At 37.9% G+C, this 72089-nt stretch overlaps 4 protein-coding genes across 4 annotated transcripts in view; all 4 read left to right on the top strand.

Annotated features, from left to right (window-relative positions):
- Window positions 1-542, top strand: part of LOC118836598 (olfactory receptor 52J3-like) — a 957-nt gene extending 415 nt beyond the window's left edge. Inside the window, exon 1 of the mRNA XM_036743841.1 lies at window positions 1-542. This exon is cut by the window's left edge and continues 415 nt beyond it. Within this exon, the coding sequence (XP_036599736.1) occupies window positions 1-542 (542 nt within the window).
- A 17947-nt stretch (window positions 543-18489) lies between these two features.
- On the top strand, window positions 18490-19446 carry LOC118836597 (olfactory receptor 52E2-like). Its single transcript, XM_036743840.1, has one exon. It carries the CDS (start codon window positions 18490-18492, stop codon window positions 19444-19446), a length of 957 nt encoding a protein of 318 aa, XP_036599735.1.
- A 13981-nt stretch (window positions 19447-33427) lies between these two features.
- Window positions 33428-34363, top strand: LOC118838031 (olfactory receptor 52E2-like). Its single transcript, XM_036745235.1, has one exon. It carries the CDS (start codon window positions 33428-33430, stop codon window positions 34361-34363), a length of 936 nt encoding a protein of 311 aa, XP_036601130.1.
- Window positions 34364-47057: 12694 nt separating this feature from the next.
- On the top strand, window positions 47058-52153 carry LOC118838211 (olfactory receptor 52E2-like). The gene is made up of 2 exons (XM_036745442.1): window positions 47058-47977; window positions 52120-52153. The coding sequence occupies exons 1-2, from the start codon at window positions 47058-47060 to the stop codon at window positions 52151-52153; spliced, it is 954 nt and encodes a 317-aa protein (XP_036601337.1).
- The last annotated feature ends 19936 nt before the right edge of the window (window positions 52154-72089 follow it).

Genomic DNA, 72089 nt, shown 5'->3' with positions numbered 1-72089 from the left:
TGACAGACCAAGTGTTGACTGGCTTTGGGGTGGTTATTGTGTTGCTCCCTATCTTGCTCATGATACCTATCATGACCCTGGCCTACCACCTGCCCTTCTGCCAATCTCATGTCATTGCACATTCTTATTGTGAACATATGGGTATTATTAAGCTGGCTTGTGCCAACATTCATGTTAATGCCATCTATGGCCTCTTTGATGCTTCCTTTCTTGTCTTGGCTCTCATCCTTATTGGTGTTTCCTATGCCTATATTATCCATGCAGTCTTTCGCCTTCCTTCCCATGATGCCCGACTCAAGGCACTGAACACCTGTGGTTCACACGTAGGAGTTATGTGTGTCTTCTACATACCTGCTTTATTCTCCTTCCTCACTCACCGATTTGGTCACCGCATACCCCCGTATGTTCATATTCTTATTGCCAACCTCTATATGATTATTCCACCAGCACTCAACCCTGTCATCTATGGTGTGAGAACTAAGCAGATCCGGAAGCGAGTATTCCAGGCCTTCACTGGCAAACAGATGCTAGAAACTTCTTAAAGCCCAGGAAGAGTGTCCTGCAGGGTACATGTGCACTAGTCTCTGACATAGGCTAGGCCCCCTGGTAGAGCACTTGGTTCTTGTTTCCAGCTTGAGTGGCTAAGTGATAGACAAGCACAGTTAAACACCCATGGCTCTGCAGGCCTCAATGGCCTTTCTTAGCCTTCTAATGGTCTACTACAAGTACTACTTATTGCCAATATTTATAAAGTGCTTACTATGTTTGAGGAACTGTGCTAAGCATTTTACAAATATTATCTCATGTAATCTTCACAACAATCCTAGGTTGTAGTGGTTGTTCAGTTGTTCAGTCATGTATGACTCTTCATGACCCCATGGACAATATTGTCCATGGGGTTTTCTTGGCAATGATGCTGGAGTGGTTCACCACTTCATTTTATAGTGGATTAAGGCAAACAGAAGTTAAGTGACTTGCCCAGGGTCACACAGCTAGTAAGTCAAATTTGAACTCGGCTCTTCCTCACTTCAGGCCCAATGCTGTATGTGCTGAGCCACCTAGCTGCCTCCAAACAAGCTTAGGAGGTAAGGTGCTATTATCACCCCATTTTACAGATGAGGAAACAGAGGCAAACAGAGGTTAAGTGATTCACGCAGTGTCACACAGCTAATAAGCGTCTGAGGTCAAATTTGAACTCGTCTCCCTAACTCCAGGCCTGGTGCCACCTAGCTGCCTACTAGTATCTTAGCTACTGGATCTCAAGTACTTGTGGGAACTTCATGATTTTCATATTGCTGAGGGGCCTAGATCAACATCGTTTGTGAATATTTAAAAAGTGACTATTCATTTCTTAGAGCAGGACTGTCCAACCTTAGGTTATCTTGGGGCTGCATTAAAATAAAATAATTATTTGAGGGCTGCACCCAGAATAAAGAATACAGTACACTAATAGAAAGTGGGGGAATGCGTGTCACCAATACAACAGGTGAAGGCATGAAAGTGTGAAAGCAAACACAAAAGAACAAATAGACAACAAAACAGTATAAAAGTAGGGGCACACTGATTAGTCTGCATTGTACAGACGGAACACATCCCACAGATCAATTGAAAATTCCATGGGATATGTTCTGTCCTTAATACTGCTTAAAAACACCAAAGAAAATTAACATCAATGAAATTATTTATTAGTAATGGAATTAAAAAATCTAATACACATTCCATGCAAATTACTATTTTATTTTTTTGCTCATGAAAATTAAAACCCACAGGCAGGCCACATAAAATCCTACTGCAGGCTTCATGCGGCCCATGGGCCGCATTTTGGACAGCCCTGTCTTAGAGGATTACCTCTTACTTCCTGTTAGGGGCAGAAGACAATACACTAATTGAGAGTAGAGGTCCAGTGGACCACACTGGGAGAATTGATGTTTTCCTGACTAGTGTTGAAGGGAAAAGTTGCTGAGTAGAGATGATCCTGATGCCAGAGAGTGGAAGTCTGAGTGAATCCAGGAGGACAATCAGTGCAATTTTAGTTGAGACTACATGACCTGAGATGCCAGCTTTGAAATTTTAGGACTCTAGGATTTGATGTGATTATGAAGGGTGATTCTAGGGTCTAAATGTTTTGATAACCACTTAACTGAAACTTTTCTCCTGTGCTTTAGGGACAAATTATGAGAGAAGTAAAACTCATCTCCAATCTCTGTTATTGTCCCATTTTATGTGAGTTAAAATACATAAAACACTTTGCAAAATCTTTTTAAAAGTTCTACAAGGATATGAGCTGTACCTTTTTGCTTCCTTCTACAATGTCTACTAGACAGTCAATATACAGTCAGTAAACATTTACCACATGCATACAATGTGTCAGACACTATTAGAAGTACTGCAGATATAAGGAAAGGTTAAAAAAAAGGACAAAAAACAAACAAATGAAAACAGTCCCTTCTCTTAAGGAACTACCAGTTTAAAGTGAGAGATAATATAAAAACAACTGTGTGTCTACGAGCAATATACAAGATAAATTGTAAGTGATTAATGAAGTGGAGGCACTAGAATTAAAATGGGTCAGAAAAGACTTCTTACAGAGATAAGATTTTAGTTGAGATTTAAAGGGAACCAGGGAAGCCAGTAGACAAAGACAGAGAGAGTCTTCTAGGCATGAGGGCCAACCAGGGAAAACACTGAGAAAGGGAGTATGTTGTGAAAGCAACAGCAAGGAGGCCATTGTCATTGGATGGCAGATTAGGTGGGGAGTGAAGGAGGTAGTGCAAGTTCTAAGAAGACTAGATAGCTTAGAAAGGTCTTTGAAAGTCAAATGAAGGGTTTTGTATTTGTTTCTGAAGGGGATAAAAAAGAAACACTGGAGTTTATTGAGCAAGGAGAATGGGGTGAGTTTTGTCTGGCGTATAGTAGGTGCTAACTAAATATTTATTGCCTCCCTCCTTTAAAGGATGAACCTCTGATGGAGGGGCTGGATTGATCTGAATTTGCAAAACATAGAGGAAGGATCTACATCCAGGAGGAGGCTCTAGATATTTGATGACTTCCTGACTCTTCAATCCCCATAGAACCTAGGAAATAAGATACACATATGTTTACCCATACCATTTTTGGTGGGGAAACTGGTGCTGAGAAGACAGTTGCTGACTAGAAGAGGAGCTGTTTATGAAGCTCTAATAACAAATGGTGAAATTCCACAGGTTGTTCTTCAACTCAGTTCGACTGGAACATGGAACAGATCCCAAACCTCTACAAGCCTCTTCAGAGATGAACAGACTCACTGGCTCAGCAGTAGTGAGTGGAGGAGGTAGAGGTTAATAACAGTGAAGTATTAAGACATGTGGACAGAAGAACAATGGACAGATGAATGGGGCCTCCTTCCTGGGATCCTTTTAAGTATAAGTTGTACCTCCAGACTTGAATCAGGCAGATGATTATATGAACATTCATGACATTACCCACCCAAAGAATCCAGCACGGTGACAACTCATATATTACCCCCATGTGCCAATAAAATTGCTCAGTACATGCTTACATATTGATTAAAAGTAGAATTAATTTGAGAAAAACTTTGATATTCAAAAATTCAATCTTATAAAACAAATACTCTAAGGAATAATTCTTCACAATGCAGAAGAAGCCACTTCCTTTTATATTTAATATAAATATATTTACTTATTTTAATATTTTAAATAGAAATATATGTATTTCCTATATTATATGTAACATTTAATATAAATATGTTTGTTTATTTTAATATATTTAATTATTCCTACAAAACAATTATAGAGATTTGTTTGTAATATAATTTTTTCAAGAACACATCTATTATGTCAAGGGAAATATAAACATGATAAAGAAATTTACCCTATATATTTCCTTATGGTGGCAACCTATGATCTCTCATGACCCATAGCTCAACTATCCCAGGTTGTATACAGTCTCTTCTCTCCCAAATAACTTCATAAGAAATACCAATAACCACATTTCACCCTTCAGGGGAAGGTAATGCAGTGACCAAACATTAAGTACCAACTATATTTGAAAAAAATTGACTCTAATTCTATAAATTATAACTCACATTTTTTTTACTGCACTTCAAGTTTATAAAATACTTTTCTCACTACAATATTGTAAAGTTGAGTGTTCCAGAAGTTCACTTCTATGGATCAGTAAACTGAGTCTCAGAGAGAAGAGATTTGTGAAGGGACCTAGAGCTAATAAAAGTTTGAACAGAGACTGGTACTCAGATCTTTTGACTAAATGTGCAGAATGCTTTCTTTCTCATGTATTTGTCACTATGCCAGGTGACAAAGGAGGGAAGCTTCAAAATTTTTACTGCTATTTTACACACTTAAGCTTTACAACCTTCACTGAGAAACACCCCCTCCTTACAGAGAAATGAAACTATTCAGAAGCTGGTGGCTGTTAACTTGGCATTTCTAGGGACAATTTCATTGATTTATCATGGAGTTAAGGACCTGGGGCCCAGTCTTTCACTAACTCCAGCCCCTGATCCTATTAGGGGGCACTTCAGCACATACATTCGTGCATTCTTGGATACCTTTGCTTCTAAATCTCTGAGTCTTCTTGTCGCCTTCATTCTGTACCTTCTCTCAATCTCAGTTACACATACAAGATGGCTGCACTGTAGTGTTTTCCTTAAATTCTATAGTCTGACTATATCACTCCCCTACTCCAGGGGCCTTCTATTGCCTCTAGGGTAAAATATACTTTTTTTAGCTTTTCAAATCTTTCATAAAGTGTGCACAGCCAACAACAACAAAATAAATTAAAACAATATAGGAAAACAATATTTATAAACTGAACAACGACAACAGAATAAGTTAAACACAATGTACAAAAACAATATTTATTGGGGCAGCTAGGTGGCACAGTGAGTAGAGCAGCAGCCCTGGAGTCAGGAGGACCTGAGTTCAAATCTGGCCTCAGACACTTGACACACTTACTAGTTGTGTGACCTTGGGCAAGTCACTTAATCCTAATTGCCCTGCTTTCCCCACTCCAAAAAAAAAAGTAATGAAAGTGTGCACAGCCTATCTTTGCAGCCTCATTTTACATACCTCCATTTTCCACACTCTGTTACCAAATTCGCCTCTCTTCTCCCTCTGCTCTGCCACAACACTCTGTCTCCCCTTTCTATTCCTTTGACCTGGATATCTCTTATTACTAGAATGTACTCCCTCCACATCTTTCTCATAGAATTCCTCTTTTCCTTAAATAATCAATAAATACTTGTTAATTGATTCATTGATTGGTGTTCTTTAACTTATTATTCTCTATCAGGTCCCCCACTTCTTTTAGACTATCATACATACAAAAGGGAGGCTAACTGCCACTCCACTCAAGTTTCTATCATTTAGCAACTTTGAAGAGTTGAGGTCTTTTAATACCATTGTTCATGAGCACTCATCCACTGTGTTCCTCTCAATTTTGATCAATCAGTTAACACCAATTGACTTCTGCAAAGGGATATTTACTGATAGCAAAACTGATGTACAAATCAATCTTTCAAAACAGAGAGGTACACTCTCCCCTAGAAGTGGGTCCAAGGTTAAAGGGATTAGTAAAAATCATGCCCTCTAAACTGGGGGTACATTCTCTTTGTACACACAGGGTCTCTGGGGAAAATGGGCTCTGGATTGAGGCACAAAGACACTGAGGCACTCATGTAGAAAACCAGTTGGGCATGAGAGGCAATTCTGTACCGCCAACTCTGGGAATCCATTTTCTTTCTTCTAGAAATCTTCAACAAGTTGGAGCTGGAGTGAGATGCTGTCTGGATCTTCTTCCTTATATGGTATGGTATCTCACATGATGGATTAATCCACTGCTGGACTGAATGAAGCAAATCTCTTAGTTGCTGTACTGGCTTACTGGACTCATTATCTATTATAACAGATTCAGGGACTTAAGTAACCAGGGCTACCCAGAATGTCTTAGATGAATTTCCCAGTCCAGAAGATTCATTCAAAATGATCAGAAGGGAATAAACACAAAAGAAACATGTGCTCTGAGAAACATGACCATCAAGCTGGGAGATGAGTCACTAGCTACTTCCCCTTCCCCCCCACCCCCAGAAGCACACAGCAATTGTGGTTAAAATCATTGAGAAAAATCAATCAAGTAGTTATTAAGTAGCTTTTGTATGCCAGATATTATTCTAGGTACAAGAGTGAGAGAGATTATCTGCTTGAAGTTTTTATGCATACACTCAGTTCAGGCTAAGCTTTTCCTAAGTCATCAACTGTTTGGATTCCCCAGCCCATCAGAAGACTTATCCCTCTGTAGTATCAGGCTTTCAGTCTCTAATGGTCATAAAAAGGTGAACCAAGTCTCAGTGTGTGAACCAGGAAGGGAACATTGTACTTGTTTTGAAGAAGGTAGTATTTTAGATAGAAATAGGGGGCCTTTCTATCATGTATACCCAGAAGCAGTTGTCCTACTAAGACAGCTTGAGAGGACCTCAGGAAAGACTCTAGAAACTGAGATGTGGTTTGAGTGAAGTGTAAACACTTCCAGGCCAACTCCAGTGTATCAAACATCTCATTAGGGAAAAAATGATCTGAAGAACATATGGAGGAGAGAAAGAATTGTTGGACTACCTGAAGGTTATGATCAAAAAAGGAATCTTGATATTCAAGAAATCATTATGGAAAAATTGCCCTGAAGTTCTAAAACAAGAGGGTAAAATAGAACTTGAAAAAAAAAAATATACCACCTGAAAGAGATCCCAGGAGGAAAACTAATAGTAACGTCATAGCCAAGTTTCAAAATTCCTAGCTTAAGGAGAAAATATTGCAAGCAAAAGAAAAAGCAAAAACAAAAATACCCTAAATATTGTGCAGATATAGTCAGGATTTCACAGGACCCAGCACCTTCTACACTAAAAGGTAGTATGTCTTGAAACATTATATTTCAAAGAGCAAAAGAGTTGGTATTGTGACCAAGAATAACTTATCCAGCAAAGTTGAGTATAATTCTGAATGAAAAAAAAATGGACATTCAATGAGCTGAAAGACTTTCTTGTATTTGTGATAAAAAAAAAAACAACTAAAAATCAATGGAAAATTTGATATAAAAGATCCAGAAGAAATATAAGGAAAGCATGAAGGACTAATTATAAGGGACTCACTAAAGTCGAACTGTTTACTTATTACATATGAAAATGTCAGTATTCTCAAAACCAACCTCGTTATTAAGGTAGTTTGAAAGAAAGTTTGGAACTGAGTTGTATATGCTGAGGTGATTCTAAAAAGCAAAAGTGGTTAGGAAAAGGTAAAAAAGGAAGTACTGATACAGAGGAATCAGGTTAGGGAAGAGGGCTGGTATGTTGGAAACTTACTCTCATCTGGGTTGAAGAGGAAACAATGTGTACATTTGGAATTGTGTAGAAGTTTTCTAATCTTATAGAGAGGGACAGGACAAGGTCGGGGAGGGACCTGTAGAAGGGTGTGTATATTAATATTTGGGAGGGTAGAGGGAGAAGATAAGGGAGAAACTCTTAAAGGGGTGCATGAATAAAGAATGGCAGGGAAGGGGAGAAGATAAGGTAACAGGGATAGGGTAAAAAAGAGAGACTGAAAAGAATAATAGTGAGGAAAAATAAGATGTAAGCAAATTCAAAAACAGTAATTATAACTTTTAATGTGAATGGAATGAACACACTCATAAAATGAAAACAGCAGAATAGATTAAAAATCAGAATGCAACAATCTGTTGTTTACAAGAAATACATTTAAGGATGAGAAATACACACAGTTCAAATGAAAGGTTGGAGTACAATTTATTATGCTTCAGCTGTTGCAAAAAAGGCAGGAGAAGCAATTATGATCTCAGACAAAGTTATGGCTAAAATAGATTTAATTAAAAAAGATAACAAGATAACTATATTTTGATAAAAATGTACCACAGACAATGAAGCAATATCAATACTATATGCACCAAAGGGATAGGCAGGGCAAACATAATAAAGATGAGAATTTTACTTAAACTAATTCGTATATTCAATGTCATTCCAATTAAACTACCAAAAATTATTTTACTGAATTAGAAAAAAAGATAATAACAAAATTCATTTGGAAGAACAAAAAATCAAGATTATCAAAGGAACTAATGAAAAAAAGTAAAGAAAATATGTTGAGGAGTACTAGATCTTAAGCTACATTATAAGACAGTAATTATTAAAACTATCTGGTACTGGTTGAGAAATAGAAAGGTAGATCAATGGAACAGAGTAGACAAACAATTTATAGCAGACAACACCTACAGTAACCTCATATTTGACAAGTGTAAAGACTTGAGATTTGGGATAAGAATTAAGTATTTTGTAAAAAAAAAAAAAAAAAGTTGGGAAAGCCATAAAGCTTTATGGCAGAAACTGGGCATAGACCAATATTTTTCCCCATTTACCAAGATAAGATCACAATGGATACATGACAGATATAAAAAAAAGAGATTACAAGAAAATTGAAGAACATGAAAGAGATAACTTGTCAGACTTGTGGATAGGTGAACAATTTATGAATAAACAACAGACAGAGAGCAGTGTGAGGTATAAAATGAATAACTTCAATTACATTTTTTTTTTTTGTAAAATAAAGCAAACATAGCCAAGATAGGTGAACAATTTATGAATAAACAACAGACAGAGAGCAGTGTGAGGTATAAAATGAATAACTTCAATTACATTTTTTTTTTGTAAAATAAAGCAAACATAGCCAAGATCAAAAGAAAAGCAGAAAATTGGGGGGAAATTAATAGACATTTTCTTAGATAAAGGGCTTATAGTTCAAATATATAAAGAACTTTGTCAAATCTATAAGAATGAGTCATTCCCCAATTGATAAATGATCAAAGGATATGAACAGGCAGCTAGTTTTCCAGTGAAGAAATCAAAACAATTTATAGTTGTATGAAAAAACTTTTTAAATCATTATTGATTAGAGAAATGCAAATTAAAATAATCACTTTGTAGAGCAAACTAGAATTATCTGAAAAGGGCTATTAATCTGCCTATACTTTTTTTTTTTAACCAAGCAATAGTATTACTAGATCTATTTCCAAAGATGATTAGGGAAAAAAAAGAACCTACACATTGTGAAATATTTATAGCAGCAATACACACACACACACACACACATACATATAGGTCATATTCCTTTTAAAAATATCTGAGATACAGATATATAAGTAATACTACAGGGTCAAAGGGTGTCAATAATTTTATAGCCCTTTGGGGATAGTTCCAAATTGTTCTACAGCATGGTTTAATCAGTTTACAATGCCAACAACACATTAGTGTCTCAATTTTCCCACATCCCCTCCAATATCTATCATTCTCCTTTTCTGTCATATTAGCCAATCTGATAGGTATGAGGTGGTACCTCAGAGTTGTTTTAATTTGCATTTCTCTAATCAATAGTAATTTAGAGCATTTTTTCCTTATAATTATAGATGGCTTTGATTTCTTCATCTGGAAACCGCCTGTTCATATCCTTTGACTATTTAGCAATTGGGGAATGATTTGTGTCCTTATAAATTCTAAAGCCAAAAGGGCATATAAAACCATAGCTTTGACTAAACATACCTTTCTTGGCAAGGTGATACCACTGCTATCCAGATTTGCCATTGATTTCCTTACAAGGAGCATGTCTTTTCATTTCAGTCAGGATCTGCAATGATCTTTGAGCCCAAGAATATAATATCTGACACGGCTTCCTTTTTTTTAATCCCTCTATTTGCTGGGAAATGATGGGATCAGTTGCCAAGATGTTAGGGTTTGGTTTTTTTATGTTAAGTTTCAAGCTAGCTTTTACACTCTCCTTTTTCACCCTCAGCAAGAAGCTTCTTAATTCCCCTTCACTTTCTGTCAGCAGAGTATATCTGAGATCTTTGACATTTCTCCCAGCAATCTTAATTCTGGCTTTTGGTTTCATCCAACCTGGCATTTCTCATGATGTCCTATGGATAAAAGTTAAATAAGGTGACCATGTCAAACTTGTTATACTCCTTTCCAATCAAACCAATAAGTTGTTCTATGTTTGGGTCCACCTGTTGCTTCTTGACCCACATACAGGTTCCTCAGGAGACAGGTAAGATGATCTATTGCTCCCATTTTTTTTTTAGCCAAGGAAAAAGACAAAGTTTATTAAGGATTCACCATAACAGGCTGTCTTAAGAAATCCCACCATTTGTGATGCCTGTTTTCACAAGCAGGCCAGATTAAATCTACTGAGCTAGATTGAATCCAAGCGCCTTCACGGAGGCATGATGAGACATATACAGAAAAATTGTGGGAGGGATTGATGGGTGGTCTTGAGTAGTCTGGGATGATTAGAGGAAGGATTTAGAGTGGACTGGGGTGACTGGGGTGACTGGGATGACTGGGGTGAGGTCAGACTCCAGAGTAAGAAATAGCTGAAGGCTACCTGGGGATAACAGAAAATAAGAGAGCTAGGGTATAGATATTTTTATCAGGATCAAGGGTGGGAAACAGCTGACATCAGAGGGCTAGGCTAGGTAGAGATTGGGGCCTAGATAATGAAAGGCTTACTCCCATTTCTTTGAGGTCCTTTTGTTGTGATCCACAAACTCAATGAAGCAGAAATAGAATGAGACAGAAATTAGATTTTTACTTCCTCTGCCTCTTTGAAAACCAGCCTTCTCTTCTGATAATTATTGGTTCACATATTGCTTAAGCCTAGCTTGCTGAATATTAAACATAACTTTGCTGGCATGTGAAATGAATGCAATTGAAAGAATTCCTTGGCATTGCCCTTCTTTAGGATTGGAATATAAATTGATTTTTTCTAATCTAGTGGCCACTGTTGAGTTTTCCAAATTTGCTGACATATTGGGTACCCCACTTTTACAACATCATCTTTTAGGATTTTAAATAGCTCAGCTGCAATTTTTAGGCCCTACCTTCTCAAAAGTTTTTTGCCTCTGACCATCAGTGCCCCCAATCTACCCCCCCTTCTATCAGTTATCCCAATTATCCCTCCTTTCCCTCCCCTTTCCCTACAGGATAAAGCAGATTTTTTTTTATGCTCAGTTGACTGTGTATGTTATTCCCTCTTTGAGCCAATACCAATGAGAGTAAGACAAAAATGTTGTCTGCCACCCCACCTACCCCATCTTCCACTCCACTGTAAAAAATAATCTTTTCATGCTGTATTTTTTCCCCTCTCTTATTTGATTTTTAAAATCTTTTCTCAGATCTTCCAGATTTTTTTTTAATTTTTGGCCTGAGACCAATTCACATTTTTTTTTAAGCTTTGGATATAGGTATTTTGATTTTGTTGTATTCTTCTAAGTTTGTGCTTTTATCTTCCTTGTCACTATGTAACTTTCTATGGTCAGGTTCTTTTATTGCTGCTTACTTTTTTATTTTCAGGCCATTTATCGACTCTTAACTTTGTTAAAGTTGTTCTCTGTTCTCAGGGTGGAGGGGACACTGTCCCAAGTTTCAGGTTGTTGTTGTTGTTGTTGTTTTTAATACTGTTTTGAAAGCTAGGTCTATAAGGTTTCAGTTCTTCTGAGGTGGTATGATCTAAGAAGAGGTGTGGTCCCTGCTCTCTTGACCTGTGCACTGCTCTGTGAGTGACTACAAGCACTCTTTTCTGCCCTTGAAACTGTGACCAGGCTCTAGTGTGCTAGTGTTCCTCCTTGCTTTGGGAGTGCAAACTAGAACCTGTGTATAGGCAATGCAACATAGAACTGCATCTAGTTCCACCAAAGGATCTCCTGTAATCTACTTCTGACCAATTGTCTGTCCCCTTACAGTCTGTAGGATGAGAGCTCCAGAAGCCACCTTCAGTCACCCCCAAGGCCAGCTGTTGGTTTCTCAACTGGACTGCCCTGGAATCACCCCACAAACTAAGGTGTCTTGGGCTGGAAAATTATTTCACAGCATCACTTTGTTGGTTCTGCTGCTCCAGAATTTGTTTTGAGGCATTGTTTTAAAGTTGTTCAGAGGGAAATTCAGGAGGGGTCAGGCAAGACCCTGCCTTTACTCTCCTTCCCCACTTAGTTCACTTTAAAGGCACTAAGTGGGTCACTAAGTAAAAATTCATCAAGTGGTATCCTGCTTTTCTTTACATAATGAAGAAAGTCCTTGAACAGTTGCCACCTAGTCTTTTTTTCCCCTAGACTGACAAAGGTTGCCATCTTTGGTTACTCAATGACAACCCAGAGTTGCTCACAGGTCACAATGCAGAATCAACTAGGGCTTCTGCTGCCATATACTTTATTTATAAAATTCAAAAATTCACATGACATAAAAATTTTCATTATTCTTTACCCTCTTCTTCAATAATTTTTTTTTGGAGGGGGGAAGGCAGGGCAATTGGGGTTAGGTGACTTGCTCAAGATCACATAGCTAGTAAGTTTGTCAAGTGTCTGAACCCAGATTTGAACTCAGGTCCTCCTGACTCCAGGGCCGGTGCTCTACTCACTGTGCCTCCTATCTGCCCCTCTTCTTCAGTAATTGAGCATCATATAATACACTCCTTTAAAATAGAACTCATGATTTCTTCCAATTTTTCTTCTTCCCTTCTTCATATTTCCCCTCCTCCCCATAGACTTCTCATTTTCTCCTCTTACCTTTCCTCAATATTCTTTTCTTGCTACCAACTAACTCCCCTCTTATTTTCCCCGTCCTTTACTCTCCTATCCCCCCAAATTCCTTCTTCCCTTTCTCTCAGAGCCAATTCCCTTTCTTGTCTTTTAATATATACTCTTCTCCTTCCCTCCATGAACTCCATTCCTCCCCTTTTTCTAATCTCCTCTCTCCTCCTTCCCCAAACTTCCCTTCACAAAACTTCCACTCTTCTCTTTCTGACAAGTTCTGTCTGACCTCTACAAATGTTTAGGACTCTTCTCATTCCTTTCAATGGTCCCTCACTGATATCCACTTCAACCTCATTCCCATTGAAGTATCTTCTGTGGCTGGAGTGGAGGAAAGAGTGGGTTAGATTGAGTCAAACAGTGTCTTCAAAACACAATATTGGACCACAGCTCCTTAGTATATATCTCTCTCTACAACTAAAGGGTTAATGCAAAGCAAGATAATCTATGGGCTTAAGAGTCTCCCTCCCTCCATCCATCTGCCTATTATCAATGCTCCCAGGAATTCCTGAGCTGAAATTTCTTGTTCCTTGTGCTACTAGATCCCCAGTATAAAAATTCCCTCTTTTGAGCTGGGTAAGCAGAGGGTCCAGGGCACTGAGAGAAGCCATCAATCCCTGATCCCTTCAGAGCTCTGGGAAAGGTGAGTTGGTCTTTGACCCCAAGTCTTCAACTCCTGCTTTGTGACCTAAGGAAATGGGGAATGAGGAGAAGATGGGGGAGGGACATAGTACAACAAAACAAGCAATACCAATGAAGGTAGTTAAGAATTAGTCTGGATGATGAGAGGGGGATGATCTTTAGAGATGTCTGCATTGGCATGTAGCCAGAGTTGAGCCAAGCATAGTAAAACTGACTCATCGTTTGCCTTTATACCTCTTCCAGCATTGCCTAGTAAAAGAGGGATTCCATTTATTCTGTTATCCTTAGAGGGTAGGACATGGAGCAATGGCTGCAAACTATTTGGAGGAATATTTTGATGAGACAAGAGAAAACTCCTTTAAATTTGTAACTGCTCCAAAGTAGACTGGGCTGACTTGCAAAGTGGAGAGATCCTCATGACTGGAAGACCTGCTTGTTATGGAAGCTGTGCAGGGAATTCCTTCAATGATTGCATGCTTGCACCCTTTGAAGCAATTTCTAGCTCTGGTTCACTAACATTCATTATTTTATGGATTTTCAAAACAAATATTTTCACCTACATGTTCCCATTATGTTATCACAAGCACATTGTACCTGCCCATTTGGTCAGCTATGTGGTACAGTGAACTTGCAGTCCAGAAAACCTCAGCTCGAATCCTACCTTACCTTACTAGAGGAATATACCTGGGCAAGCCACTTAACTTCTTTTACGCCCAGTTTCTACATTACTTATAAGATCATAGTAATGACAGCACCTAGCTCACAGAGATGTTGCCAGAATCAACTAAGATAATATCCTAAAAGCATGATATAAATATTAGCTATTATTATATCTCTGTCTCTCAATATTTCTATGTTTCTTCTCCCCTGTCACCCTCTCTCATTCTCTCAGCCCTGACTTTGTTCATTGTTCATTCTGTATTGGTATCTTTCTATGCTTCCTTCTTTGTCCCTGTATCAAGGAATGTCCCTTCCTCTGAAATTGCTTTACTCCCCCACATTCTCCATAACATCACTGTCAATCCTCTCCATTCATGGCTTGCTCTTACTATCTTCCCTCCTCTGTAAGTATCTGTTTTCCTTGCTCTTTTTTCTCTCTCCAACTTTATTTGTCTCCCTCCATCTTTCTTCCTCTCTAATTTATCACTGATTTGGGGGAGAGTTCAATGAGGCATTCATTTTCTCAAGTGTATCACAAAGACACTTTGCACGGAAAAACAAAAAGCAAAACCAAAAAAACTTGGTGCCGTGATCAAGTTAAAAAAAAGCCTGGTACTGGGGAAAGCAGATTCTAAATGAACTGGAATGAAATTATCTTTTTTTTTCTTTGTTCAATAGTTTTATTTTCTTACTTTCTTTTTTAATGTTTTTTTAATTTTTATTTTACAACACTTGGTTCTACATAATTTTGAGTTCCATATTTTCCTCCCTCCCTCCCCCTTTCCCTCCCCAAGATGGCATGGAATCCCATATAAATTCCATGTATAGCTTTGCATTGAATTAATTTACACACTAGTCAAGTTGTGGAGAAGAATCATGACCAATGGAATGAATCATGAGAAAGAAAAAACAGAACCAAAAAAAAACCAACCCAAAAACAAAAACAAAAGAGAGAAAAAAAGGAGGGGGGAAAGGTGAGCATGAAGTGTGCCTCAATCTGCAGTCATACTTCATAGTTCTTTCTCTGGATATAGATAGTATTCTCCATAGTGAGCCCTTTCAAGTTGTCTTTACACCTTGTGTTGCTGAGAAGAGCAAAGTCTGTCAGGGTTAGTCCTCACAGAATCCATATATCTGTGGTTGTGTATAATGTTCTCCTGGCTCTGCTCTGCTCACTCAGCATCATGTCATGTAGGTTTTTCCAGGTTGTTATGAAGTCTCTATCTTCCCCATTTCTTATAGCACAATAGTATTCCATTACCTTCATGTACCACAGCTTGTTCAGCCATTCCCCAATTGATGGGCATCCCTTTGATTTCCAATTCTTAAATTCTTAGCTACCACAAAAAGTGCTGCTATCAATATTTTTGTACATATGGGTCCTTTTCCCACTTGTGTGATCTCTTTGGCACACAACCCTAGAAGTGTTATTGTTGGGTCAAAGGGTATGAACTTTTTTTTTTAATAGCTCTTTGGGTATAGTTCCAATTGCTCTCCAAAATGGCTGGATCAGTTCACAACTCCACCAGCAATGTAACAATGTTCCAATTTTCCCACATCCTCTCCAGCATTTATCATTTTCCTGTTTTGTTATTTTAGCCAATCTGACAGGAGAGATGTGGTATCTAAAAGTTGTTTTGATTTGCACTTCTCTAATCAGTAGTGATTTTGAGCATTTTTCCATATGCCTGTAGATAGCTTTAATTTCTTCCTCTGAAAACTGCCTGTTCATATCCTTTGACCATTTCTCAATTGGGGAATGACTTGTATTCCTATAAATTTGGCTCAGTTCCCTGTATATTTTAGAAATGAGGCCTTTATCAACAACACTAGTTGTAAAGATTTTCTCCCAATTTTCTGCTTCCCTCCTAATCTTTGTTGCATTGGCTTTTTTTTGTACAAAAACATTTCAATTTAATATAATCAAAATTATCCATTTCACATTTTGTAATGCTGTCTATCTCTTGTTGGGTCATGAATTCTTTTCTTTTCCATAAATCTGATAGGTAAACTATTCCTTGTTCTCACAACTTACTTATAGCATCAGCCTTTATTCCTAAATCATGAACCCATTTTGACTTTATTTTGGTATATGGTGTATGGAATGCAATTATGTTAAGGGCATTTGGGTCAGCAAAAAGTGCCCAGAGATTGACCAATGAGGGGAAATAGTTTAGTTTAGTTTAGTTTCTCTTATTTTATAAGGAAAATAGTGTTCAATATTCAATTCCTATTTTTTAGACAAGAATTTATTTTAGTAACTCAAAAGATTCATGATTTTGCCAGTCACCTCTCTCTGCATGGAGGCTGGTCCCAACCTCTCAAAGATTAACTGATTATTGAGGAGTTGCTCTGACCCTAAATTCATCACATGGTGGCTAAACATGGTCTGTTAAGTCATTTTGCAGTTAGCTAAATTTTGCTTCTGGGTCTGTGCTCCAATTTGGTATTACTTGTCAGAGCTTGTTTCCCATTTCTATACCCTTCTGGGACCCAGGATGGCTTCTAGGCACCTGTGACATAGGATAAAACTGCAGAAGTATAGACTGAGTAAAGGGAAGGTATGTTAAATTATTGGGAAAGTTGGTTCTTAAATGTGTGAAAATATCCATTTGATAAATTTTGATTGGAAGTCTATTATGGAATAACATGTATCCAAGAGGGAGTAAGGAAAAACAATTCTCATGCGACAGAAGGTAATACATACTAGGGTCAAGTGTATGGAAGGTACACTTCTCTCTGTGAGAGAGAAGAAAGGAATGATGAATGCTCTGGATGTAATACCTGGATTTCAGCAGGGCACTTGACAATTTTTGTTTGTGATCTTCTCCTGGATAAAGCAGAAAAGTGTGAACTTGTTAGAACAGTTTGGCAGATTCAAGACTGACTAAATGACCAGACTCAAAGGGTAGTGATTGCTCGTTTGACAAGAAAATATTGGTGTTTCCTCTAGGGGAGGTCCCTTGGGATATCTTTTTTTTTCTATGCTGTTCAACATCTTAACAGTAACTGAGCATAAGCAGCACAATGGTCAGATCTGCATTTAATACAATGGTGGGAGGGAGCATCAGCATGTTGAGTGATAGATTCAGCAACTGAAAAGTTCTCCAAGGGTGAGAATAATGGGCTAAATTTATTAAGATAAAATTTAATAGTGATAAAGGTATGTTCCTAAACTGAATTCAATAATTTCATGTGTGAAATGAAATCACAATCATAGGGAAAATTCATGGGGAAGTTGTGGATGGATAGTAGTTTATGTATAAAAATGGCAGGGGTGTCTAATGGATTGAAAGATAAATATAAGTCAATAGTGTGATACAATCAACAAAAATGATTGTTTGCATTTAGGATACATTAAAAGAAGTACTGTGTTCAGAAGGAAGAAGATAATTCCATAGTGCTATGACTTAGAAAATCACATCTGTAGTATAGCTTTCAATTATATGAATCCCATTTTGCTTACTTTTTAAAATTTATTAATGCATCTCCTTATTTTTTTACCAATAATTTTCTGTCCTAGGCCCCTCTTCTTTGAACTCTTCCTTGTACAACCACCACCACTAACAACATCAAGAACCATTAAGCAATATTGATCAAAAACCAACCAAATCCGACAGCATAGGCAACATTTCACACGGTAGTCTCCCAAATCTCTATTGACAAGGGTTAAATGTACTTCATCTCTGACAAAGACAATGCATCTGGTCATCACAAAACATTTTTGATTTGTTATTTTTTAGTGATATTTTCATGTGCATCACTATAATCATTGTGTATATTGGTATTACACTTCTAATTAATTTGATGTGTATCTATCAATCTATCTATCTATAAAATCCCTTTTTTGAGTTTTTCATCATTTGTTATCACTTGATATAGTGTGTTGATACAGTGAAAAAATAATTTCCTTAGGAGAAGTTTATGTGTTAAATAATTAAGTTACATTATCCACATTTATAGATGAGGAAACTGAAGCTGAGAATCTAAAAAACTTCCCACGATTGTCTGTGAGAGACTTAAACAAAGGTCTCCTGACTCTACATGTAGAAGTCTTTTCCTCCTCCACTTTTCCTCCTCCTCTTCTTCCTCCTCCTCCTCTTCCTTCTCCTTCTCCTTCTTCATCCTCTTCTCTTTCTTCTTCTTCATTTTCTTCTTGTCCTTAATAATAATAATAATCAACACTTAGCACTTTAAAGTTTGCAAAGAACTTCACATATTTTATCTCATTTGAGCCTCACAACAATTCTGGGAGGTTAATGTTATTATTCTCCCCATTTTACAGATAAGGAAAATGAGGCAGACAGTGGCTAACTAACTTGCCCATGGTGACACAGCTAGTATTTGCTACTTTCCATAATGTCTCTCTTCTCTGACATGCACATCATTAGGTGTACATAATGTTTTTAAACTCATGGAATGAATTGCTTCAGAACTAAAATAAAATGTTTTAATTCTGCCTTGTTCCCCCAGGAAACTTCTATATTCACATCCAATTTGGAATAATTGTGTTCATCTGCAACCATCTGAAGGATGTCTTTTTTCAGTAACACTAGTTCCCACCCCTCTTCTTTCTTGCTTCTGGGAATTCCTGGTCTAGAAATCTTCCACATTTGGATTGGCTTTCCCTTCTGTTCTGTGTATCTAATTGCCCTGGTGGGAAACATCACTATCTTAACAGTGATCCAGACAGAGCAGAGCCTCCACCAACCCATGTTCTTCTTCCTGGCCATGCTAGCCACCATTGACCTCGGCTTATCCACAGCTACCATCCCCAAGATGATGGGTATCTTCTGGTTTAACTTGCACTTGATCACTTTTGGGGGTTGCCTCACCCAAATGTTCTTCATTCATATGTTTACTGGCATGGAGTCAATTGTTCTAGTGTCAATGGCCTATGATCGCTATGTAGCTATATGTAACCCTCTGCACTATAGCTCTGTCCTCACCAACAGGGTTGTAGCCTTGATGGGCCTTGGAGTACTATTAAGATCTTTTTTTATTTGTCTCCCCTTTGTGTTTCTGGTCCTAAGGTTAACTTTCTGTGGACACCACATTATCTCTCACACCTATTGTGAGCATATGGGTCTGGCCCGCCTGGCCTGTGTAAGTATCAGGGTCAATATCATCTATGGCCTATGGGCCATTTCTATCTTGGTGCTAGACATCGTTGCCATTAGTATTTCATATGTGCAGATTCTCCGTGCTGTCTTCCGCCTCCCTTCTCGTGATGCCAGGCTCAAAGCCCTTAGTACATGTGGTTCCCATGTCTGTGTTATCCTGGCCTTCTACAGCCCCGCACTCTTTTCCTTCATGACACACCGATTTGGCAGGAATGTCCCCCGTTACATTCACATCCTCCTGGCCAATCTGTATGTGGTCATCCCACCCATGCTCAACCCTGTTATCTATGGGGTCAGAACCAAACAGATTCGGGAGAAGGTGCTGAAAATACTCTGTAGAAATAGCCCAAAGTTTGAAATAGCTTAGGCTCCCAGCCCCCCATACCCCAAGGAGGTACAAGGACCATTTCCAAATGGGCTGCATCATTAAATCAACCTAATTGGAGGTTATTGATCATGGCCTGTTTGACCACTTGGCAGGAATGCTGTAAAGGGGATTTCTAATCTGGTATAGAATGCACTAGACTAGAAAAATCTCTGAGACTATTTCTGGAGCCCAGATTATATGAATCTGATATGCCATGACTGGCTTTGTGCAGTTTCTGAAAGATGAGGATTAAGGTAAAGATTTTCTCTAAATTCTCTTTGGAGTTATCTGCCTCTTTAGTTATCATGGGCTTTTCAAAATACATAAATGGTGAGGAATGGGGAATATGTAAGGTTCTGGAGATGAGAGCATGTTCCCATTGTTTTAATGTGACATAAAAGAAAATTTTATAAATGCAATGACCTGGAATGTCTGAAAAAAATCAAGCATAGATTTTTGGAATTATGGTTTTGAGCCCTTATAAAGAGAAAAGAAATTGGCTAAATCACAAGAATATGTGAATTATGAGAGCAATGTCAAGAGACCATCATTTTCTAAATCAATGTTATAAATATAGGATATCTGCATTAAACAAAGTTTTTGACGCAATTGTATACAATGTCATAGAATCACTGTTGTTGTTTTTTGTCCTTCATTCTCAAAGAAGACCATGACATCAGGAAGGTGATGCCATGACATGCATGTGAATTGGATTTATGTGAAGGAAGAATTTGCGAAGTCACCAACCTCACCTTTTCCTCTAGAGCCATCTGGGTCTAGTGGGGAGATATAGATCAGGATGACTGGAGTGGTCCTGGATGCTGTGGGAAACCTTGGCCTTTTAAAGCTTAGGTCTTTTAACAGGTCTCAGTTTGACTGAGGCAGTGCCCATCCAGTGATTAAGGTTAGGGAAAAAACAAGGCAGAGAATGGCTTCTTTACCTAGTCAAAAATAAAAGTCTGTCTGGGAGGGGAAGTCCTTCATGGTTTCTGGCCAAAATAGAAATAATTGTTATTTGCACTCACTCTGAGCCAATCAGAGCCTAAACAATGACCAAAGGGGACTTGGCATCTGACCTATTGTTGGTTGATCAATGAAAGACAGAATGAGTTGGGTTTAAGGCACAGTCCTTAAGGGGAAAAAATGTTTCCAACATCAAAATTTATATTCCTTTGGCCAGAGCATGCAAAGGTAAGCGTATAATACCCTATGCGGACAGGGGAAAAGAAAAGAAGAAAAGAGAAGAGAAAGTAAAGTGAAGCAGAGAAAAGAAAAGAAGAGAAAAGTAAAGTGAAGAAAAGAAGAGAAGAGAAGAGAAGAGAAGAGAAGAGAAGAGAAGAGAAGAGAAGAGAAGAGAAGAGAAGAGAAGAGCAGCTGCATTTCCCAACTGGACAAATTCCAGTTTGGTCCCCAGTGGGGCAGCATCTTTTACTCACAGAGATTGTTGTTTGTCCTTTGTTCTTGAAAAGGATCATGACATCAGGGAGGTGATGCTATGATAAACATGTGGACTGAATTTAAGTGAGAGAGGGCTCTGCAAAGTCACCAGCCTCACTTTTTCCTCTGGAGCCATCTGGGTCCAGTGGTAACACATAGATCAGGATGACTGAAGATGGCCCTGAATGCAGTAGGAGACCTTGGACATTTTTGCAAAAAAAGAAAAGAAAAAAAAGAACGAAAAAATGGAAGAAAATGTGAAATATTTTATTGGAAAAACAACTGATCTGGAAAATATAATGAGGAGAGATATTTTAAGAATTATTGTACTACTTAAAATCATAATTAAAGAGACTGGACAGCATATTTCAAGAACTTATCAAGGAAAACTTCCCTGATATTTTAGATCCAGAGGGTGACATAGAAATAGAATCAACTTATCATCTCCTGAACGATTTCAAAATGAAAAATATCAGGAATATTATAGCAAAATTCCAGAGCACTCAGGTCAAAGAGAAAATACTTCAAGCATCCAGGAAAAACAAAAACAATAACAGCAAGACAAGAATTCAAATACCATGGAGTCACATCCAGAATCACACAGGAATTAGCATTTACTACATTAAAAGACTGGAGGTCTTTGAATATGATATTCCAGAAGTCAGAAGAGCTAGGATTACAACCAAGAATAACCTACCTGGCAAAACTAAGGGTAATCCTTTAGAGGAAAATGGATATTCAGTGAAACAGAGGGCTTTCAAACATTCCTGATGAAAAGATCAAGGTGAATAGAAAAGTTGACATTCAGACTTGAGACTCAAGAGAAGGTTAAAAAGGTAAACATAGAAGAATAATGATAAGAAATTCAGCAAAGTTAAACTGCTTACATTCCTATATGGGAAGATGAGACACATACCTTCTAAGAACTTTATCATTATTAGGATAATTAAAAGGCATTTATATAAATGAGTGCATGGGTGTGAGTTAATTATGTTGGCATGATATAAAAAAAATAATGAAAGAGGTGAGAAAAAGAGATGCACTGGGAGAAGGTGGAAGAGAAAGGTGAAACGGGCAAACCTTTCTCACATAAAAGAGGTACCCAAGAAGAGATTTTATAATGGAAGGGAAAGAGGTAGCAGTGGCAGGCAATAATTCTTAGCTCTGGAAGGGACCTCAGGGATAATCTAGTCCATTAATAGAAGAAGAAACTAAAGCCTGGAGAAGTTGAGATGATTTGCCTAAGGTTACAAAGGTTTAAACCACCTTCATAAACCCAACTCCTCTGGATCCAGCTCCACGGCTTGAATGCAAATAGTTGGAAGGAAATGATATTTGTGGGTCAAAAGGACAGAAGGTGTAATGATCAATGCCAAACTGGAGGTAGGTCTCTAGAAGAGTGCCATAAGATTCTGCAATTGCACCTATTCAGTTCAACATTCTTACTAGGGACTAGGTTGTAGCCTTAGATGGCATATTAATCAAGTGTTGGCATAGCATAAAACCTGAAGTGGCAACGGATATATTAAATGGTAGAATCTTCAAAGATTTTGAAAGACTGAAACAATAAGTAGAAGCAAATAAATTCAACAGAATAAAGCATAAAATAATGGCATCACAGAAATTCAAATTTCATTAGGATGTCAGAACTGAAGTTTCCTGCCCAGAAGGGAACAAATAGACCCTTCTCCAAAAACCTCCAAAAAATTATTTTATTTCAAAGAGAAGTATGAGGTCAATGAAAGAATACAGAATAATTCCCAAATGTGATTGTCATTTCTATTAAGTTTGAAGTTAATTATTGATCTATCCTATCTGTCCAAGATTTGTATAGTTGGATGTCCAAGTTAAGGTCTATTGAACTGAAAAAAAAATATTCTTCAATCAACTTTGTTTTCCCTATATAAGCTTCTAGGCCAAATTATTTTTAGTGATTTAGGATCCTTTTTAGAGTGTTATCAGCTGAGATAATGCAATCAGTATAATGTCAACAAACAAGAGTAACTGACCGATTTGGAATATTAAAAATGCACGCATTTCTCAGCAACTGATGACACTTTTAGAAAAATGGATCATGTATTAGGAAATAAAAGAAATAAAAATTGTTAAAAGGGAAACTCAGTAAATGAATCTTTTGCATGTCATGACAGAATAAAATTAATAAAGAAGAAAGGAAATGAGCATACGATAAAGACCTAAATGAAGACTAATTAATGACATCTTGAATAGTGGTTGGGTCAAATAAAAATCATAAAGATAATAAGTAGTTATGTTAAAGACAAAAAGAATGGTGTCACAACAAACCAAAACTTTTAGGCTACATAAAAAGCTGTATATCTATGAAAATGTACATTAACAAAATAAAAATATGAGAGTGTCAATGATCTGAGCATTCAATTTAGAATACTAGAAAATAAATCAATTATCAATCTAAAAAATCCAAAGAAAAAATATTGAAATTTAGAAAAGAAAAAGGAGGATCTCAACATTTTAAAAAACAATTCAGAACTTATAAAGTAGAGGGCTCTAATAAAAACTTTTTTAACAAAAAGCAACTGTGCCTTGTAATTTCGATTTCATTTGCCTGGTTTGCAACTTGAGCTGAAAAGCAGGAAAATGTAGCTGACAAGACATGTTTGTTGGTAAAGGTAAAGACTTCTGAAAAGATTTTTGGATGGGACCAGATTGCAAAAAAAACCAGTAGTGACTGGAAAGCACTGGAAATTCCTCTGCCACTTTAAGTGTGTGTGTGTGTGTGTGTGTGTGTGTGTGTGTATGTATGTATGTGTGTATTATAAGACTATGATAATCATGTAGTTCCCTTTGTAGGTTAGTCTCATCCAAACCAATTCAATTAAATTCAGTAAACATTTTGTTTTTTTGGCAGGGGGAAGGCAGGGCAATTGGGGCTAAGTGACTTGCCCAAGCTCACACAGCTAATAAGTGTGTCTTCAAGTGTCTGAGGCCAGATTTGAACTCAGGTGCTCCTGACTCCAGGGCCACTGCTCTACTCACTGTGCCACCAGGCTGCCCCTCATTAAACATTTCTAATTCACTAAACACTTCTTAAGCACCTACTATGAGCTATGACTGGGGACAAAAATCAAAAGAAAGATAGCCCCTGCCCTTAAGGAGCTTGCAGTCTAATGACCCAGGAGTTGGCAGTAAATACATTGAGAAGGTCAAGGACTGATAAAGCTCAGGAGGTAAAATGTGTAGTTGTAGTGGTATTCAAAGTGGATTAGAACTCAGTCAGAAGTCCTGTGTCTAAACTGACTCCCACATCATGAAGACCTCATGTTCTTTATGTTGATTGGGCAAATGGGTATCCTTTTATTTTATCTATACTCTTCTTGTATCCCTGTTGGTAAGGGTGGGAAGGTGTTGGTATAAATTAGATTGGACTAAGAAAATAAAATCTGGTACTTATATGAATAAGAATTAAGCCTAACATATTAATTCTTTTGTTTTACTGTGCTTTTATTACTTTGGTAAAATATTTATTATAATTATTCACATTAGGTGAAGTATAAATCAGGGTCAAGTGACATGCCCAAAGTCACACAGTAAGTGTCAAACATCTGAGGCTGCATTTCATTTCAGGTCTTCCTGACTCCAGGGCTGGTGCTTTATGCACTGTGCCACCTAGCTGCATCAGTAGCACAATATTTAAGGGAAGTTGAATGGACAGAAAGTGGTTACATGAGCTCAGAGCTTAGCTAAAGAATACACTTTTGGAATTCAGAGGTCATAAAGTGGAGGTAAGAATTCCCAGTGATTGGTAATCAGCATAAAGCTTGTTCCTATTAATGAATGGCTTTAGAGGCTGAATAAGATTGCAATATACTGCCAGAGCACCAACTATGAGTAACACTTCATATGTTTTGTATTTACTTATCCACATGTTTGTTTTATTGGTCCAGAAGAAGAAAGAAATCTTGAGGAAATGAATGCTTTTATGGATGTCTCTATAATCATAACTCAAGCAATGACTGGCTTATAAACATGTCAATAAATGCTAATTAAATTAATTGAACAGCAATGGAACATTTACCTTTGACAAACCTTGTCTCCCATATATTTTGTCTTTTTATATTTCTAGTTCAAGGAATGTAACAGTTATCTTTGTTGTTACAATTATCATGGAATTGTTTCTGATACTAACAAATGCATGAGAGAAACCTACTTGGAAAATAATTCTACAAGGGTGAATTTTCTTTTCTCTAGACCAAATAATTGTGGATTTTTTTTAAAGTTCTCAATAAACAAACAAAAAAAAAAAAAAAAGTTCTCAATAAACAGTAAACACAGTGGGATTCTGTCAAATGTGTTAATATAAAGAATATATAAAAATTAGCCTCCTGTAGATAGTGACCTATAAAAGCCTGAGAATCTTTTTAGTTTCTGAGGCCACATTTGAACTCAGGTCATCCTGACTTTTGGTTCAGTGCTCTATCCACTCTACCACCTAGGTACTTCCCCGACAACTTGAAATGTATAGAAGAGAGGGCATTGTTGTTTAGGTATTGGTTGAATTAAGTGACTTCTTGGGTACTTTCTGTGTCTGAGATCCTGTAATTATATCTGGACTAAAGATGTGATCTCAGTCCAGGCTTTATCTGGTCTCATTACCTCAATGCTGACATTTCATCAATGTACAATTCTTTCACATATGTTTATTGCAAGCAACTTATGCTTTCCATTCTGCGTGATTCTTGATGATATTCTTCCTTAGACCCTCCCTTTACACATCCCTCCCCATAGGGGATTCATCCACTTATTGGAGGCCTTTTTAAAAATTTAATATATTTAGTTTTCAGCATTGATTTTCACAAGAGTTTGAATTACAAATTTTCTCCCCATTTCTACCCTACTCCACACTCCAAGATGGCATATATTCTGGTTGCCCTGTTCCCCAGTCAGCCCTGCCTTCTGTCACCCCTCTCCCCTCCCATCCCCTTTTCCCTTCCTTTCTTGTAGGGCAAGATAAATTTCTATGCCCCATTGCCTGTGTATCTTATTTTCTAGTTGCATGCAAAAACTTTTTTTTTGTTTTTGAACATCTGTTTTTAAAATTTTGAGTTCCAAATTCTTTCCCTTCTTCCCTTCCCATCTACCCTCCCTAAGAAGTTGAGCAATTTAAAATAGGCCACATGCGTCTCATAATGTATAAGCCTTCCACAATACTCATGTTGTGAAAGACTAACTATATTTTGCTCCTTCCTAACCTATCCCCCTTTATTGAATTTTCTCCTTTGACCCTGTCCCTTTTCAAAAGTGTTTGTTTTTGATTACCTCCACCCCATCTGCCATCCCTTCTATCATACCCCCCCCTTGTTTTATCTTCTTCCCCCTTCTTTCCTGTGGGGTAAGATACCCAATTGAGTATGTATGGTATTCCCTCCTCAGGTCAAATCTGATGAGAGCAAGATTCACTCATTCCCCCTTACCTGCCTTCTCTTCTCTTCCTACAGAACTGCTTTTTCTTGCCACTTTTATGTGAGATAATTTACCCCATTCTATCTCTCCCTTTCTCCCTCTCTCAATATATTCCTCTCTCATCCCTCATTTGATTTTATTTCTTTTAGATATCTTCCCTTCATCTTCAACTCACCCTGTGCCTGCTCTCTCTCTCTCTCTCTCTCTCTCTCTCTCTCTCTCTCTCTCTCTCTCTATATATATATATATATATATATATATATATATACACACACACACATATATGTATATATATATATACATACACACTCACATACACATGTATATACATAAACATATATACATATGCATATTCCCTTCAGCTACCCTAATACTGAGGTCTCATGAATCATAAACATCATCTTTCCATGTAGGAATGTAAAAAAAACAGTTCAACTTTAGTAAGTCCCTTACAATTTCTTTTTTTTGTTCTTTTTCTTGATTACCTTTTCATGCTTCTCTTGATTCTCGTGTTTGAAAGTCAAATTTTCTATTCAGTTCTGGTCTTTTCAATGAGAAAGCTTGAAAGTCCTCTATTTTGTTAAAAATCCATATTTTGCTTTGGAGCATGACACTCACTTTTGTTGGGTAGGTGATTCTTGGTTTTAATCCTAGCTCCATTGACCTCTGGAATATCGTATTACAAGCCCTTCGATGTCTTAATGTAGAAGCTGCTAGATCTTGGGTTATTCTGATTATGTTTCCACAATACTCAAATTGTTTCTTTCTGGCTGCTTGTAGTATTTTCTCCTTGATCTGGGAGCTCTGGAATTTGGCAACAATATTCCTAGGAGATTTCTTTTTGGGATCTATTTGAAGAGGCGATCGGTAGATTCTTTCGTTTTCTATTTTGCCCTGTAGCTCTAGAACATCAGGGCAGTTCTCCTTCATAATTTTTTGAAAGATGATATTTAGGCTCTTTTTTGATCATGGCTTTCAGGTAGTCCAATAATTTTTAAATTATCTCTCCTGGATCTATTTTCCAGGTCAATGGTTTTTCCAATGAGATATTTCACATTGTCTTCCATTTTTTCATTCCTTGGTTCTGTTTTATAATATCTTGATTTCTCATCAAGTCACTAGCCTCCACTTGCTCCAATATAATTTTGAAGGTAGTATTTTCTTCCTTGGTCTTTTGGGCCTCCTTTTCCGTTTGGCTAATTCTGCCTTTCAAGACATTCTTCTCCTCATTGGCTTTTTGCTGCTCTTTTGCCATTTGAGTTAGTCTATTTTTTTTTAATTTTTTTTTTGAGTTAGTCTATTTTTTAAGGTGTTGTTTTCTTCAGTATATTTTTCAGTATTTTTTTTGGGTCTCCTTTAGCAAGTCATTGACTTGTTTTTCATGGTTTTCTCGCAACCTTCTCATTTCTCTTCCCTATTTTTCCTCTACTTCTCTAAATTGCTTTTCCAAATCCTTTTTGAGCTCTTCCATGGCCTGAGACCAGTTCATGTTTTTCTTGGAGGCTTTTGTTGTAGGCTCTTTAACTTTGTTGACTTCTTCTGGCTGTATGTTTTGGTCTTCTTTGTCACCAAAGAAAGATTGCAAATTCTGAGACTGAATCTGGGTGCGTTTTCGCTGCCTGGCCATGTTCCCAGCCAACTTACTTGACCCTAATTTTTTTTGTTGGGGTATGACTGCTTGTAGAGTTTAGAGAACTATGTTCCACGTTTGGGGGGATGCGCTAGCTCTTCCACAGCAGCAGTCCTCCTTCCCCAAGAACCCCCAACCCGGACTGGACTTAGATCTTCAGCAGGCTTTTCACTCCTGCTCTGATCCACCACTTAATTCCTCCCACCAGGTGGGCCTGGGGCCAGAAGCAACTGCAGCTGTACTTCTGTAGCTGCCCCTCCTCTACTGCCCCCGGGGTGGTGGCTGAACCATGAACTCCTTCCACTCCCGCAGCTTTTCCCACTAACCTTCTCTGTTGTCTTTGGTGTTTGCGGGTTGAGATGTCTGGTAACTGCCACAGATCACTGATTCAGGGCGCTAGGGCTTGTTCAGCCCAGCTCCTGGTCTGGTTGGTCCGTGCTGCCCATGCTGGGCTCTGCTCTGCTCCCCTCTGCTCTGCTCCCAGCTCCGTGTGGGATAGACCTCACCCAGAGACCATCCAGGCTGTCCTGGGCTGGAGCCCTGCTTCCCTCTGCTGTTTTGTGGGTTCTGCAGTTCTAGAATTGGTTCAGAGCCATTTTTTATAGGTTTTTGGAGGGACTTGGCAGGGAGCTCATGCTAGTCCCTCCTTTCCAGCTGCCATCTTGGCTCCCCCCCCCTGGAGGCCTTTCTTTAGTTATTTTTGTTATTATTTTGTAGGTAGCAATGAAGCTCTCTCACTCTCCATCTCTAATTCCCTCGCTTTTCCCACAACCATAGTCTACTTACTTTTCTGTAATCATATATTTCCCCTACATCACTTGTTCCTCATTGGTCATCATTGGAAACAGGCTGCAGCCCCCTTTTGTTCTCAATGTGTCTCTCCATGGTCATTTGTATCACCCACATTTCAAGTTCCTCATCCTAGTTCCAAGATTCCCAACTAGGAACTATCGCTAGAAAAATCATTTATGTTTAAAAAATTTCACTTTGTGCTGAGTATCATTAGAAATAGTACACAACATTCAGAGAACACCATGACCTTCTTTCTTCCTCTATTTAATTCTAGGCCTGTCAGTGTCTATTAGGAGGTACTGTCCAGAATATATGCACTCAAATATAATTTAAAGAACTATTTATCCAACTACATACTATAGGCTGTCCATCAGGTATTTTTATCCATTTAGTTTTTCCTGTTTTGATTGATGATCCATTATCTTTTAACTAATTATTTCTCTGAGGTGATGCTGTAATGTTCTGTGACTTGAGGAAGTCAGCACAAAATCATATAAATAAAAGATGATTGGTAGAAACTCATCATCTACATGGACTCCCTCCTATACTTGGTTCCTGTGCAAAATACCCTCTATTACAGTTGTGAAATGAGTATATTTGCCTAGCCCACTGCTTGTTGTTTTATGCCATGCTTCATGTTAATAATTAAAAGGTTGCTGAGCAAAATATTTTCTGAGGTCACATTTTTCAAGCAAACTCATTAATTCTAACATTTTCATGACATAATATTTACCGTGCCCTCAGTTCATACCTGTTCCTGTTGCCCTTGTCCAGCTCCTACTTCCATTTTCCCCCTAGTCAATTCTCTGAGTCCTGGACCTTCTGTCTAAATTATCTCACCTGTTCCCTATAGTTCACTTGGAGAAGAACCTCCTGGCTCAGAAGTAGGCCCTCTCTCATCACTCCCCAGCCTTGAAGTTAGGTCCCAGGTAGGTCTACAATAGTTCCCTATTGGGCAGAGCATTTGGTGGTTATTAAAACCATCCTGAAGGAATTGGGCTCTTTCCCTTTCCCAAAGGACAGGCCCTAGGGACTGTTAAGGAGTTTTAAGGCTGAAGCAGTTCAGTGGTTTTTACAACAATAGAAAGCTTCTCTCCTCACACCTATTCAGAGGTCAGTAGAGTGATGTCAAGACAGACACAAGATTTTCTTTTGATATCAGTCTTGGTGAGTCAAACAACAGACTCCTGTTTTATTTTTTTTCCTAACCTTAGCAGTTTTATGTTTTTTCTTTAAAAATTATTGATTTTTGATCTTACGTTACTTTCATTTCTTAATATACCCTTGCTCTCCTGCTATCCAATGAATGATTCATTTTAACAGAGATAAAAAGAAGGAAAAAAAACTAGTTTGGCAAAACTAACAAACACATTGATTATAATAGTATATGCAATGCTTCACATTCATATACCCCCACCTCTGCAAAGAAGGATGTAAGTTGCATTTTCTCATCTCTTTACCCTGAAAATATTCTGAACCTGTTTCTATGTAGCCAGAGGGAGAGGAATGTGAATGTGAATGTGAATGCTGTGAAAGGATGGAAAAATTGGGAGGGGAAAGAGATCCAGAGTAAGGAGTGAATGGTGTAAGGGAGAAAGAAAGATTTTATTCAGATAGCAAATGGAAGGGGGCCAGAAGTTTGCTTGAACAATTGAATAAAAACAATCGATCATTACATTTAATTTGTTTTTACTTAAATGATTTATAGGGAAAATGTGAAAGCAGGAACAGGTGAACAGGTTTATCCCCTGTGAACCCAGAAGGGAAAACCCAAAACAGAAAAGGGAGACATTACAGAAAAGCAGATTAAAAAAAATCTCACCATAGGGGGTGAAAAAACTTCCTAATGAAGCTTTGCCTTTATGACTCAATGACTAGTTAGAAATATTGCAGAGGGGATTCCAATAGGTTATATTGTTTCATATATGGATTGTGAGCTGGAAGTTACCTAACAAAAGTCACTGAGTACACCCGCTACATTTTCTATAGGCAAAACTTGCTTTAATAAGGGAAAGTGACTTGTCAAAAATCATACAGGTAATAAGAAGTGGTAAGGAAGAAGCCAGGTGTTCTACCTCCAAATGCAGAAGCCATTCTTTTACATAAGTGGAATATTGAATCAAATGTTAATCTCTTCCAGTGCAAAGAATTTCAATTTTTTATATTTTTATTTTTATTTTCAAAGAAAAAACTTAAAAGCTTTTTTTTTCCTATTGTGAGTAACTAACTAAAATTGTTAAGAATGAAGTGAATCTGCAGAGTCAAATGTCACCGGAAAATTTCTTTTCTTCGGTGTGGAGAAAGAAACTGTTGTGAATTTTTAAAATTTTTCTATCATTTTTATTTAATATTTTAGTTTTCAACATTGATTTCCACAAGATTTTGAGTTAAAAATTTTCTCCCCATTTCTACCCTCCCCCCATTCCAAGATGGCATATATTCTGATTGCCTCATTCCCCAGTCTGCCCTCCCTTCTGTCATCCCATTCTGCCCCTCCCCATCCCCTTTCCCCTTACTTTCTTGTAGGGCAGGATAGATTTCTATGCCCCATTCTCTATATATCTTGTTTCACAGCTGCATGCAAAACCAACTTTTTTTTGAGAATCTGCTTTTAAAACCTTGAGTTCCAAATTCTCTCCCCTCTTCCCTTTCCACCCACCCTCCCTAGGAAGGCAAGCAACACAACATAGGTCACACATGTATCATTATGTAAAACACTTCCACAACACTCATGTGGTGAAAGGCTAACTATATTTCCTTCTATCCTATCTTGTCCCACTTTATTCAATTTTCTCCCTTGACCCTGTCCCTTTTCAAAAGTGTTTGCTTTTGATTACCTCCTTCCCCTATGTGCCCTCCCTTCTATCATCCGCCCTTTTTTATCCCCTTCCCCCTACTTTCCTGCCAGGTAAGAGTATATATTTTATTCCCTCCTCAAGTCAAATCTGATGAGAGCAAGATTCACTCATTCTCCCTCACCTGCCCCCTCTTCCCTTCCAACAGAACTGCTTTTTCTTGCCACTTTTGTGTTAGATAATTTACCTCATTCTATCTCTCCCTTTCTCCCTCTCTCACCCTTAAATTTATTTTATTTTTTAGATAAATATATATATATATATATATATATATATATATATATATATATATATGTATGTATGTATATTCCCTTCAACTACCCTAATACTGAGAAAAAGTTTCATGAATTACACACATCATCTTTCCATGTAGGAATGTAAACAAAACAGTTCAACTTTAGTAAATCCCTTATGAATTCTCTTTCTTGTTTACCTTTTCATACTTCTCTTGATTCTTGTATTTGAAAGTCAAATTTTCTATTTAGCTCTGGTCTTTTCATTGAGAAAGCTTGAAAGTCCTCTATTTTATTGAAAATCCATATTTTGCCTTGGAGCATGATACTCAATTTTGCTGGGTAGGTGATTCTTGGTTTTAATCCCAGCTCCTTTGACCTCTGGAATATCATATTCCGAGTCCGTCAGTCTGTTAATGTGGAAGCTGCTAGATCTTGGGATATTCTGATTGTGTTTCCACAATATTATCAAATTGTTTCTTTCTGGCTGTGTACAGTATTTTCTCCTTGACCTGGCAACTCTGGAATTTGGCTACAATGTTCCTAGGAGTTTTCTTTTTGGGATCTTTTTCAAGAGGCGATCAGTGGATTCTTTCAATTTCTATTTTATCCTCGGGCTCTAGAATATCAGGGCAGTTTTCTTTGACAATTTCTTGAAAGATGATATCTAGACTCTTTTTTTGATCATGGCTTTCAGGTAGTCCAATAACTTTTAAATGATCTCTCCTGGATCTATTCTACAGGTCAGTGGTTTTTCCAATAACTATAGGCAGGGGAAAATGTGACTAGATAATAGTACTCATTTTAAAAGAAAAAGGTCTCATTTTTTCTAGAGGAATACAAGTTCACTATAAGTCAATGTTATGGAATAAACACAAAAACTAATATTCAAATTTTAATTGGCTTAAAAGAATTATGAGGGAGGTGATAGGGTACCTGTATTCTATTCTGATGAAGTACAATTTGTAATATTGTGTTCAATTTTAGCTATCCCATGTAAGAATGGGCATTGGCATTGTATTGACATGGACACATTGGAGCACTTTCAGGAAATATTGACAAGAATTGAAGCCTTTTCAAGGTAGGTGGAGGAAATAGGATATCTAGTTTGGAGGGGGAAAAAAGAGACTTGGGGAAAACAGGATAACTGTCTTCAACTATTGGAAGCCTGTCCTACATGAGATGAATTTCGTAATGGGCAGAACTAGGCAGAATGGGTAGAGGTTCAACATTTGAATAATTTGGATCAATGTAAATACCAACTTCCTAGGAATTAGGCCTGTCCAAAGGGGAATGGTCTGACTTGGGAGGCAGTGAATTCAAGATCACTTGAGGCCTTTACTTGAATGCTACAGGACTATTTGTTAAGTATGTCGTAGAGCAGATTTCTTTTCAGGCAAATGTTTAATGAGATACTAATCCCTGAAGTCCTGTTAGATTCTGAAATTAATTTATTCTAAATGTATTAAAAAAAAACACAAAACTTTCCTATGTCTCTCTAGGAATGCAGAAGGATGAAGTGATAATATTTGAATTCTTTCCAGTGATTGAAAGTCCTTCTGCAAAGACTATAGCCATCTGCAACTATAAAAAGGATGCCCCATTCCAATGATACTCAATTCCATCCCCCCTTTTTCATATTACTAGGAATTCCAGGACTGGAAAATTTCCACATCTGGATTGGCTTCCCTTTTTGCATTGTATATCTTATTGCCCTCTTGGGAAATATCACTATATTGTTTGTGATACAGACTGAGAAGACACTTCACCAGCCCATGTTCTACTTTCTGGCCATGTTGGCCACCATTGACCAAGGCTTATCCACAACCACAATTCCTAAGATGCTGGGAATCTTTTGGTTCAGATTGAGGGAGATCAGCTTTGGGGCTTGTGTCACACAGATGTTCTTTATACATATCTTCACTGTGATGGAATCAGCTGTCCTGTCATCTATGGCCTATGATCGCTATGTGGCCATCTGCAATCCTTTGCATTACAGCACTGTCCTCACCAACAGGGTAGTGGCCTTGATGGGCATTGTGGTGGTGGTGAGGTCTTTCTTCACAGTGATCCCCTTTGTGTTCCTGATCCTTCGACTTCCTTTTTGTGGAAACCATGTCATTCCTCATACCTACTGTGAACACATGGGCATTGCTCGATTGGCCTGTGCTAGCATCAGAGTCAACATGGTCTATGGCCTATGTGCTATTGGGACTCTATTGTTGGACATTGTAGCTATAGCTCTATCCTATGTTCTGATTCTCCAAGCTGTCTTTCACCTCCCTTCCCAGGATGCCCGACTAAAAGCCCTGAGCACCTGTGGCTCCCATGTTTGCGTTATCTTGGCCTTTTATACTCCAGCCTTATTCTCTTTCATGACCCACCGCTTTGGCAGAAATGTCCCTCGTTACATCCATATCCTCCTGGCCAATCTCTATGTTGTTGTCCCACCCATGCTTAACCCTATCATCTATGGGGTTAGAACCAAGCAGATCCGGGAAAAGGTGTTAAAGATACTACTCACAAAATAAATCAGAATTGGAACTCCAATATTTTAATTTGCACGTTCCAGGGATCCTTAGAGAATATTCACAGGCTAAATTATAGTGATCATAGAAGCTGCTTCCAAAGAATAACCGCACTCTTCTGACATCTCTTTTTAAAGTCCGCTGATGATACAATTTTATAAAGAGCTAATTACCACATTCACCTGGACACCTGGACACCATGACAATTATCTCTAATACTATAAGACTAATTCTTCTGAGCTGATTATACATATTACAGATCCTGACACCTGGTCTAATGCCCCTGTCAGGTCAGGGAAGATATTGGTAGCCTTTTGAATGCAACAGTGAATTCAGAATAGTTCCTTCCTCACCCTTACTTTTTGAATAGTTTTTGAAAAATCCTTATTTTGGCTTCTCTCATTTACTCATGATGAGCACCTCAAATGTCAAAGCTGTTGGCCCATGACCCATTTTGACTCCAATTTCTAAATTCCTTTCATGCTTTCTGATTCCTTTATCTTATATTCTTTCACCTGTTATCTTTTTGCTCCACTAAAAAAACCCAGATAAACAGAAACTTGCCCTAATATGTGCAATTTTGCAGTCAACTTTGGTATCACTGATTCTCTTTTATGTCCAAACTTTTAGATCCTAAGAGCATCTAGTATTTTTTTTCCTTTATCCATTACAAAAAATTTTCATATGGGTGAGTAATTTGCAATCCTTGACATACTTTCCATTGGCACTTGATTTCTAAGTAATAAAGAAGATCTAGGAATCCTAATCCATTTCTGGGCTATTCTCCAGGCAAACATGTGTGGAATACATGACTAAAGAATAAATTGAGAAGGGAAGATAAGCATTTATATAGTTGCTACTATATGCCAGTCGCTGTGTTAAATGCTTTACTAATAAAAACTTATGTGATTCTCACAACAAACCTGTGATATAGATGCTGTTGTCACATGGTCCTGGGGTGAGAAAGAGCACTAGAGTGGTGGAGCTGGTGGCAGCTGTTAAAGGGAACCCTCCTTGCAGAACCAGGGCAGAAAAGAATGCTTGTGGTTGCTCACAGACCAGAGCACAGACATGGAGAGGAGTAAACACATCTCCTTTGATCATACCACTTTAGAAGAACTGAAAATTTATAGGTCCCTAGAAATATTTCTTTAAACAGCTGCACAAAAACCCTGAAACTTGGGGCAGTATACTCTCCACTTAACAGAGAGCCCAAAAGTCAAGTAATTGGTGGGGAAAATAAGCAAACAGGGAAAAAAATATCAGACTATAGAATCTTACTTTCGCGGTCAAAAGATATTTACTTATATCCTTGGTGACAAGTAAGATCAAAACAAAATCAGAAGAAGACAACAAAGTCAAAGCTCCTGCATCCAAAGCCTCCAAGAAAAATATGAATTAGCCTCAGGCCATGGAAGAGCTCAAAAAGGAATTTGAAAATCAAGTAAGAGAAGTAGAGGAAAAATTGGGAAGAGAAATGAGAGGGAGGCAAGAAAACCATGAAAAACTAGTCAGTAGCTTGCTAAAGGAAAACCAAAAAATGCTGAAGAAAATAACACCTTTAAAATTAGACTAATCCAAATGATAAAAGAGGTCCAAAAAGCCAATGAGGAGAAGAATGCCTTAAAAAGCAGAATTGGCCAAATGGAAAAGGAGGTCCAAAAGCTCACTGAAGAAAATAATTTCTTAAAATTCAGGATGGAGCAAATGGAAACTAATTACTTTATGATAAATCTGGAAATTATAAAACGAAACCAAAAGAATGAAAAAATAGAAGACAATGTGAAATATCTCATTGGAAAAGCAATTGATCTGGAAAATAGATCCAGGAGAGGTCATTTGAAAATTATTAGCCTATCTGAAAACCATAATCAAAAAAAGAGCCTAGACATCATCTTTCAAGAAATTATCTAGGAAAACTGCCCTAATATTCTAGAACCAGAAGGTAAAATATAAATGGAAGGAATCTACCAATCACCTCCTGAAAGAGATCTCAAAAGGAAAACTTCTAAGAATATTGTAGCCAAATTCCAGAGTTCCCAGGTCAAGGAGAAAATATCACAAGCAGCCAGAAAGAAACAGTTCAAGTATTGTGGAAACACAATCAGGATAACACAAGATTTAGCAGCTTCCACACTAAGAGATCGGGATGGCTTGGAATATGATATTCCAGAGGTCAAAGGAGGTAGGATTAAAACCAAGAATCACCTGCCCAGAAAAACTGTATATAATACTTCAGTGGAAAAAATGGAATTTCAATGAAATAGATTACTTTCCAGCTTTCTCAGTGAAAAGACCGGAGCTGAATAGAAAATTTGACTTTCAAACACAAGAATCAAGAGAAGCAGGAAGAGGTAAACAGGAAAGAGAAATAATAAAGGACTTTATAGGTTGAACTATTTACATTACCACAGGGAAAGATAATATTTGTAACTCATGAGACCTTTCTCTTAAGGTAGCTGGAGGGACTACATATATAAAGAGAGGGCACAGTGTGAGCTGAATATGAAGGGATAATATCTAAAAAAATTAAACTAAGTGTTGAGAGGAATGAACTGGGAGAAAGAGAAAGGGAGAGGTAGAATGTAGTAAATCATCTCACATTAAAGAAGCAAGAAAGAGCTTTTACAATGGAGGGGAAGAGGGGGAAGGTGAGAGGGAATAAGTGAGTCTTACTCTTATTAGATTTGGCTTAAGGACAGCATAACACATACACTGAATTGGGTATGGAAATTTATCTTACTCTACAGGAAAGCAGGAGGGAAGGGGATGAGAGGGGAGATAATAGGGACTGCAGATTGGGGGTGGGGGTAATCAGAAGCAAACACTTTTGTGGGGGGACAGGTCAAAGGAGAGGATAGAATAAATGGATTGTGGGACAGGATAGAGGGAAATATACTTAGTCTTTCACAACATGACTGTTATGGAAGAGTTTTGCATGACTGCACATGCATAACCTATATTGTATTGCTTGGCTTCTCAAGAAGGGTGGGTGGGAAGGAAGGAAGGGAGAGAATGTGGAACTCAAAGCTTTAAAAATGAATGTTAAACATTGTTTTTACATGCAACTGGGACATATGATATGCAGGCGATGGGGTATAGAAATCTATGTTGCCCTACATGAAAACAGAAGGGAAGGGGATAAAAAAATGGGGTGGGGGATAATATTAGGAAGGGAAGATTGGAGGAAGGGGTAATCAAAATGCAAGCTGTTTCGGGTATGGGGGGAGGGGAGAGATGGGGAGAAAATTTGGAATTCAAAATCTTGTGGAAGTGAATGTTGAAAACTGAAAATAATTTTTTTTTAAAACAGAAAACAAAATAAAAAGAATATTTATAGGAGCTGGGAGACAAAGATGTTTTTCTGGTCCTACAAATGAAGGAACTTAAAGAAATGCTAAGAGTAATTAAAACATCCACTTCCCTCAAAAAAAAAACCCTACTCCTGATTTCACAATTTCTGACTGTGGCAGCAGTTTCTGCACAGTATTACTTTTCTTTAAACAACTCTCATATTATTTTTGAGTCTAGCTCTCCTTTGCCTTTTTACTTTCATTCTTTTGCAATTTTTTTTTTGAAGAGGGAAGGCAGGGCAATTCAGGTTATGTGACTTGCCCAAGGTTACACAGATAGTAACTATGTCAAATATCTGAGTCCAGATTTGAACTCAGGTCCTCCTGACTCCAGAGCTGGTGCTCTATTCACTGCACCACCTAGAAGCCCCCTGAAATATTTCTTATATCCATTGTCTCCTTTCAGTGTCCCCTGACAAGACCCAATAAAGGTCCTCATTTGCACCCCCTCTATATAGTCAATAATTTTTTATTCAGTGCCAGCTATATTCCAGGCACTGTGACAAGCACTGGGCATATAAAGAAAAGCCAGAAGAAATCCCTGCTCTTAAGAAACTCATAGCTTAATTGGGGAGACAGCTTTGAAGTAAATATGTACAAACAAGCTATACATAAGATAAATTGTAGAAAATGAACAGAGGGAATGCACTATAAGGAGAAAAGGAAAGGAATTACTCTAAATTGTGAGATTTGTGATAAGATTTGAAGGAAGTAAGGAGATATCTGGGAGGAGAATGAGGAGAGACTAGTGTCATGAAAAGCTAGAAAGCTGGAAAATGGTGTTCATCCTGGTATTCATATCTAGAAAGTAGATATATCCAGGTAGAGAACATCCAGACAAGGGTTTTGTGCTTTCCTCTTCTGTCTTTTCCCTCCATTCAATCCTTCATGCTCCTGTCAGAATTATGTTTTTATTCATAGGTCTTGCCCCTTTAGGCCTTACAAATCTCTGTTTTGTGGCTCTTTAATGCTTTTATCATTTAGCACAGAGTATTATATGTATCTCTACCCCTATCTTATTCTCCTCATAAAGTATAGGTCCATGAGGATAAGGGTTTCCTTTTTTATTCTCCCCTGGAACTTACCATGCTCTCCTGAACTCACTGCAGTGCTTAATAAATGCATGTTGGATGAAGAAGTGAAGGATCCCTAAATTTCTGGCCAAATAGTCCCTCAGGCTTCATGAGTAAAAGACCCTGTCCCATTTTCACACACACCTATCCACACAGACACACACATGCACACAGACACACACACACAGACACAGACATACCTTTTTTACTTCATGTCACTGTCTCCTCCATCAGGTTCGATAAAATATTGTGCCTTTGCAGAACATTTCAAGTTTTATAAGAATTTTTATATTTAAGTCTTGTTCACAACCAAATATCAAGTTCTTTCAGGCTCTACTTGTCTCTATCCATCCTGAGAGTGAAGGAAGATCCCTCTGGAGCATGGGATGCTAGTCCCTGGCATGGGCTTGTCCTCACCTCTAACCTCTGAGACCACCAGCAGCACTTCTTTCAAGGACATGGCAGAATTAAAAGTCTTTAAGCTTTAGAGTTATGTTCTAGGTGGACATGTCATTGAGAGAAAACTGGAAATTAGGAAGTTATAGAAATTAAACTGGAAATTAAAAGGTAAGGTTGAGTAAAACTTTAGGAAACCCTATGGAATCTCAGAATAAGCAAGAAACTGGGCCTGGTGATGGGACAAAGATATAAGAAGAGGGTGGGGAATAGGAACATAGAGGTTTGTACCTGGAGAGGGAAGGAGACATTGTCAAGGTTAGCGGAGGAGTCTCAAAGTACACCAGACAAACAGAGGTTTAGCTCTTAATTAATTATGGTACTTGAAGTACAGGAAAGTTTTACAATAGGTATATCCATTAAGTTTTGGAATCATTCTACCCATTTTTATTAATCCACTGACAGAGCAAGGAAGCCACTCTTTTCCTTCTGATGGTCCAGTCTCTGCCTACCTAAACCATGCTCCTGTTTCCTGCCCACTGTTTCCCAAACCACCAAACTTTTGCTCATGAATTTAGATACTTATCTAATACAGGCTCATTTTCTGCAGCCTGGTAGCCTTATCTTCAGGCCATATCTCCCCTAGTTTTAGATGGGGTTGGTGTGCGGGTGGAGGGAAATAGTTTAACTATCTTTATTCCAGCTTACTCCTATCATCCTCCTGGCTTCAGGTCATAGGTCTGCCATAAGTGTGATTCAAGGTTAACTACTTCCTGCTGCCCTTGCCCTGCCTGAGGAACAGTATAAGTGGAGAGGTGGTTTACACAGATTCAACCATTGTCAATAGCCCCCTCTACCAAAGGTAGCTTGGAACTGCCCTATCCCTAAACTTGTCCAGTTGCTCCCTAGTGTCTGAAAATCTGCTTCAGTAAGCAAGGGATTAACCTCCTAGAGTAATGTTTGCTCTGGGCCTCATGGTCATGGTTCCTTTACTGAAATATCAGGTTTGGGGAGTCCCCTGGAAGAAGTTACCCACAGAAGAATATGACTTTAGAATAACATCTCTTTTTTTGAGACTTCTTTAACTGGGTTGTAACCTATAGCTGAGAAAGATATGGCAACCACACTGATACCAGGATTAGTGAGTCAGTCTTTAACTCACAGCCAGGGCTTTGGGCCCCCAGGAATCTCTCTCTAGGAGAGTGAACAGACAGAAGAGGTTGAGAAGAGCCAGAGGAACAATTTAGCCAAGGACAGGAATTGTTTCATTTGAAAGGTCCTGGTTTTGGTTATTTTTTTTTTCATTTTGAAATGATATACACAGACTCATCCAGCATTATTTAAAGAGTCATGCAATAAAGATTGATTATTTATGTCTTCTATACAAAAGAGATTGATTACTTACATAGGGCCTCCAGGATAAGGAAAGCATCTTCTGCTTCTTTTATTCCTCAATGTTAGAGGACATACAGTGATGTTCCCTTACACTCTGGTCCCCAGAATATAACCTTCAATGTTTTCAGAAGCCTCTCATTTGTTTTACCTGTGTTGATTCTGTGACCAGATCCATTTTCTTGGTCTCTGTTTTACCTGACTTAAACATACAATGTTTTTTATATTGTCAAAGTCTATTCCTTTAAAAAATCATATAATTCAATTCAATCCAACTCTCTAAAGATTTATTAAATACCTATAATGTGTAGGGCACTGTGCTAGGCTGTGTGAATGATAAATAGATAATGTAAGAAAGTACTATCTTCAAGGTGCCTATAGTCTAATTAAGGTGCACTGCATTTATAGAAATAAAAAAAATAGTTTAGTGAACATAAGAGGATAAACAAAGAGTTTTGAGGGTCCCAGAGAAGGAAGCAAACAATCCTTTTGGATAACTATAAAGACACTAATGATGTGGGGGAATCCAAAAATGAAGGCAAAAGGAGAAGAACTGATGGATCTCTAATCTCGTGGTGGCATAGAGGACACCAAGAGGTATCTATGTGAACTTCACCTAAAATAGAAAGAATCTCAGGAAGTGATTTCAGACACAAGTAGGCAGATGAACAACTGGAAAGTAGTGGTATCTAATTCAGCATATTCAAAACTCAGCTCATTTGTCCATTAGACTCGTTCCCAACTGTAAAGAACCAAGAAAGAACTCAACATTTCTTTGACTTTCTTTGCTGGGATGGTTTCTCAGAGTGTTAATTCCAGTTCTTGAACTGAATGCTCTCAGATCACAATTATCAGTAATCCTGGCCTTATACCACTTGATATTCAGTTCATTATTTTTCATTGGGTGGTGATTCTTCGTGTACCACTCCTTTGCTGAAGTTTGTATACATTTTGTGTCCTTAGGAGAGCAGATTTACCTTGTAGAGTGTTATACAGAGAATAATGCTGTACCTATGAATGAGAAGTACTGATGTTTAAAAAAATATCTTTGTGCTGAGTATCCTTAAAAGTAGTAAATAACATTCACGGAAAAATTTAGCCTTCTTTCTTCCTCTATTGAATTCTAGGCCGATCAGTGTCTATTAGGAGGTAATGTCTAGAATACATGAATTCAAACACTAATAATTAGTTAAAAGATCTCTTTCTCTGAGGTGACCTTGTAATGTTCTGTGACTTGAGGAATTCAGCACAAAATCACATAAATAAAGGACCATCTGTAGAAACTCATAATCTACAGCGAGTCTCACTTCACTTCCCCTTGGCTCTTATGCAAGATGCCCTCTATTACAGTTGTGAAATGACCATGTTTGCCTATCCCACTGCTTGTATTTTTATGCCATGCTTCATGTTAATAATTAAAAGGTTGCTGAGCAAAATATTTTCTGAGGTTACATTTTTCAAGCAAACTCATTAATTCTAACACTTTAATGACATAATATTTGCTGTGTCCTCAGTTCATATTTGTTCATGTTGCCCTTTTCCAAGCAAAGAAAAGAAAACATAAACTAGAGGGGTCTCCCTTTCCATGAGTCTCATCCACTCCTTGTATTGGAATGGATGCCCATCTTCCCCCTTCCCCTATTTGTTCATTTTTATTTGTGTTATTGTCCATTAATTTCCCTGTTTCTCAAGCCTTCTCTACACAAAGTCTCATTTCCTCCATGCCTGCAGAGAAGTCAAGCATGTTCACCCAGCTCCTGCTTCCATTTCCCCCTAGGCAATTCTCTGAGTTCTGGCCCTTCTGCTAAATTATCTCACCTGTTTCATATGGTTCATTTGGAGAAGAGTGGGGCTTATTGGCTCAGTAGTAGGCCCTCTCTCATCATTCCCTAGCCCTGAAGTCAGATCCCAAATGGGTCTACGATGGCTCCCTATCGGGAGGAGCATTTGTTGATTACTAAAACCTCCTAAGGAATTGGGATCTTTTGGTTTCCCAAAGGACAGACCCTAAGGAGGCTTCAGGAGTTTTAAGGCTGAAACCATTCAGTGGTTCTTACAATGGAATGCTTCTCTCCTCACACCTATTCAGAGGTCAGCAGAGTGATGTCAAGACAGACACAAGATTTCCTTTTGTTATCAGTCTTGGTGAGTCAAACAATGGATTTGTCGTTGTTGTTATTGTGGTTTTCCGATTTTTCTTTTTTTTTCTTTAAAAATGATTGATTTTTGATCTCACTTTACTTTCATTTCTAAATATACCTTTGCTTTCCTGGGCCAATAAATGGTTCATTTTAACACAGAATGAAAAGAAAACAAAACAGTTCAGCAAAACTAATCAGCACATTGATTATGATAAGTATATGCCATATTTCACACCCATAGACCCCCACCTCAGCAAAGAAGGGTGTGAGTTGCATTTTCTCATCTCTTTACCTTGAACATAGTTCTGATACTGTTTTTATATGGCCAGAGGGAGGGGAATAGTGCATGTGGTGAAAAGATTGAAAAATTTGTGGAGGAAAGGGGTCCAGACTAAGGAGTGAAAGGTGTTAGGAAGAAAGGTTTTCTTCAGACAGCAAATGGAAGGCGGGGCAGAAGTTTGCTTGAACATTGAATAAAAGCATTTATTTCTACTTAAATGATTTACAGGGAAAATATGAAAGCAAGAACAGGTGAACAGATTTATCCTCTGTGAACCCAGAAGGAAAAACCCAAAACTGAAGAGGGAGACACTACAGAAAGGCAGATTAAAAAAAAATCTCTCCTTTGACCCGGCAATACCATTGCTAGGGATGTATCCCAAAGTGATCATAAGAATGGGAAAATATTTATAGTAGCTCTTTTTGTGTTGGCCAATAACTAGAAATCTAGGGGATGCCCATCAATTGTGGAATGGCTGGATAAGTTGTGGTGTATGAATGTAATGCAGTGTAGGGCAATCCCAAGTGGTGGGGTTGTCTAACTAATATTATTGGGTCAAGCCCCCATTCCAGTGGACTCTATTGCTAAGCAATATAAGCTGTATAAGAAATGATTGAACAGGCAGACTTTAGAAAAATCTGGACTTATATGAACTGATGCTGAGCAAAGTGAGCAGAACCAGGAGAACACTGTACACATTAACAGCCACAGTGTATGATGACTGACTTTGTTAGATATAGTTCTTCTCAGCAACGCAACAACCTAAAACAATTCCAAAAGACTCATGATGGAAAATGCCATCCACATCCAGAAAAAGAAATATGAAGTCTGAATGCAGATTGTGTATGTAAAGGCTATATTGGATTGTATGCTGTCTTGGGAAGGGGGAGGGGAGAGAGGAGGGAAAATTTTAAAACTTATGGAAGTGAACGTTGAAAGCTAAAAATAAATAAATTGATGTATTTAAGAAAATCTCAGCATATGAAAAAATTCCTAATAAAGCTTTGCCTTTATGACTGTAAGACTAGTTAGGAAAGCTGAAGTGGTAATTCACATAAAATGTATAATTTCATATATGGATTGTAAGCTGGAAGTGACCTTAGAAAGTCACTGAGTTCAACCCCCACATATTCTATATACAAAATGTGTCTTAGTGAGGGAAAGTGACTTGTGGAAGATCACACAGGTAGTAACATGTGGAGCCAGGTGTTCTATCTCCAAATCCAGAAGTCATTATTTTACCTCATTCTGTTTCACCCAGAGTAGAATACTCGATCAAACATTAAGGTCTCTTCTGGCTCTAAGAATTTTAATTTTTTTATTGTTTTTATTTTTTCCAAAGAAAGAACTTAAGCATTCTTTGCCTTTGTGAGTAACTGACTAAAACTGTTACAGAATGAATTGAATCTGCAGAGTCAAATGTCTCTGAGAAATGTCTTTCCTCAGACATTGAGAAAGAAACTGTTCCCAATTCTTTGCCCAATGGTTTACACCTATTTCCTCTACCTCTCCTCCTCTATTTCTTTGTTTCTCTGACTTTCTTGATATCCCTAGGGCAATCCCAAGTGGTGGGGTTGTCTAACTAATATTATTGGGTCAAGCCCCCATTCCAGTGGACTCTATTGCTAAGCACCAGTGATAAGTGATCCACTTTCACTTACTTAATCAATATTAATTAACATTATTAGCTTCAACAAAGTGATATTTACAAAGAAAATTTAGCAAGAGCCAAAGTAATGATTCCTCAAATTCCTGAATGCACACTTTTCACTATACCATCTCAGGCCTTGCAGAGATTAGGATGAGATTTAATATAGTTTCTACATAATGTTCATCTCTCCAATTAAACTTCCAAATGCAGCATGCTTAGTGGATGAGTATGCGTCCCTGCTCCTGCTAGACCACATCAAGTAACAGGTTAATATATCTTTGTTTTTCACTGCCTGGCATCTGGTAGATCCTGGAATGGATTCCAGCTCCTGGATTTCTAGGTGGCTTATTTTCCTAACCTTTTGCAATTCACAAGGATATCACAATCCCCGATATACTCTGAAAAGATGAAAAATAGAGCCACAACAGAGACATAGATAACAGTATGGCAATGAGTTCTGAGCTTCATACTAGTACTAGTGAGAAAGGATCTGAAAGCATCAAAATTCTAAGAAGCTTGTGTTGTTCATGTACAACAAACACAAAATCATCTTTGAATGTTTTGTGCATTTTTTCATACCTTCGGATTATTTCTCCCAGTTCTGTTTTTTGAGATGATGTAGTTATTCTTCTTTCTATATGGCATCCCTTAAAATACTGGAAAACTACATTCATCCTCTAAATCTTATCTTCTTTAAGTCAAATATTAATACTTCATTAAACTAACATTTTTTGACTCTTCGAAATTATTTTCTTCCTCCTGCAGGCACAGTATAATTTCAGCACTGTTTTTAAAATATGGTGCCCAGGATTGAGCACAATATTCAAGATGTGGCCTGGCATAGTGCACCATGAGTAAAACTTCTCTCGTTCTATTCTTTAGGCTTCTGTTTCCTGACGGTGGCCGTTCCTACATGGAGGATAGAGACTTGGGGGAGCAGAATTTTCCTATGATCTGCTGGACAGGTGATTTTTACTGAGATTTCCAAATATACAGGTCTTTCTGCCTTTTGATTTTTGAAGGGACTTACTGGGAAAACCTGATTAAGCCATACGACCTGCTACAGTATTTGTTATCTTGTTTTGTCTCATGTAAATGGATGATGTGTTTGGGTTATTATAGGGTTGTGACCTCATGTGAGCTGCTCTTTTCCCACTCACCTCTGTTCCCTTCCCTCTGGTACACTACTAGTTTGATGAGTTAGATTGATTATGGTAATGGCTAGCTAAGAAGGCACTCCCATCTAACTCAAAACTATTATCCCTTCCATGTGACATTGTGGCAAAACAGATCTAATGTTGTTATTTTCATGGTGGTATAGGCTACTGAACCTGATGAGGACTTAATAACATTTGTTGACTATTAAATTGAATGGAGGTCTCTGAATGTTCCTGGTAAATTCTTGTTCAATATGTTTTATCAGTGAAATAAATGCGTATGTCAGGCACAAAATGACTCAGAATTGAAAGGCTAATTATCACACTGAATGATTGCCAAGTTCCAAAAGGAATTTAAGATAAAAAATGACACAAATATTAAATGATAAAATTAAATATTTATAAATATTTATGTAAATATATTTATAAAGGTCTCATGTTAGTGCTAAAAAAAAACCCTACAACTACAGGTAGGGAAAATGTGACTACTAAAAAAATCTTATTTTTTTCTAGTGGAATACCAGTTCACTATAAGTCAATATTGTGGAATAGACACCAAAAATAATATTCAACTTTAAAATGATTTAATAGAAATATGAGGGAAGTGATAGTGTACCTGTACTCCACTCTGGTGAAGCAATATTGTGTTCAATTTTAGGTGTCACATGTAAGAATGGATATTGGCATTGCATTGACTTGGATATCCTAGAACGCCTTCAGGAAATATTGACAAGAATTGAAGACTTTCGTAGATAAATGGAAGAAAAAGGATATTTAATTTGGAGAGAAAAAAAGACAAGGACAACATGATAATTGCCTTCAACTGTTGGATTCCTGTTCTACACAAGAAGAATTTCTAAAGAGCAGAATTGGTAGAGGTTCAAGATTTGAATAATTTGGATCAATGTAACTATCAGCTTTGTAAGAATTAGGCCTATCTGAAAGGGGAATGGCATGTTTTGGGAGGCAGTGAGTTCAAGATCACTTGGGGACTTTACTTGGATGCTACATGACTACTTGTTAAGTAAGTTATAGAACAGATTTCCATTTAGGCAAATGTTTAATGAGATTCTAATCTCTGAAGTCCTGTTAGATTCTGAGATTATTTTACTCTAAAAGTATTACCAAAGCAAACAAACTTTCCAATATCTCTCTAGGAATACAGAAGTATGAAGTGATAACATGTGAATCCTATCCAGTGTTTGAAAGTCTGTCTGCAATGACCATAGATAGCCATCTGCAAAGACAAAAAGGATGCCCCATTCCAACGATACTCAATTCCATCCCCCCTTTTTCATATTACTAGGAATTCCAGGACTAGAAAACTTCCACATCTGGATTGGCTTCCCTTTTTGCATTGTATATCTTATTGCCCTCTTGGGAAATATCACTATGTTGTTTGTGATACAGACAGAGAAGACACTTCACCAGCCCATGTTCTACTTTCTGGCCATGTTGGCCACCATTGACCAAGGCTTATCCACAACCACAATTCCTAAGATGCTGGGAATCTTTTGGTTCAGATTGAGGGAGATCAGCTTTGGGGCTTGTGTCACACAGATGTTCTTTATCCATATGTTGACTGGAATGGAATCAGCTTTGTTATCATCTATGGCTTATGATCGCTATGTGGCCATCTGCAATCCTTTGCATTACAGCACTGTCCTCACCAACAGGGTGGTAGTCTTGATGGGCATTGTGGTGGTGGTGAGGTCTTTCTTCACAGTGATCCCCTTTGTGTTCCTGATCCTTCGACTTCCTTTTTGTGGAAACCATGTCATTCCTCATACCTACTGTGAACACATGGGCATTGCTCGATTGGCCTGTGCTAGCATCAGAGTCAACATGGTCTATGGCCTATGTGCTATTGGGACTCTATTGTTGGACATTGTAGCTATAGCTCTATCCTATATTCTGATTCTCCAAGCTGTCTTTCACCTCCCTTCCCAGGATGCCCGACTAAAAGCCCTGAGCACCTGTGGCTCCCATGTTTGTGTTATCCTGGCCTTTTATACTCCAGCCTTATTCTCTTTCATGACCCACCGCTTTGGCAGGAATGTCCCTCGTTATATCCATATCCTCCTGGCCAATCTCTATGTTGTTGTCCCACCCATGCTTAACCCTGTAATCTATGGGGTTAGGACAAAACAGATCCGGGAAAAGGTGTTAAAGATGATACTCAAGAAATAAATCAAATTGGAACTCCAATATTTTAATTTGCACTTTCAAGGGATCCTTAGGGAATATTCACAGGCTAAACATAATGATCATATCAGGAGATGTCTCTTCCTAAGAATAATAACCCCACTCTTCTTCTGACTTCCTTTTATAAAAAACCTCCTTTAAAATCCTTAAAATTATAAGGGGCTAATTACCACATCTGCCTAGCCACCAGAGCACCATCGCAATTAACTCTAATACTATAAGACCAATCTTCTGAGCTAACTGTCTGTATTGTGGACCCTGACATCTGGTCTGATGCCCCTGTCAGGGAAGATCTTGGTAGCCTTTTGAATGAAACTGTGAATTTAGAATAGCTCCTTCCTTACCCTCACTTGTGAGTAGTTTTTGAAAAATCCTTATTTTGGCTCCTCTCAATTACTTGTGATGAACGCTCAAATGTCAAAGTATTGACACATGACCCCTTTCACTTTGATTTCTAAATTCCTTTCATGCCTTGTCTGGTTCCTTCACATTATATTCTTTCACCTACTATCTTTTAGCTCCACTAAAAAAGAAACAAAAACAAATAAATAAAAACTTGCCCTAACATGTGCAATTTTGTAGATTATTTTGGTGCCTTTGATTCTCTTTCATATCCAACCATTTAGATGCAAACAGCATCTAGTATTTTTTTCCCCTTCTCCATCAGGAAAAATTCCATATGGATGATTAATTTGCTGTCTTTGATGTCTTTTCCATTATCATTTACTTCTAAGTAATAGTGAAGGTCTAGGACTCCTGTTTCTGATATATTCTCCAGTTAAACATGTGTGGAATACATGATTAAAGAATAAATTGAGGAAGGAAAATACATATTATATAGTGCCTACCACTGTAAGTGCATTACCAATAAAATCTTATTTGATTCTCACAACAACCCTGAGATAGGTGCTGTTATCACAATTTTACAGGTGAAGAAACTGAGGCAAATAAAGGTTAAGTAATTTGCCCAGGGTCAAACAGCTAAAAAATATCTGGGGTTAGATTTGAACTCATGTCTCCCTGATTCCTGACCTAGAACTCTATTTACTTTGCCACCTAGCTGCCCATATGAGAAGAAACAGTAGACACTCATGTTATTTAAAGCAGTAAAACCAGTTCGGAGACCCAATAAAGGGATATTAGACAGCATGTTAGACCATAAATCAATGAACACCAATGAAAGAGTAGTTGAAACTGAGATAGTTGTCCTTTAGAGAAGAAGAAAGGTATGGAGGAGGAAGAAAGTGAAAAAAAAGTAAGCAATGAGTGAGCGGGAAAGGCAGTGTGGATGATAGAGGATGTCTGTTTAGGGGATAGGAAAACTTAGTAGACTCATATACCACTGTATAGGTGGGGGGAATGTTTCTGTGTAGATAGAAAGCCTTTCCATGACACTAAATAGAAATGACTCTTGGGCTGTGGCTCTAGCAGTACAGAAAAATGCTCTATTGGACAGGTCCATGAAGTCCAAATCACAAAATCACAGAACCTGAGTTAAATGATGCCTCAGATGCCACCTTGCCTAAAACTACAACTAGACAGGAAGCCTAACCATTTAACCTCCACTTAAAGGTCTCCACAGAGGGGGACCCCACTTCCTCCTCCTTTATATTACATAGATATAATTATTGAGAGTTATAATTATTTCTTCACATTGAGCTGAAATATTGTTCTCTGCAACTTCTAACCATGGCTCCTAGTTCTGCCCTTGTGATGATGGGATCATTGGATCCTAAATTTAATGGATAAAGGAACCTTAGAGGTCATAAATCCCAACCACTTCATTTCACAGATGAAGCAAATGAGGGTCAGGGATATTAAGTGTGACTAGAGCCACGTGGCAAGTAATTATTTAAACCAGGATTCAAATTCAGAACTTCCTAACTCCACATCTAATTTTTTTTTTTTGCTTTTTTGGCAGGGCAGTTGGGGTTAAGTGACTTGCTCAAGGTCACACAGCTAGTAAGTGTGTGTCAAGTGTCTGAGGCCGGGTTTGAACTCAGGTCCTCCTGACTCCATCTAACTCCACATCTAATAATAGAAGGATAATGGAGATAATCAACAGAGGGAAGACACTGGAAGTAAGAGGAATCGGGAAAGGCTTTCCTTAGAAAATTTGATTTTAGCTTAGACTTGAAGGAAGCTAAGTAATGAAAGAGGTGGAGATGAGGAGGCAGAGTGTTCCATGCATGACTGACAAAAACAATGCCTGCATTTAGAAGTAAAAGGTGTGAATAATAATGATGAGAAGGCAAGGGGAGGGAACTCGTTATGAATGGCTTTAAACACCCAAGAGAGGATTTTGGTTTTGATCCTGCTGGTGATAGTGAGTCACTGGATCTTACTGAGTAGAGGAGTGACAAGTTCAGACCTGACCTTTAGGAAGATCACCTTGATAGTTGATTAGATGAACTGAAGTAGGGAGAGACTTCTGGTGGTTAGACCAATCAGCAGATTGTGACAACATTCCTAGTATGAGGTGATGAGGGACTATACCAAGATGGTGATAATGTGAGAGAAGAAATGGAGGCATATGTGAGAGATGTGTTACAAAGATAAAATCTGTAGGCCTTGGCAGCACATTGGATGTGGGGTGATGAGAGATAGTGATGTTTTGAGGATGATACCAGGTTGAGAGCCTGGGTGACTAGGACAATAATATTTCCTTCACCAGCACAGTGAAGTTAGAAAGAGTATAGAAATGTTAGACCATAAAGCCATGAACACCAACGAAAGAGAAGTTGAAACTGAGATAGTCGTCCTTTAGAGAAGAAACTAGGGGTTTCTGAACAGATAGGAAGTCCAAGAAGAAAAGTATAGAGAAGGAAGAAAGTGAAAAAAAAGTAAGCAATGGGTGAGCGGGAAAGGCAGTGTGGATGATAAAGGATGTCTGTTTAGGGGATAGGAAAATTTAGTAGACTCATATACTACTGTATGGGGGGGGGGGGATGTTTCTGTGTAGATAGGAAGCCTTTCCATGACACTAAATAGAAATGGCTCTTGGATAAAGAGTTCGGTTTTGAACAAGTTGAATTTTAGATATCTGAAGATCATCAAGTTCAAGATGCCCAATAGCCTACTTGAGATGTAAGACTAGAGGTCAGCAGAGAGTTAAGGACTGAATATGTAGATATGAGAATCATCAGTATAGAGATACTAATTGAATCTCTGGGCACTGATGAGTAACTTAAGTAATAATAATACAGAAAGAGAAGTGGACCCAGGGCAGAGGCCTGCAGGTAACCCAATGTTAGTGTCTGTGACTGCAATGAAGATGTAGCAAAGGAAACTGCCAAAGAAGAATAAGATAGATAGGTGGAGAACCGGGAGATAATACATTCATGAAAACAAGAAGGAAAGGGTGATAGAAGGTGTCAAAAATTACAAAGGTAAGAAGGATGAAGATTGATGAAAGACCATTGTACTGGACAATCAAGAGATCTTTAATAACTTTGGAGAGAGTATTTTCTAGACACTTGAAACTCAAAAATGATTAAGTATTCATACTTCATATTTCATCACTTTTTTCTATATCTTTTTAATAAAAGTTCCTTAGCATTACAAAGACTTTTCAAATGAAAAGAGAAATAAATAATACTTATGTGTCTACTTGTAACAAACAAATGTACAAAATGATACATGACTTTAACCATGTCATGCTTTTATTGTAAATGAAAGGAAATGCTCCTACATTTCTATTGGGTCATTTCTTTGCCCACATTAATTTTTTCCCCTTGGAGTATTAGTGTAATCCCTCAAATTAACAACAAATGATTTTATAGAATAAAATAAAATTTTATTTTTTCATGTAGGTTCCCTTAAGAGATGATTCAGTGAAAATAAAACTTTTGTGATACTTCCTAACCTCACTCGACAATGTAAGGTATGATTGAATTTTTTTTTCACAGAGCTTATATGAAAATATGATTTGAAGCCATACTGGTGGAGGCCGTTGTGGAGTTTAGCCACTTGAAAATCAGCATATCTAAAAGGCAAACTCTTTGTTAGACCGGGTGTCAATCTTCTATCATTGACATCCCCGGTTTTTATCTCCAAACTCATGTTTTGTCACATCTCTTTAGCAATTGAAAGGGATCCCTTTCTCGTGCTCTCTAATGCAGACAAATGGAAAGGATAAAGAATGAAGTATGTAGATGAGAAGGGGAGGGGGATTAAAATGTGAGGTGAAAAAGATGTAATCTAGGTGTGGGGTTTAGTGAACTTCAAAATGCTGACCAACGGGGTTGGAGGCACAAAATTCGAATCTGGAGGAAATAAAAGAGCTTTGTATCTAACTTGAGGTGTGTATCAAATGTGACACGAAATAAAATCTTTTTTTCTAAATTCACACACGGCCAGGTAAAATTCTTGCTATTTCTAGCAATAGGGGGCCCCAATGCTGGTTCCACCATTTTATATTTACTAAATATATTCTCCATAAAAACTCTGGGAGGTTACTAGCACAAGTATTTTTGTCCCTATACTACATGTGAGGAAATTGAATTTTTTTAAGCAGCTTCTCTGATGATGCTTGACTAGGCTCATATAGGTACTAAATACTATATCCAAATCTTTTTTTTCTGAAATAAAAAAAAGAAATTTTGAACACATACATACACGTAGAATTCATTCCCATACTCAGCACAAAAAGAAGATGCTCAAGAAAACTATGTATCTCCATTATGTACTGTACTGTTAATGGGGTATGAAGATCTTCCCAGCCCATTAATAGGCCTCACATGGAGCCCATTAAGGGAAGCTTGCTTAGGGGAGGCTTGCCTGTTGGAAGGCTTTCATACCTTTTGGTACTAAGTTGATTAGGCACTGAGTCATGAGGGTTGTGGTGTCTTCTGGCTCTGAGAAATGTATATGTACTCTGAGTTAGTATTTTGCTTTGAATGTTCACTTATGAGAAGAACCTTCTGATTTCTTGGTTGAGACTCTGAGTAGCTGTATGTTCAGAGCTCCCAGATTGCTCAGATGTAAAGGCTCTCTCAATCCAGTGGTATACATAAAGTGTATAGCACTACTGCTTTGATTCAGGCAGTCAGAGCCCTGTCTGTTGGTCTAATTTCTCTGCTTGTATTTTCTCTGCTTGTATTTTCTCTGATGTTTGGGGTACTGACTTTTCCCCTGAACTAATGAATTTAATAAAGAAGATTGTTGATTCATAAAAAAAATAGTTTTCCTAGTAAAGCAAATTAAATAACCTGTGCTAGCAGGCCATCTTGGATATTGCTTTAAAAATTGTATACACATTATACATATTACTTCCAAAATTGCCCTGATATTCCATGCTTTCATAGGAACTTCACTTTTTTTCTCTCCTGTGCATTTAACAAATTCCCTTTGAAGGGGGTATTATTATTATTGCTCATGCCCCCATCCACTAGATTGTCCCTACTTTTAAAATAAAAATCAAATGAAATAAAGAGAAAAAAGTTCTTGTGAAGAAAAAAGCACGGACAAGAAAAATAAATCCACATAGTGGCTTTGTCCAAAAATATGTGGCTTTCTACCGTTTTCCATCACCTATATATTAGGAAGTGGGTAACATGTCTCATCAAAAGTCCTCTGGAAGCATCTCTTATTTTAGAGATGTAATCTTATGGGTGAATCTTTTTTTTTTTTCCCTGCTTGAATTTCTCTAGATTTGCAATTATTTTTCAGACTGACCAGTAGGTGGCACAGTAGAGAGAGGACCTCTCCATTCAGAAATAGAATCTAAGTTAGAATCGGATCTCAGACAATTGCTAGCTGTGTGATCCTGGGCAAGTCATTTTTAACACCTATTTATCTCAGTTTACTCATCTGTAAAATGGGGACAATAACTACATCTACCTCCCAGGGATGTTGTGAGGATCCAATAAAACAATGTTTGTAAAGCATCTGGCACTATGGCTGGCACATAGTAAAGCATTATATAAATGTTATCTTCATTTTCATTGTCATTCTTCTTCTTCTTCTTCTTCTTCTTCTTCTTCTTCTTCTTCTTCTTCTTCTTATTATTATTATTATTATTATTATTATTATCTCTCCATTTTTTATTTCCCTAATTAAGACTTTGTGCAAGAGCCAAGATTGGTATGCCCACCACCTGTGCTTTTCGGGTAGGGTGGTCAGTCCTGCATCATTGCCTCCCTTCTCTCTCATGTTCTTGCACTGATTTCCATTTAACAAGGTTAGGTCTTCTGGATCTTTAAGTTTCTGAGCAAGAGATCTTCAGAGCTCTCTCTGGCACCTCAGAATAGAATATTAGAGACCCACAACACCTAAAAGCACCTGAGGTAGCCATGGATAGAACTCTGAGCCTACAGTTAGGAAGATCTAAATTAAAATATGGCCTCTTTCACCTCTGTGTGCCTCAGTTTTCTCAATAATAAAATAGAAGTTTTAATAGCACCTAACTCTTATGGTTGTTTTCAAGATTAAAGGAGAAAATACTTATAAAAAGTGCTTAGCCTGGTACTTGGCACATAGTAGGAGCTACATAAATGCTAATTCTCTTTTCCAATTCCCTCCCCTCTTCCTGGGCTCAGGCTGTGCAGGTCTGAGCACTGCAGTAGAGACTGAGTTTCTGGTTGCTGATGGCTGCCCACTGCTGATCCTTTGTGTCTCCAACTTCTCGATCTTGGGGGCTCTCTAATTTCCTTGGTAGTTTCTTAGGGAGGTCTCTGCTTTTGCTGCCCCCTTGTACAGAACCTTAGAGACTATGTGTGTTATCTTGATTTGCATTAGGAAGTGCTGGTCCTGGCATTGCTAAGCAGGCTGGGAGATCACCTACTGTTCTTGGATTCTTACTAACTTTTTTCCTTTCAGTTCCTGTGTGGAAGAAGCTACTTACTACATTTTATCACTAGATTTCTTGATCATTATTCAGTTTACTACCAACTTCAGTGGTTTAGTACAGTAAGTATATGGGGGTTGAGCAGTCTGCCTCCTAATAAGTAGTACATTTCTCCTCCATAAAGTGGAATCATAGGGGTACCTTCTTCACAAGCCTTTTTTGGGAATCCTATTAGGTACTAGACTTATAAAAATGTTTTATAACTTTTAAATATATATAAATATTATTGTTGTAACAGTGTAATTCTATCCCAATATATGTGCCCCATCAATCTCTAACATGTCACAAAGAAAAAAATAGTTTAAAAAATTGAACAACACAGCAACCATATGTCAGAGCATGTTACATTAAATAGCCATAGTTTCCTACTTTTCTGCTGGAAAAGGGGGGAAGGGAAGGAGGGGAGCAGCGTTTCACTATTTTATCTCTGTGGACAAGACTGGTCATTATATTTGGCCATAATCAGCTGCCTTTTTGTGTGTTTGTGTGTGTGTGTGTGCGTGTGTGTGTGTGTGTTTTAAATATATCATTCAGTTCAGTTGTTTTTCAGTCATGTCCAACTCTTGGAGACACTATTTGGAGTTTTCTTGGCAATACTGGAGTAGTTTGCTATTTTCTTCTCCAGATCATTTTATAAATGAGGAAACTGAGGCAAACAGGGTTAAGTAAAGTGTTTAAGGTTACACACCTGGTAAGTGTCTGAGGCCAGATTTGAACTCAGGAAGATGAGTTTTCCTGAATCCAGTCCCAGTACTCTGTCTACTGTGCCACTTAGCTGCTATAGTTATCATATAATATTCTTATGGTCCTACTTACTTCTTGATGCATCAGTTCATATGGATGATTCCACGTTTCTCTAACTCTTCATTTATCATTTATTATGATATAATAGTATTCCATTAAATTTGCAATAAAGTTTCCCCTGCTGTCATTTTCAATAACTTCCTTCCTTCCTTCCTTCCTCCCTTTGGTTCTAGTCCATGATTCCAGACTTTTCTGCAGCCCTCTTTTAATAATCTTGTGTTTATTTATTTTGTGGTTATTGTATTATCCACTATAATGGAAGCTCCTTGAGAGCAGAGATTATTTTTATGTGCTTGCTTATTTTTTTTGTTTTTCTTTTTTTGCTTTGTATGTCTAGCATCAAGTATATAGTCCCTTGTACATATCCAGTGCTTAATAAATTTATGCAGAAATGAATTAGATGGTTATACTTTGCTATTATCAGACAGAATCTGGAGAATGGTGTTTAATTCCAGGAGCTACGTTTGGAAAAAAAGAAGTTAAAAACATGGAAAATATTCAGAGAAGTATAATCAGGTTATTCAAATCTATGTGACACATAAAAAGGATAAGGGAAATGAGGGTGTTTAACCTGCAGAAGTCCTGAATAGGTATTTTCAAATTTGGGGTAGCTGTCAATTGATCCCAAAACATAGAACTAGGTTCAGTGCAATAAATTTACATAAAGAAAGATGCCTTAATGAATAAAGCTATAGAGAAGGGAAATAGATTTTGAATTCCCCATTTCTAGAGAACTTCAAATAGAGGCTGTATTGCCACTTGTTAGGGACATCATTTGCTGGAATTCACATTTTATGTTCAAGTTGAATAAGCCTCTGAGCTGCCATCCTGTGCTAAGATTGTATTACTCTAAAACTTGAATGCTTGACTAAGAAAGAAACTTACATTTTCTTTATCTCTAGGATAACAGATTTCATTACAAAGTAGTGAAACAGTGTCCAATAAATTAAATGAAAATCATTCTACAGTGTCTGTGGCCATTTGAAATTACACAAAGGATGCACTCTACCAATGACACACAGTTCCATCCCTTCTCCTTCCTGCTGCCGGGTATACCAGGACTAGAAGCTTTCCACATCAAGAATGGCTTCCCATTCTTCATTGTGTATTTAATGATCCAGCAGGTCAACAATCTCAGCCTATTTGTTTGCCCCCTCTTAGGATTCTGGCATCTCCAGGCAATGGAAATAGGCTCAGGCTAGTCATGGTGACAGGATATGACTTTCTAAAAGCAGTTTTATCTTCCCTCTTAAAAATCCATCCTTCTTTGGATTTGGCACATACTAAATTATTTGGAACCTTGTTGGCTGTTTTTATATGCAACCCATGTTTCCATATCCCAAAGTCAAATTGCCTCACTTTGGAAGGATGTGTGTTGCTTCTGAATAATGAGAACTCGGAGCTGTCCCTCAGATGTCTTTGCTTTACAGAACCTAAGGAAACCAAAATCCTTACTTTTCCTCCTAAATTTGTTTCTCTTGATTTCACCATTTCTGACTGTGGCAGCAGTTTCTGCACAGTATTCCACTTTTTAACAACTCCTAAATTTATTTTTGAGTTTTTGCTCTCCTTTGATTTTTTACTTTCTTTCCTTTTCAGCATTTCTTATATCCATCCTCTCCTTTCATTTCCCCAACAGAAGACCAATAAAGGTCCTCATTTGCACACACCACTATAGTCAATAAAATTTATTTGGTGCCAACTATATTCCAAGCACTATGCCAAGAACTGAGCATGCTTTTAAGCAACCCATAGCTTAATCAGGGAGACAACTTGCAAGTGAATATGTACAAACAAGCTATATACAAGATAAATTAGAGAAAATAAACAGAGGCAAGGCATTATGAGGAGAAGAGGAAAGGAATTCTAGTAAATTGTGAGATTTAAGCTGAGATTTGAAGGAAGTAAAGAGATATCTGGGAGGAGAATGGGGAGAGACTAATGTCATGAAAAGCTAAAAAGCTGGAAGATGGTGTTCATTATAATATTCACATCTGGAAAGCAGATATAGTATTGATAGAGAACATCCAGACAAGGGTTTTCTACTTTTCTCTTCTATCTTTTCCCTCCATTCCATCCTTCATTCTACAGTCAGAATTATGTTTTTATTCATAGGTCTTTCTCCTTTAGGCCTTACGAATCTCTATTTTGTGGCTCTCTAATGCTTTTAGCATGTAATGTACAGTATCATCATATTTACCTCTACACATATCTTATTCCCATCATAAAGCATAGGCCCATGAGGACAAGGTTAGGTCATTCATTTTTTTTCTTTTTCATTCTTCCCTGGAAACTACCATGGTGTTCTAAACACACTGCAGTGCTTAATAAATATGTGTTGAATGGAGAAAGGAAGGATTCCTAAAAGTCTGACCAAATAGCCCCTCAGGCTTCATGACTAAAAGACCCTGGCCCATTTTCCCACACCTTTTTTTATTTTCTGTTGCTGTCTCCTCCATCAGGTTAGATAAAATATTGTGCCTTTGCGGAGCATGTCAAGTTTTGCAAGAATTTTTATGATATTTAAGTCTTGTTCACAACCAAATATCAAGTTCTTTCAGGTTCCACCTGCCTCTATCCATCATGAGAGTGGAGCAAGATCCCTCTGGAGCATGGGATGCTAGTCACTGGAATGGGCTTGTCCTCACTTCCACCCTCTAAAAGCAACACTTCTTCCATTAACATGACAGAATTAGAAGTCTCTATTTAGGATTTAGGGTTATATTCTAGGTGGACATATGACTAAGAGGGAGCTGGAGATTAGGGAGGTTATGGAAATTAAACTGGATATTAAAAGGTAAGTTGAGTAAAACCTCGGGAAACCCAATGGAGTCTTGGGATGAGCAACAAACCGGGCCTGGTGATGGGATAAAGATATAGGAAGAGGGTGGGGAACAGGAATATAGAGGTTTGTACCTGAAGAGGGAAGGAAACTTGGTCAAGATTAGAGAAAGAGTCATGAAAGGCGTCTTTATATAGGACAAGAAGTATACCAGGCATACTAAGGTTTAGATCTTAATTAATTATGGTACCAGAAGTACAGAAACCTTTTACAATAGACACATCCATTAAGTTTAGGAGTCATTCTAGTCATTTGTATTAATCCACTGACAAACAAAGAAAGATGCTCCTTCCTTTCTGATGGTCCGGCCTCTGCCTACCTAATCTGTGCTCCTGTTTCCTGCCACTGTTTCCCAAACCACCAAACTATTGCTCATGAACTTGGATACCTAGCTAATACAGGCTCATTTTCTGCAGCCTAATATCCTTGCTCTTTTTCTCAGGCCATATCTCCCCTAGTTCTAGATAAGGTTGGTGTGGGGGAGGAGGGAAATAGTTTAACTATCTTTATTCTATATCCATATTCCTGTGATCCTCCTGGCTTCGGGTCATAGGCCTGCCATAATTGTAATTCAAAGTTAACTACCTCCTGCTACCCCTGCTCTGCCCGAGGAACAGCATAAGTGGAGACACAGACTCAACCACTGTGTCAATAGCCACCTCTACCTAAGGTAACTTGGAATTCCCCTATCCCTAAACCTGTCTAGTTGCTCCCTAGTGGCTGAAAATCTGCTTCAGTAATCAAGGGATTAACTTAGAGTAATGTTTGCTCTGGGCCTTAGGGCCATGGTTCCTCTTCAGAAATATCAGGTTTGGGGATTCCCTTGGAGGAAGTTACCCACGGAAGGATATGCCATTAGAATAAAGTCTCCTTCTTTGAGACTACACAAACTGTACCACTTATAGCTGAGACACGGGAACCCCTCTGCTAGCAGGATTGGTAAGTCATTCTCTTCTTCCTGTTCAGGGTTTTGGTACCCCAGAAATTTCTCCACTGCACAGACAGGTAAAGGTTGAGCAGAGGCTAGAGGAACAAGTTAGCCAATGACAGAAAGGGTTTCACTTGAAAAGTCTTCATTTTCTCAGTCTGAAATGATATACACAGACTCATCCAACATTATTTAAAGAGTCAGATATTTGTAACTCAAGAGAACTTTCTCAGTATTAGGGTAGAGGGAATATATATGTTTGTGTGTGTGTGCACATTTGTGTGTGGTATGTGTATGTATATATAAGCATCTATGTATGTATATGAGTGTGTATATGTATCTATATATGTATAGACATATGTGTACATATACATGTGTGTGTGTGTGCGTGTGTGTATGTGTGTGTGTGTAGATAGAGGGCATAGGGTGAGCTGAATATGAAGGGATGATACCTAAAAAATAAAAGCAAATGTTGAGAGCTATGTACTGACAGAAAGAGAAAGGAAAAGGTAGAAGGTAATAAATCATCTCACAAAAAAGAGGCAAGAAAGAGCTTTTACAATGGAGGGGAAAGGGGGGAGGTGAGAGGGAATAAGTGAGCCTTACTCTCATCAGATTTGGCTTAAGGAGGCGATAATGTACACACTCAATTGGGTGTGGAAATCTATCTTACCCTACAGGAAAACCGGGGGCAAGGGGATAAGAGAGGGGAGATAATAGAAGGGATGGCAGATTGGGGGAAGGGGCAATCAGAAGCAAACATTTTTGTGGAGGGAAGAGGGGAGATAATAGAAGGGATGGCAGATTGGGGGAAGGGGCAATCAGAAGCAAACATTTTTGTGGAGGGACAGGTCAAAGGAGAGAATAGAATAAATGGAGGACAGGACAAGAGAGAGGGTAATATAGTTAGTCTTTCACAACATGACTGTTAATGGAAGTGTTTTATATGACTACACATGTATAACCTATATCAAACTTCTTGCTCTCTCAATGAGGGTGCGAGGGAAGAGAGGAAGGGAGAGAGTATGGACCTCAAGACTTTAAACATGAATGTTAAAAATTGTTTTTTACATGCAACTGGGGAATAAGATATACAGGCAATGGGGCATAGAAATCTATCTTGCCCTGTAGGAAAATAGAAGGGAAGGGAATAAGAAAAGGGTGCGGGAGGGTAATAGAAGGAAGGGCAGATTGGAGGAAAGGGTAATCAATATGCAAGCTGTCCTGGGGTTGGGGGAGAGGAGAGTTGGGGGAGAAAATTTGGAATTCAGAATCTTGTGAAAGTGAATGTTAAAAACTGAAAATAAATAAATTTGTTAAAAATAAAATCACAGAATATCGATTATTTTTTCATGTTTTCTGTATAAAAGAGATTACATAGGTTCTCCAGGGTAAGAAAAGCATCTATTGCTTCTTTTACTCCCTAATGTTAGAGGACCTACAGTGATGTGATGTTCCCTTATACTTTGTTCCCCAGAATATAACCTTCAAAGTTCCCTGAAGCTTCTCAATTGTTTTACCTGTGTTGATTCTGACTAGATCCATTTTCTTGGTCCCTGCTTTACCTGACATAAACATACAATATTTTCCATATTGTCAAAGTCTATTCCTTTAAAAAAATCATAGAATTCAGTTCAATCTAGCTCTAAAGATTTATTAAATACCTATAATGTGTAGGGCATGGTGCTAGGATGTATGAATGAAAAACATAATAAGGTACTATCCTCAAAGGGCCTATAATCCACTTAGGGTGCACTGCATTTATACAGACAAAGAAATAGTTGAGTGAACATAAGAGAGTAAACAAAGAGTTTTGAGGGACCCAGAGAAAGAAGCAAACATTCCTTTTGGATAACTATAAAGATATTTGCCTGGAATTTATAGGGAAGCAGCAAGGGAACGCAATACTGTCCCTATATAAGAATACCCTCCTCTATTATGTTTATTCACTCAACTTTGACCCATCACTCTTTGGTTCTATATGAACTGGTCTCTCTCCTTCAAATATTTATGCTTCTATTCCTCCTTGCCTTAAGCTTCGCAGTTATTTCTTTTTGTTTCTTCTATAGCATTTATCTGTTTCCTTTGTTGCCTCTCCGCCTCCCAGTTTCCTTCTGATTCAGGTTATTTTATAAGGGTACGATGATTATCTTATCAATGCTTTCACATCACTTTCTTTCTTTTTTCTGAATAATGAATTTATTTACCATACAACTTTCCAGTAGTTTTCCAACTTACTCTCTACTGCTGCCATCCCAGATTCCAGGTTACTGTCATAGAATGGTAGATATCTCTGTATATTTGAGTGTGCCCAGTGAATTTATTTATTTTGTATTTTTTATTTAATATATTTAGTTTTCAGCATTGATTTTCACAAGAGTTTGAATTACAAATTTTCTCCCCATTTCTATCCTCCCCCCCACTCCAAGATGGCATATATTCTGGTTGCGCTGTTCCCCAGTCAGCCCTCCCCTCTGTCACACCACTCGCCTCCCATCCCTTTTTCCCTTTCTTTCTTGTAGGGCAAGATATATTTCTATGCCCCATTGCCTGTGTATCTTATTTTCTAGTTGCATGCAAAAACTTTTTTTTTTTGTTTTTGAACATCTATTTTTAAAACTTTGAGTTCCAAATTTTCTCCCCTCATCCCTTCCCAAGCACCCTCCCTAAGAAGTCAAGCAATTCAACATAGGATACATGTGTCTCATAATGTATAACCCTTCCACAATACTCATGTTGTGAAAGACTAACTATATTTTGCTCCTTCCTAACCTATCCCTCTTTATTGAATTTTCTCCCTTGACCCTGTTCCCTTTCGAAAGTGTTTGTTTTTGATTACCTCCACCCCCATCTGCCTTTCCTTCCATCATCCCCCCCCCCTTTTTTAATCTCCTTCCTCCTTCTTTCCTGTGGGGTAAGATACCCAATTGAGTATGTATGGTATTCCCTCCTCAGGTCAAATCTGATGAGAGAAAGATTCACTCATTTCCCCTCATCTGCCCTCTCTTCCCTTCCTACAGAACTGCTTTTGCTTGCTACTTTTATGTGAGATAATTTACCCCATTCTAACTCTCCCTTTCTCCCTCTCTCAATATATTCCTCTCATCCCTTAATTTGATTTTATTTCTTTTAGATATCTTCCCTTCATCTTCAACTCACCCTATGCCTGCTCTCTCTCTCTCTCTCTCTCTCTCTCTTAATATATATATATATGTATATATATACACACATACATATATACATACATACACACATATACATATATATACATAAACATATATGTCTATGTATGTACATGCATATTCCCTTCAGCTACCCTAATACTGAGGTCTCATGAATCATACACATCATCTTTCCATGCAGGAATGTGAACAAAACAGTTCAACTTTAGTAAGTCCCTTACAATTTCTTTTTCTTGTTCTTTTTATTGATTACCTTTTCATGCTCCTCTTGATTCTTGGGTTTGAAAGTCAAATTGTCTATTCAGCTCTGGTATTTTCACTGAGAAAGCTTGAAAGTCCTCTATTTTATTGAAAATCCATATTTTGCCTTGGAGCATAGTACGCAGTTTTGCTGGGTAGGTGATTCTTGGTTTTAATCCTAACTCCATTGACCTCTGGAATATTGTATTCCAAGCCCTTCGATCTCTTAATGTAGATGCTGCTAGATCTTGGGTTATTCTGATTATGTTTCCACAATACTCAAATTGTTTCTTTCTGGCTGCTTGCAGTATTTCCTCCTTGAACTGGGAGCTCTGGAATTTGGCAACAATATTCCTAGGAGATTTCTTTTTGGGATCTATTTGAGGAGGTGATCAGTGGATTCCTTCAATTTCTATTTTGCCCTGTGGCTCTAGAATATCAGGGCAGTTCTCCTCGATAATTTCTTGAAATATGATATCTAGACATTTTTGATCATGTCTCTCAGGTAGCCCAATAATTTTTAAATTATCTCTCCTGTATCTATTTTCCAGGTCACTGGTTTTTCTAATGAGATATTTGACATTGTCTTCCACTTATTCATTCTTTTGGTTCTGTTTTATAACATCTTGATTTCCCATAAAGTCACTAACTTCCACTTGCTGCAATCTAATTTGTAAGGTAGTATTTTCTTCAGTGGTCTTTTGGACCTCCTTTTCCATTTGGCTAATTCTGCCTTTCAAGGCATTCTTCTCCTCATTGGCTTTTTGGAGCTCTTTTGCCATTTGAGTTAGTCTGTTTTTTAAGGTGTTGTTTTCTTCAGTATATTTTTCAGTATATTTTTGGGTCTCCTTTAGCAAGTCATTGACTTGTTTTTCATGGTTTTCTCACATCCTTCTCATTTCTCTTCCCAATTTTTCCTCTACTTCTCTGACTTGCTTTTCCAAATCCTTTTTTAGCTCTTCCATGGCCTGAGACCAGTTCATGTTTTTCTTGGAGGCTTTTGTTGTAGACTCTTTGACTTTGTTGACTTCTTCTGTCTGTATGTTTTGGTCTTCTTTGTCACCAAAGAAAGATTGCAAATTCTGAGACTGAATCTGGGTGCGTTTTCGCTGCCTGGCCATGTTCCCAGCCAACTTACTTGACCCTTGAGTTTTTCAGCAGAGTATGACTGCTTGTAAAGAGAACTATGTTCCAAGCTTGGGGGGATGCACCAGCTCTGCCACACCAGCACTCCTCCTTCCCCAAGAACCCCCTACCTGGACTGGACTTGGACCTTCAGCAGGCTCTGCACTCCTGCTCTGATCTGCCACTTAATTCCTCCCACCAGGTGGCCCTGGGGCCGGAAGCAACTGCAGCTATACTTCTGTAGCTGCCCCACCTCCACTGCTTCCGGGGCAGTGGCCGAACTGTGAACTCCTTTTTTCACTCTGTCCCTAGCAGCTTTTCCCACTAACCTTCTCTGTTGTCTTTGGTGTTTGTGGGTTGAGAAGTCTGGTAACTGCTGCAGCTCACTAATTCAGGACACTAGGGCCTGCTCCCCCAGGCTCCTGGTCTGGTTGTTCTGCACTGCCCACTCTGGGCTCTGCTCTGCTCCCCTCTGCTCCCAGCTCTGTGCAGCGTAGACCTTACCCAGAGACCATCCAGGGTGTCCTGGGCTAGAGCCCTGCTTCCCTCTGCTATTTTTTGGGTTCTGCAGTTCTTCTGTGTTGTTTTTGGTGTCTGTGGGTTGAGAAGTCTGGCAAGTGCCACAGCTCACTGATTGAGGGTGCTAGGGCCCCCTCCGCCAGCTCCTGGTCTGGTTTGTCTGCGCTGCTCACTCTGGGCTCTGCTCTGCTCCGCTCCCAGCTCCGTGCATGAAAGACCTCACCCAGCAACCATACAGGCTGTCCTGGGCTGGAGCCCTGCTTCCCTCTGCTATTTTGTGGGTTCTACAGTTCCAGAATTGGTTCAGAGCCATTTTTTATAGGTTTTTGGAGGGACTTGGTGGGGAGCTAGTCTCTGCTTTCCAGCTGTCATCTTGGCTCTGCCCCGAGATCACTTTCATAATAACTGTCCCACTTGGTCCTCATGACCACCCTATAAGTTAGTAAAAAAAAAAAGTTTGAGAATTATAATATCCCTTTAACAGGTGGGAAAATTGAGATCCAAAAAAAGTTAGAGATTTGTACAATAATACTCAGGCAAGGTGTCTTATTCATTCATCCAAGAAGCATTTCCTAAGTGCTTACCAAAGAAGAACAGCCTGTGGTGGGTCATGGGAGTACAAAGACAATTAGCAAATAATCCATGTCTTCTAGTACCTTAATTTCTATTAGTGAGTTGCACAACATTTAAATAGATAACTAAATAAAATATAATCAGAGAAAGACATTAAGAGTTAGATGTATCAGACCCTTTCCCCATAGGATTTGGCAATAAGTTAAGCGTTAAATGAAGTTACAGAGTCTAAGAGGTGAACAAAAGGAATTCATTCTAGTTTCAGGAGACAGCCTGTGCAAAGTCATGTAAATGAGTGACAGAATCTTTTATTCTTCTCTTTTGCTTTTGATTCTCATCTTTCTTCATCTTCCTCTATACCTCTTCCTTCCTTTCTTTATTTCTTTCTTCCTTCCTTCCTTCCTTGCTTTCTCTTTCTTTCTCCTCTTCTTACTAAATTCTCCTCCTCCTCCTTCTCCTTCTTCTCATTTTCTTCTTTCTCCTTCTTCAACATTACCAGTACAAACAACTATGGTGTCTCATCACCTCATTCTGATTACCACTTTGCACAGACTCTTGGCACCAGACAACCAGAATCATTGCTCATAACTGACTCAGTGACTATGGCAGCCAGGTCACAAGCCAAGTCAGGGACCTTGAATTAACTTGGCCAGAAAGTTCAATTTAATTTCGTTCATTACAGTCAGCAAGTTTCCTGAGGGGGAGGATAGTATTATGAACTAAGTTGGTCTGGAAATGCTTGACAAAATGTGGTGACTTGATCTAGGACTTGGAATATGGAGATTCCTGTCTAGTTAATGAGAAAGGGAAAGCATTGTCAGATAACAAAATTACAATGAGCAACCATGTGGAGGTGGAAATGATTTAAATTGACCATTTAACAACTAGAGGTGTTCAAAAATAAAAGGAGCTTCCTCATTAAACTCTATATGTTAACAGACATCCTCACACTGAAGCTTGAGGACCAGGCATATTATTAAAAGGGTTTTGCTCTGGTGTGGAATTAGGCTGTTACTTCTGAATTCCCTTCTAGGCTTGAGATGTTATGATTCTGTTGTGATTCAGTTTGTTGGTAGGCATAAGGAAGGACAGATGATAAGCGATAGTAGAAAGACTAATCTTATGCTGGTGTGTAAATGTACATGCATACATGTGTGCACATATGTATATGTGCTTGTCTGTATATATACATACACACATACATACATGTGTATATATGTGTAGGAATATTCTGAGGATGATACATGAGGATGCTTCTGGTGATACTACAGTGAATAATGATGAGGGGGAATCCAAAAATGAAGGCAAGAGGAGAAGAACTGGTGGATCCCTAATCTGGTGGTGGGACAGATTACACCAGGAAGTGTCCAGATGAAGTTCACCTAAGATAGAAAGAATCTCAAGAAAAGATTCCATACACAAGGGGCCAGATGAACAACTGTTAAGTAACAGTATCTAATTCGGGATATTGAAAACTCACCTCGTTTGTGCATTTAGACTCAGCCACAACTGTAAAGAACCAAGAAAGAACTCATCATTTCTCTGACTTTATTTCCTGGGATGGTTTCTCAGAGTGTTAATTCTAGTTCTTGACATTCAATGTGCTCAAATCACAATCCTCAGAAATCCTGGCCTTATACCACTTGATATTCAGTTCATTATTTTTCATTGGGTACTGATTCTTTGTGTACTACCCTTTGCTAAAGACTGCATACATTTTGTGTCCTTAGGAGAGCAGATTCACCTTGTAGAGTGTTATATAGAGAATAATACTCTATCTATGGATAAAAGGGAGATCAAGGACTGGTTCACGGCATCCCAAAATTCTTGAAGTAGAGTAAGAATCTTTTAATGGAAAAATAAATTCCTATGAAATTATATATGTATATATATATATATATATGTGTGTGTTTGTGTGTGTGTGTGTGTGTGTATGTGTGGTGTGGTGTGTGTGTGTGTGTGTAGATAGATAGATAGATATGGTTTTATACTGAAAGAAAATCCTTGAGACATCTCCTTTAGTGAAATTCTTCAGTTATATTCTATGGCCTCTCAATTGGATGCACTTTTGCTGCCACACTGGAAGAATAAATGACATATGTAGGAGTATCAACTTCTAGCAGCTGTGATCAACACACCAATAGCAAGTTGTTACTGCAAAAATTCAAGACAGGAGAAGTGGAAGCTACTATTTGTCCCCAATACAGTAAAAAAAAATAAATGCCACATTAGGACCAGATCAAGGGTAGGTCTAGGTAAAATTTAGCTAAACTCTTCCAAGGTTTTCCTTGGCAGTCCCATCTTCACCACTGGTCTTTCTTGGTTCTCTTTGAATTGATCTAAATGATTCTTTGCCACTCCTTTTCAGGTTCATAATTCACTACTCTTTACATGTGGGTGTACCCCCCTCCCCATGTCTCTGCACTGGTCACATTCCTCTTTCTGTACATACAGTCTCAATGATGTCATCAGTTCTTTTAGATTCAACTATCATGTCTCTGCAGTTGGATCTTAAATTTACTTATCTAGCTCTCATCTTTTTCCCAAGCTAAAAGCCAGCATCTTTTGCCTGCTTGAAATTTCTATCTGGATGTCCAATAATCCTATCATTCACAACATGCCCCAAACCAAACTAATCATCTTTGCTCCCTATGCCTATCCCTCACCCTAACTTTTCAGTTTATGTTAAAGACATCATCAGTTCTCTGTTTACCCAGGGTGGCAAACTAGGAATTATCTAAGACTCTTCTCTCTCAAATTGCCTCCCATACACTTGTATGCTAAATTTTGTCAATTCTACCTTTTCAACATCTTTCACATTCAACATCTCTCCATGCACACTATAATTATTCCAGACCAGGCTTTTATATGATCTCACCTGAACTATTACAAAAACCTTCTTCTGCCACACAACTATCAGTCAATTTGCTATTTCTAAAGCACAGGCATGGCCAGGTTAACCCTATGCTCAAGCAGCTTCAGTGATTCTCTTTTGCCTTTAAGATAGAGTATAAATCTTTTATCTGACATTTAAGTATTCACAATCTGGCTCAATCCTGGCTGCTTGCACCTTATCTCTCCCCATATTCTTTTCTTTTTTTTCCTTTTAAATTCATTTATTTTTAGTTTACAACATTCAGTTCCACAAGTTTTTGAGTTCCAATTTTTCTCTCCCTCCATCTCCCCCTTCCCCATCCAAGATGGCATGTAATGCAATATAGGTTCTACTTATACCTTCACATTAAACATATCTTCACAATAGTCAAGTTGTAAAGAAGAATTATAATCAATGGAATGAATCATGAGAAAGAAGAAACAAAACAAAACAAAAAAACAACAACAAAAAGAGAGAGCAAATATTTTGCTTCAATCTGCATTCAGACTCTGTAATTCTTTCTCTGGATGTGGATAGCTTTTTCTATCATGAGTCTTTTGGAATTGTCTTAGAAGTTTGCTTTGATGAGAAGAGCCAAGACTATCAGAGTTAGTCATCACAGATATAATGTATCTGTAATTGTGTACAAGGGTCTCCTGGTTCTGCTTCTCTCATTTGGGATCAATTCATATATGCCCTTCTAGGTTATTATGAAGTCATCTACTTCTCATTTCTTACAGCACAAGAGCATTCCATTACATTCATATACCACAACTTGTTTAGCCATTCCCCAATTGATGGGAATCCCCTTGTTTCCAATTCTTTGCCACCACAAAAAGAGCTGCTAAAATATTTGTGTACATATGGGTCCTTTTCCCACTTGTATGATTTCTTTGGGATACAGCCCTAGAAGTGGTATTGCTGGGTCATTTTTATAGCTCTTTGGGCAAAGTTTCAAATTGCTGTCCAGAAAGGTTGGATCTGAACACAACTCCACCAACAATGCATTAGTGTTCCAATTTTCCCATATCTTCTTCAGACTTTATAATTGTCCAATTTTGTCATGTTAGCCAATCTGACAGGTAAGATGTGGTACCTAAGAGTTATTTTGATTTGTATTTCTCTAATCAATAGTGATTTAGAACATTTTTTCATATGACTATAGATATCTTTAATTTCTTCCTCTGAAAACTGCCTGTTCATATCCTTTGACCATTTATCAATTGGGGAATTATTTGTATTCTTATAAATTTGACTTAATTTCCTGTATATTTTTAGACATGAGGCCTTTATCATAGACACTGGTTGTAAAAATTCTTTCCTAACTTTCTGCTTCCCTCCTAATCTTGGCTTCATTGGCTTTATTTGTACAAAAACTTTTCTATTTAATTTAATCAAAATTATCCATTTTGCATTTAGTAAACTCTTCCCTACTCCATAAATCTGACAGGTAAATGATTCCTTGCTGTCTCAAATTGCTTATAGTATCAGCCTTTATTACTAAATCATGAACCCATTTTGATTTTATTTTTGTATATGGTGTAGGATATTGGTCTATTCACAGTTTCTGCCATACTATTTTCCAGTTTTCCCAGCAGTCTCAGAAGCTGGATTCTTTGGGTTTATCAAACAGTAGATTACTACAGTCATTGACCACTGTGTCTTGTGTACCTAACCTATTGCACTGATCCACCATTCTATTTCTTAGCCAGTATGAAGTAGTTTTGATAATTGCTCTTTTACAATACAGTTTGAGATCTGCTGTGCCTAGGCCACCTTCCCTAGCATTTCTTTTCATTAGTTCCCTGGATATTCTGGACATTTTTTTCCAGATGAATTTTTTTTTTATTTTTTCTAGCTCTATAAAAATTTTTTTGGTAGTTTGATTAGCATGTCATTAAATAAATAATTTAATTTAGGTAAAATTATCATTTTTATTTTATTAGCATGGCCTAAGCATGAGCAACTGATGTTTTTCCAATTATTTAGATCTGACTTCATCTGTGTGAAAAGTGTTTTGTAATGGTGTTCAAATAGTTTCTGGGATTGTTTTGGCAGGTAGACTCCCAAATATTTTATAGTTTCTACAGTAAATTTAAATGGAATTTCTTTTTCTCTTGCCATTGGGCTTTGTTAGTAATATGTAGGAATGAGGAGGATTTATGTGGGTTGTATTGGCAATTGAAATGGGTTTGAGTGACTTGCTTGTGACATCAGGGGCTTTTAGACCACATGGGTTTAAAGTCACATTTTTGTGACAATTTTAGGTCACATGAGTGAGTTGCACATGTGACTCACCTTTGACCCTGAACAAGATATGTAAAAACAGGGGCTGGCTTTCTTTTTTTGGAGCTCTGAGCTGCAGCAATAGTGACATGTGATTCTGAGCCAGCCGTTGTCGAGCTCCCAGCCGAACTCAGATGTTGGTAAATATGACTTGTATTTGTTCTGTTTATAAATGCCTATTTGTAATTTGTTTGTATTTGCTCTGAAGTTCAGGGTGCTGGTTTTTTCCCCTGAACTAAGTGAATGATATTTGTATGCTGGATTAAAGTAAGATTGTTAACCCCTTAATGTTGCTTTCCTTAGTAAAGCAGATCAAAAGGACCTGGGCTTGCAGTATTCTGTGAGCTGGTTGTTGTTGGTTTTATAGGCCCACAGCAGCTGCTAGCCAGATTGTTGAAACAGGGTTTATTTTATATCCTGCAACTTCGCTGAAGTTATTTATTATTTCAAGTAATTTTTTACTTGATTCTCTATGATTCCCTAAGTCTATCATCGTATCATCAGCAAAGAGTGATAACTTAGTTTCTTCCTTGCCTATTCTAATTCTTTCAATTTCTTTTTCTTTTATTGCTAAACCCAACATTCCTAGTACCTATTTGAATAATAGAGGTGATAAAGGATATCATTGTTTCATCCACAATTGTATTGAAAATGCATCTAGCTTGTCCCCATTACATATAATGCTTGCTGATGGTTTTAGGAAGACTATGTTTTCTAGTGTTTTTCGTAGGAATAGGTGTCAAAATTTTGTCAAAAGCTTTTTCTGCATCTATTGAGATAATCATATGGTTTCTGCTGGGTTTTTTGTTGATATGATCAATTATGCTGATAGTTTTCTTAATATTGAACCAACCTTGAATTCCTGGAATAAATCCTACCTGGTCATAGTATATTATCCTCATGAAAAGTTGCAGTAATCTTTTTGCTAATATTTTATTTAAAATTTTTGCATCTATATTCATTAGGGAAATTTGTGTATAATTTTCTTTCCCTGTCTTGACTCTCCTTAGTTTAGGCATTAGTACCACATTTGGGTCATAAAAAGAAATTGGAAGGACTTCTTCTTTGCCTATTTTTCCAAATAGTCTATAAAGTATTGGAATTAATTGTTCTTTTCTCCCCATATTCTTAACATTCCAGACAAACCATTCTACCTACTAAGTCCCTCACATCTGTACCTTTCTACAGGTTGTGCCTTATGCCTGGAATCCTCTCCCTTTTTCTCTTGGACTCCCTCACCACCTTCAAAATTCAGCTCAAGTGCTACCTCATTGAAGGAGATTTTCTCATCTCCTTAAGACACTAGTACTTTTCCAATCATTGAGTCTTTATTTTGTATATATCCTTCATTTATTTATCTGTGACTATGTTGAATTCTCTTAGTAGAATAAAAGATCATGGGAGTTAGGTATTTTTGCCTGATTTTTTATATTATATCTTTAACATTCATCATACTCCCTGACAGATAGGAAGAGCTTTTTAAACAGTTGTTGACCATTTGATTGATTCAAGAAAAAAATATAATCTTTCTTCTGCTTGGCAATCTCCACAAAGCTAGCCTGTTTTTCAGGAGCCTTCTCTTCTGTAGGATAAACATCCTCATTCCTTAGCTGCTTCTGATGTGTGTTGTCTTCCAGTTCTCCCACTGTCTTCTTGTCATTGCCATGAATATACTCCAGCTTATCAATATCCTTCCTAAAGTCTACTTAGAATTCATCCAAATTCCCCAGTTATATAGGAACTAGCCAGGGAAAAGAAGAGAGAATTGTTGGTCCTCTTTATCTCACCATCATGCTTCTTTTAATTAGCTTAATTTCTTTTGAGGAAGTGACTTGTCTTTTCCTTGGACCATTCTAAAAG

This window comes from Trichosurus vulpecula, chromosome 2 (genome assembly GCF_011100635.1).
Source record: "Trichosurus vulpecula isolate mTriVul1 chromosome 2, mTriVul1.pri, whole genome shotgun sequence".
Taxonomy (NCBI): domain Eukaryota; kingdom Metazoa; phylum Chordata; class Mammalia; order Diprotodontia; family Phalangeridae; genus Trichosurus; species Trichosurus vulpecula.
This window is presented reverse-complemented; position numbering and strand designations above follow the sequence as displayed.

Bases quoted from the DNA above. Each gene is read 5' to 3' on its own strand.
- LOC118836597 (XM_036743840.1), top strand. From the start codon at position 18,490: ATGTCTTTTTTCAGTAACACTAGTTCCCACCCCTCTTCTTTCTTGCTT.
- LOC118838211 (XM_036745442.1), top strand. From the start codon at position 47,058: ATGCCCCATTCCAACGATACTCAATTCCATCCCCCCTTTTTCATATTA. The intron at 47,978-52,119 runs GATACTCAAGAA...TTTCTCGTGCTC, and splicing joins CGGGAAAAGGTGTTAAAGAT to TCTAATGCAGACAAATGGAA.
- LOC118838031 (XM_036745235.1), top strand. From the start codon at position 33,428: ATGCCCCATTCCAATGATACTCAATTCCATCCCCCCTTTTTCATATTA.